At 40.9% G+C, this 72,089-nt stretch overlaps 1 protein-coding gene and 1 long non-coding RNA gene across 2 annotated transcripts; one reads left to right on the top strand and one right to left on the bottom strand.

Annotated features, from left to right (window-relative positions):
* Positions 1-13,786: 13,786 nt before the first annotated feature.
* LOC101162003 (serpin H1) lies at positions 13,787-60,948 on the top strand. Its single transcript, XM_078936299.1, is given in 5 exon segments — positions 13,787-20,298; positions 20,929-21,563; positions 38,632-38,724; positions 39,090-39,322; positions 60,067-60,948. Coding segments are annotated over 4 exon segments (1,257 nt in total). The 5' UTR covers positions 13,787-20,298; positions 20,929-20,935; the 3' UTR covers positions 60,370-60,948.
* LOC144987192 (uncharacterized) lies at positions 39,546-57,187 on the bottom strand. The gene is made up of 2 exons (XR_013651066.1): positions 43,141-57,187; positions 39,546-41,545 (listed from the first exon to the last, which is right to left on the bottom strand). It is a non-coding gene; the product is annotated as an uncharacterized LOC144987192 (long non-coding RNA).
* Positions 60,949-72,089: the final 11,141 nt, after the last annotated feature.

The following is a 72,089-nucleotide window of genomic DNA, read 5'->3' as shown; positions in this document are numbered from 1 at the left end:
CCTGCTGACCCCCCCCCCCCAAGTCCAAAGTTCAAAACTTTTTACAGATTTTGTGTCGTCCGCCTCCAAGTGGTAGGGCGTGTGGACTTCCAACAAGCTCACTCTTGACTGAACAGAGTGGTTGCCATGGAAACGTTGACTCAGACCAACTTACTGCTTACTGACGACGTCAAGCTCAAACATGGCGGCGTCTGTACCGCGAAACAACGGCGACAGAATTGACTCGATTTTGTTGGAGCCGGAGGGAAACCATTTTCTGCTGATGACGATACGCTCACTTGGTCCACTTCTCAGAGACGGTCAATGGGTGGAGCTGATGGGGGTTCCAAATTTAAGGCTTACCCAGCAATGTGCCCCTGGGTAAAACACCTAATTCCACGTGGCCCCACCTTTTAGGAACTGAAACATGTAATCTGTTTCTTGCGTCTGGAGTTGTCGGATGTTGACACGATGGTCATCTGTTGAGATTTTGATTGACAAGAATGAGTGGGACTATCTGACATGTGGAATGAAGAGAATAAACGACTGTTTGGTAGAGATGAAGGATTGCATTGAACCTTATCGTTCACATTGGACATGCATGTAGAAAAAAAAAAAACATCGGAAAGATGAGGGCAGTCTTCATCCTCCTCAAGAATATCTCCATTGCAAAGATTCACCAGTTCAACTCAATCATCAAGTCCGTCCTGGGACCAAAACCTAGAGAACAAGACACACCATCAAGAGATCACATATATTTATCGAGCATTGACGAACGTAAAGCAGTGGTTGAACCAGAGTTTTCTGCTGAGGGAATTGTTTTTGGTGAAGCCTACAGCTGACTCTACTGCTGTTAGAGTTATCTTTGACAGATGTTTCAAACAGATTGACGATGTTGTCAAGATGAGATTTTATCACTAAAGCTAAACCTTGATTACCTCTCGGATAGATTCTTGTAACTCTCTGTACTTCGGTGTCAGCCGGCGATCACTGAACCGTCTCCGGTTAGTCCAGAACGAAGCAGCACGACTGTTACCTGGAACATCCAGACGAGAACTCATCACTCCAGCACTCGGTTCACTTCACTGGCTCCATCTTCATTTTAGAATTCTGTGCAAACTTTTACTGTTTGTTTTTAAAGCTCGTGCACCATTTTACTTAACTGAGCTTTTAACTGTCTGCAGCCATTTTGAAGTGAAAGGTCTGGTAATCAATATTTGCTTCATGTGCCCAAGTCACCACAGAAACATTCAGGTGACCGTGCTTTTTCCATCGCCGGCTCACAGTTATGGAATAACATTCCTGCAGAACTCCGCGTGATAACTGACCTTAACAGCTTTAAACATCAATTAAAAATGGACCTTTTTAGAATGGCTTTTAATGCTCGGTAGTCAGTGGCATTTTCTTTTCTTGGTTTTTTATTGTATTCTTGTTTATTTTTATGTATTTATTTTTGACTCCTTTTTGTAATTATATGCCTTTTTAACCCTTGTGCTATCCTAGGCACTTTAACGTTGGGAGTGGGGTCATCTAGACCCACTAGACAGTGCTCTGAACCTTTTTTCTTCAATGATTTGTGATCTTCACTGGTGTCCATGGATTACATGAAATCTTTCCACCTTTATCCACCTTTGTCATGGTAGGGAGAACACGTCAATGTAAGGGTGGGGTCATCTAAGATAGCACAAGGGATAAATGTTATGCCTAATTAGCCTAATTTTAAACTTTCTTCCATCTTCCTTTAATCATGAAGCACCTTGGTACTTTAAAAGTTTTGTAAAGTGCTACATAAATAAGGCTTACTTACTGACTGACAGACCGACTGACTGACTGACTGACTGACTGACTGACTGACTGACTAACTGACTGAGAAGCAGACTTGCCAGAAACTATCAGCTACACAGAGCTTTGGCAAACAACAAACCCTGCTCCAGTGGAAAAGAGATCAGAAGGACAAGATGGGATTGAATCAGCCCCACCCTGAGGAAACGAACATTTAGCATCCCCTGTCAGACCCTTGACCTGGATTCCCTATGGGAAGAGAAAATGAAGAAGGCCAAGAAACACATGGAGGGAGCTAAAAAGGATCACCAAGGACAGAAGACGATAGTTGGAAGTTGTCTATGGCCTTTGCCCAACAAAAGACATACACGGTCTGACAAACTAACTCATACTTTACAATGTACTTTTCTAAAGCCATTGGACTTGGTTTCAGAGTCTGACAGTATTTGGTTCTTTATGCGTGTACACACCATCTATCCATCCATCCATCCATCCATCCATCCATCCATCCATCCATCCATCCATCCATCCATCCATCCATCCATCCATCCATCCATCCATCCATCCATCCATCCATCCATTCATCCATCCATCCATCCATCCATCCATCCATCCAGGACTAGGCTGCTGGGCAGCATTCAAAAGATGTCCAGACGTCCCTCTAGAACACCATCAATTCAGTGGCTAAGCACCTTTAAATCGCCTCATTTATTCATTGAAAATGGTTTGCGTTTCTCTGCAGGAGAATATTTGAGCAGATTTTCTTTTTCACCCTTCTGTTGGTGGGATTCCTCCTAAAAAACTGAACGCTCATTATGATTCCAACCATGCAAAGCATCATGGGGGCGTAACAGAGTGGGCCTCAGTTCCACCGTAAGTGACAACCTTTCAAAGTTTCCTTAATAAGTTCTATCAAAAAGAGCAGTTCTTTCAAATTATTTACACTGATTAAAATGGGTTTGCTCATCCATTTGTTCTTTGTGGAAATGTTCTTGAATGAAGGCTTTGAACTCTGTTTTTATTTTGTGGCATTGTGGCCACGACTGCTCTTTCTTTAGAGCTGCTAATGAAATGGAAAAGCTGAGGCTGTGATACGGGAGCCTGGATGAAGGACAGTGCAGGGACAGGCACTTGAGGCAAAACAGATTAATCAGACCTTATCAAATGGAAATCTGTTGTTACACCTGCCACAGCTTGGCCAAACAGCAGCCAAGTTACAAGCGCCCCCTTCTACATAGCTGCGCTTGTGCACACATCACAGAATGCCGCGTTTGAAAATCACTTATTATTATTTGGCCTTCATTGGGACAAATACTGAAATGTGCTGAGGTAAAAGCAGAACCGCGAGGACTGCACTCCACCTCATCTTGCTCATTTTAGCACACGTCCTATTCATCATGATTGCTGACACTATTCTACACAGGCGGGACATTATACATGTGTTTCCATTGACTAGAAAATTGCACAAATTGGATTTGTGATAATAAATTCACCGAATAGAAAAATAATTTTGAAAAACCTCTCATTCATAGAAAAAAAGTGTTTACACTTGGAGGGGGTGGTTTTTGAGGCGTATCGAAATTGACATATTTTGCAGAACTGCAATATAAAAAAAAAATTTTAAATGAAAAGAGTCACATGACCAACAAACAGACGACAGTTCGCTTCTTTAACCCTTGTGCTATCCTATGACCCCACCCTTACATTGACATGTTCTCCCTACCATGTCAAAGGTGGATAAAGGTGGAAAGATTTCATGTAATCCATGGACACCAGTGAAGATCACAAATCATTGAAGAAAAAAAGTTCAGCGCACTGTCTAGTGGGTCTAGATGACCCAACTCCCAATGGTAAAGTGCCTAGGACAGCACAAGGTTTACAGGAACTGGCTGCCTTGGTTGTTGCCCAGCGGGCGCCACAGCTGGTCCCACAGCTCATCAAAAGTTGAGCGTGTCATGTGGAATTGTTGGATCCAAATCACCAACCAGCATTTCCCAAAATGGCTTCACCCTAACCCTGAGTAAGACGCTGACGTCCCCTATGATAGATGATGAGCGCCAGTGCCTTGCCAGAAATCTGAATTATTGTTCACATCCGTGGCCATGTTTTTGAGTGACTTGTCGTGTGAGTTGGTTTGTGTTTATTCACATATTTCTCATTTAATTGAACCGTGTCATTGAGAAGTTGTGTTTTTGCATGTGTGTAATGTAAACCGCAACTACTGAGACCGAGATAGAAGAAGATTTGGTAGGAATTAGTGAAGGGACTAATCATGACATCAAGGTATCGAAGTATCAATTACCATACATCACCAATTTTGGTATAGAGTACTCTTTGATTAGTAATTAATAAACAAGAACATAAAAGTGCTTGCATCATTTCTAAGTATTTTTAGGTTAATAGGTGATTTACTCCAGTGTTTTGTATTGAATCTCCCCACTGCTCACTGCGTATTGAACTGTTCCAACAGTCATGTGACCAAAAGAGCCTTAAGTCGCACTTGTAACCCTATTCAGTTTCTTAGGGTGGCAGGAGTTTGACACTCGGGTTTTGGCTTGTCAGAGCAGTCGTACAGCAAACACAGATGCATGCATTAAAATGCGCAGATACCTGGAAGACAAAGTCCTCCCAAGGAATGAGGAACCTTTGCTTTGGTAGAAAAAAAAACAAACGAGTGGGTATTTTCACTATTTAGTGAAGTACATGTCAGAACTGTTGCTATATCCGTTCCAGCGGAGATCCTGTTTTCTTAGGCAGAAGAGATAGAAGAGAAAACTGTTATTATGTTGCTGTTTATAAATACCAGTAAGAAGCTATGAAGACAGTCTGCATTTTTTTGGTTTAAAAGTTATTAAGTTATTAAGTTAAAGTTCTGGCCAAATCTTTTTACGAAAAAATAAATCCCAAATAAAATGACCGGCAATCGGTATAGAATATTTTATGCAAAAATTATTCGGAATAGCATTGAATCTTAAAAGTGTGGAATTGATCATCACTAGGAGTAATAAGTTTGATTTTAGTTTTACCAAAGTAACAGTAACAGTTACTAAAACTTGTTTGTTTGGTTGATATTGAATTTTGTATTTTCTAATAATGGATTAGAATTCACTCCGATTATTTTACTGTAAAACAATTCTTAAACTTGTGTTTAAGAAAAACGTTTGTTTTTGAACCATGCAGTGGGGGATGTTATTAATAATTTACCTCAATATTTCTGCACATTGTTTGAAGACTTTTTAACCACAACATGTGGGAGGAGCTACCATCTAAAGTTTTTAGTCTCATCGCTACTGCATATACAATATAGACGATCTTATTTGTTGTTGTCTCATTTGGAAAAAGAAAAACACTACGAAGTTCAGGTCAACGATCAAATTCTTCTCCATGTTGGTTTTAGTTTTTCATGGATTTCCATCGTGTCATGTGCCAAAGATGATTCCTGATTGGTTGATGTCATTTTTCGTCCTTGCCAGAGTTCAGATATGTGAACGACTTCCACGCTGCTGCTAGACCGCCGCGCCGCGTCTGACTCTCAAATTGTTGCACAGGACCTCTGATCGCATCTGCACAGTGACTTAACATTGAATGCGCCAATTGCATTCGGTGTAACCGCAGCTTACGGCTGTACTGTAATTGTGCTGCCTGACTGAAGCGCCACCGGCAGGCGACTAATATTTGATAAATGACTGATGCGTCACTGTTTTTCACAAAATTGTTCTAAATCACGTACTTAAAAGCTTTGCAGCTCTGGAGGAACAGGGTTGAAGTCGTAACATCAGCCATCAGCTTTCTTGGAAATCGTCCAAAGGGTGTTTGAGTTTGAGGATTTTCTAAGAAATGAAAGAACAAAACCCCAAAAAAAGCCGCTGATCCAAAAAGGCATTTCTAGTTGATGTCATGTGAACCAGTGCAAGGTGGTCCGTCGGGCTGCTGTGTGACACGCTCACACACATACCCCGGCAGTTCTTTTTCAGGGGTATTAGAGGCCCTGTGACATGGTGGGCCATTAACAGCAGAATAATATCACAATTTGACCCCTTGACTTTTCCAGCAGCTTATATCTCCTTGCTGATAGATGGCGGCTCTGCATACGACACTCTGGGCTGGAAATGAACTGGCACTGTGGGAGAGGAAGGCAAAATCCCTCCATCTTAAGTCTCGTTGGAGCGAATAGTGGAGCAGCTTAGTGGAGTTGAGGGGGGGGGTACAAAGAGACACAGAAGCTTGGGATCACGGGATAATGAGAAAGGCAAGATTTTTTTCTTCCCTTTAACACGGATACTCCAGACCCGACTTCCTAAAGGGGTTGCAGTCGAGTGAAACCGATGGCACCTGTTGATTTTTATAGCCAAGCTGCAGAAAAAGGCTCGTCTTTTGTTCTTTCAGATGCCTTTTCTGCTTTTGACCTGGCTACTTTGCAGCAGGATTTACCTTCTTTACCAGTGTGGATCCTGGAGATTCCCCTGTGTCCAGTCCACCCTCATTCATACACCTAAGACCAGCAAAGGAGACATGAAATGCTGCTGCATCTCCAACTTTCGGAAATCCCCTCTTGTGCCACATATTTTTACCTTGCAAAGCCCATTATATCAAAGGACTGACAGAAAATTCACATTTCTTGGACTTCTCGTAGTTTCTGCGCGATCGGGTACACCAGATTTATAAGGAATGCTTTATTTTTGAAATGTATGCATTAGCTTATAAAAGGCGTACCGAACTATAAGGTGCATTAAGCCACACAAAAGAGTCAGTCAGACAGTCAGTCAGACTTCATTATCTGCGTTCACAGTTTCTAAAAGTTGTTTGTTACAAGCTACATGTTAGGCATGTTGGAAGCGTTAGCCACATTAGGATATTCACAATTCCTCTAACTCCCAATCTTGTTTGCAACACAAAAAAACAGACTAATACTGCTAAAACACACGTTACTGTGACTACGCTAACTCCTAACCTTGCTAGTAACACGTAAAAATAGAGTCTGATGTCGCTACATGTTGGCTAGGTTAGAAACATTGGCCATGTGAGCATAAACACATAAAAAAACAGACTGATACCACTAACACAAACGTTATTGTGACTACGCTAACTCCCAATCTTGTTTGCAACAAAAAAAAACAGACTAATACTGCTAAAACACACGTTACTGTGACTACGCTAACTCTTAACATTGCTAGTAACACGTAAAACTAAAGTCTGATGTCGCTACATGTTGGCTAGGTTAGAAACATTGGCCATGTGAGCATAAACACATAAAAAACAGACTGATACCGCTGACACAAACGTTATTGTGACTATGCTAACTCCCAATCTTGTTTCCAACACAAAAAAACAGACTAATACTGCTAAAACAAACGTTACTGTGACTACGCTAACTCCTAACTTTGCTAGTAACACGTAAAAATAAAGTCTGATGTCGCTACATGTTGGCTAGGTTAGAAACATTGGCCATGTGAGCATAAACACAAAAAAACAGACTGATACCACTAACACAAACGTTATTGTGACTATGCTAACTCCCAATCTTGTTTCCAACACATAAAAAAAAACAGACTGAAAGTGCTACAAGCTAGTCATGTTGCCAAGCAAATGTCACTGTGACAATGCACATTACACATTACACATTAAAAAACACATGTAAATGTTAACCATTTTAGGTTATTGCAACTAAACATTTTGACAAAGCGCCGTGAACTTCTCAAAATCGCTTCAATGCAAGTAAGTACAACCAAAATGAATGTGCATACATGGCCCTCCAGATTATAGGGTGCACTGTCATTTTTTTGAAAAAAATATTTTTTTACGGCTTTTAAGTGCATCAAATTGCGTAAAATATAGAGATTTTTTTTTAAAATGCTTAGTTGAAATTCTAATATTGTTTTTAAATGAGGCAGATAGTATCAATTGTGATACGTTGAGTGATTTTGTAAGTTTTTGCTTACAACAATAGTAGTTTATTATGCAAAACTGTTGACATGAGCATTCAGGAAAAAAAGCACCTTATTTACCCATTGACTCAAATTTGCTCCACGGATATTTCACATGGTGTAACTGTATTAAAAAGAAACAATATTAAAAAAATTATTTTTTTTAACAGCAAGTAGTTGCTTAATAACATGAATAATGTGTGATTATTTTCCTAATGTTTTAAGATTTCACGTAAGCAGCCATTTTGAAATAAGCAGGACAAGTTATTTTAGTGCTTTTAGAGGAATGATGGTGAACTACAAGGTAAAATATATGGACTTAGTTGTATGCACTGGGATTTTAAGAAAAGTTTTGATCATGCTAATGAGTTAGGAGGTTTCAAAAATGTGTATAAAACATAAAAGAATGGTTCTATGGGGTTAACCTTTCATCCCCCCATTCCACTTTTGGCCTTGTTTCCCCTTCCCTGCATTATTTCATCTTATTTTGGTCCCCTACCTCACATTTGATGCCCTTGAGCAACGATGAAAGCAGTTTCCCAAGAGGCTGAGTGGCAGCCTGATCGACAGTCTGCCTCCACCTGACTTTCCGTCCTCCATCCCCTCCCTTCATCTTGAAATTTTCCACCTATTTCTCCTCCCTTCTATCTACCTCCCAACGCCAGAGTGACTCAGTGCCAACCTGCCCCGCAGCTATCACCTATCAGTCAATCTCAATCACACGCACGCACAAAAGAAAATCTATGTGTGCTTCATGGGAGACACGTGTTCAGTAGCCAGTGTGAAGGACTAAAATGACAGCTTTCGCCTGTGGGGATTGGCTGAACTTCTCTGTGCAGGTTGGTGTATGGATGTGCACGCTCAAGGGTGACCATGCACATGTAAATGCAGTTATCTCTATAAATATGTATGGTAATGTGCGAAGGAGGCTGTGAATAAAACATGCAACAGGCGATGATACTCTGTATGGATGTTAATCTCTGAGGTCCCCTTTTCCAGACGGGGATTGGGAGCACTCAACAATCTCTCCTTCAAATGTCATCACTTTCTGTGGGTTATGCTAAAGCCAACATGTGTGACATGGCTTTTCTTTATGAAACAAATTACATTACAACAGCAGCTGCGTTTGAAGCATCCGCACTCTGCGTAGAGGGGATTGCAATGGCTTTGGTGATATAAATGACATAGAGGCCGTAAAAAGTTTGCTGTAAAATTTCATTATAATTAAATGGAAGCCATAAGTTCCCATAAATAGTGAAACTATACAACTTCAGGGACATTTATTTGAGGAAATAAGTGTTTGATTCTACGGACATCACTCAGTTTTAGAGACTTGTGAATTTCAAAACACAGCTTGTAATTCATTTTTTCAATAACTAATGGAAAACCCCCATTTACATCCATAATATATCCATACATTTGAGTTTTTAGGTTGGTGATGGTGTGTTTTTTCACAAAGGGTTTTTCCTTTAAGTCATTACTACAGTATATGACTGAAGTTTACATACTGTGGCCCAAACTTCACAGTCATAAACTCTTCGATTAGATTACAACATTCATAAACTTTGGTAGAAACGTCCCTTGAAAGAAAGTTTTTCCCTGGTCTTCTTTCTGCAACAAGTACTATTGAGAAATCTGTTGATCCATCCATCCATCCATCCATCCATCCATCCATCCATCCATCCATCCATCCATCCATCCATCCATCCATCCATCCATCCATCCATCCATCCATCCATCCATCCATCCATCCATCCATCCATCCATAACTTTGAAAGCACATTTATATAACTTATCAATATACATCCTTAACCCTTGTGCCATCCTAGGCACTTTAACATTGGGAGTTGGGTCATCTAGACCCACTAGACAGTGCGCTGAACCTTTTTTTCTTCAATGATTTGTGATCTTCACTGGTGTCCATGGATTACATGAAATCTTTCCACCTTTATCCACCTTTGTCATGGAAGGGAGAACACGTCAATGTAGGGGTGGGGTCATCTAGGATAGCACAAGGGTTAAACATAAAGATCGATGGTTTTAATGATTTGCACTAAAGAAAAAATATTGAAAAAAATATGAATTATCATGAACATGTTTAGAAAAGAAAAAAGGAAAAAAAATGTAGTAGAGCTAGACTAGTTATTCTGACAAATAGAATGAGTAATAGCTTTCATCTCTCTATGGAAGACTGTCGGATTTTAGCTTCTTGGAGTCAGCGGGTATGTCCTCTTTGGAACTTGAAAGGGGAGTAGGAGTCAGTCCAGTTCTTATATGCAGTCAGTAGTCAACACTGGAGCTAAAGGTGGAGTGTTAAAGGGTTAATGCATCCTATTTGCCTTATGGTCCAAAAAATACGGTAATCTGTAGTATTTAATTTGACCTGGAACTACACATCTGGTACTGATGATTCCTTACAGCCGGTCGCATAGTTTTGACAGAAGCCATTGCACATCTGATGAATTTTTGAGGTCACTAATTCAAACTTTGGTTTCCTTAAAGAGGAATACTTCTTAAAAGGGAAGAAAAAAAATGACATTGGGTTTCATATTCTGTAATTATGAGTAGACAACCAGATGTTTTTTCATCACCGTGTTCATGGAGTCCAAGAAACAAAATAGCCTCTACCGGGAAATATTTGAACGACTGTGACTTGTCTTATGACTCGATGTCGGCGTCGGCCAGAAAAAGTTTTTTCACTTCTGCCGTGGAGAGCATCAACAACGGGACGAGATGTGGTTTATTTGGTGCGGGGGTTTGTGTTTCTGCCAGTACGAAGCGATCTGTAACAATTCTGGCAATCTGCTGACAAACTTCACAATCTCCATCACGCGGCTTTTATGGCTAAATAAGAGCTAAACAAATCAAAGTCCCATCAGCTTGGGTTGCACTTTATTTTTCAGTCTGATTGGGAAATGTTGGCATGGTAGCGTTATGAGCTCACTTTAGCTTACAGTCGCAGCGCTCCTCGGGGCATCTCTCCCAACACAAGCCGCAGCTTGAAAAGCACATGTGCAAAGGAAGGTTGAAATCTTCAAAGCTTGATTGGATTTTCCCCATTATTTAGACACACAGGCTCTGCAAATGAGCTTGAGACACTTTCTTACTGCGTCTCAGGGACGATTTGCCTTAAATGGACACTGTGTTATATTAAGAAGTCTTTATCAGTCTCCATCTGTGACCATTTAAGCCCCAAAATCGAATTTTCACATCACTGAACGAGACTGGTCTGAGCAAAAAGTAAATGCAGATGTTAAAAAAAAAAAAAGTTTTATCCTGAGCTCCTTGTTTTTGAAAGCCATGAACTGTATCACACAAGTGATTTGTCTCGATCAAAAACAGTTTAATTAGATTTTCTCCTGTGGAGCCGCAAAGCTCTCCTTTATCGTCTGTTTTCGCTAAACCGGTTGGATGAAACCGGTCTTGAACCGGGGGCATCCCTGCACCTTTCGCCGCTTCCAGATAAACGGCCGTCATTTCAAATCAAGATTAGAAACGAAAAGCTGGAGAGTCGCAGACGGACCGAAAAAACCTTGTGCGGTTTTAGCAGATCTGAAAGCGGGATGGAGGATGCTCCCCGTAGAGCCAGAATGTGACAGTGTAATGAGTCGCCAGACTTTGATACACTTTTTCCCTAATCAGTACCACACGCATCCAGACAGACAGGGTCTTACGAAGGCATTCTGCCGCGCACATTTTCCCAGCTTGCATCCCTCCTTCCCTCTTTCCTCTCCCAGCCTCTCTGTCTCTGTTCCAGCCTATCAGACATGACAGTACCAGCTGGCTGCTGGCAAACTCACAGCCAGAGGATATAAGCTGTTGTGAGAGTATTTGTACAGACGATGGGGGGGGGGGGGGGGGGGGTATCTGTCTCAGGAAGGTACCCATATTCCTGTCTGTGTTTGCATGCGAGGAATCCCGGACGGAGGCCGGCACTGTGAGCGTTCTGACTCACAGGTGCGTGGTGCTCATTTGGGGCGGGGCCCAGAGCAATATTTAATTCCTATAAAGATAGCTGTCAACACTTGCTTGAAGCAGCTGTGTACTTTACTGGGGGCTTGGCATTTGCTCGTCTGCCTGCCTGACTCACAGGGAATCATTCGAAAAGTGGCTTATTTGTTCTCTCTGCTGCAAAGATGTGCGCCCTTTTGTACTTCCCAGCTTACCGCCAAAGTTTGGGAAATTTATAGAGGTGTCTAATGAAAGCAAAGGAGAAAAAAAAGGAGGGTGTAAGAGAGAGACACCACATATTTCTTAACAGGCATGTATAGAAAATCCAACCGCCTCCCCCACGGCCCCCTCGTCTCTTTTGGCAGAGCGGCCGCTCGCTCGCTCGCACAGCTTCAGAAAACATCTAACCCCGATTGGAAACAGTGGAGATGAACTGCAGATGTGTCTGTGTGATTTCAGCGCCGCTGAATAACATTCACCCTGACCCAAAAAAGCTGCTCCCCTTTTTGTACAAGTACGCCAACAAGCGTCTCTCCACCCTACTCAATCCACCGCAGTTGCAGTTTTTTTGTTTTTTTCCTGAATTCCAAAGGTGCTTTCAGACCAGGAAAGACCAGCACACTTGGAACAACCATTATTTTCACTTCTTCACTAGCTCTGCTTTGCTTTCACAGTGCACTTTTGAGATGGGGTTTGTAGTTTTTGTTCATCAGGTTTGTGTTTCTGGGGTTTTTGACGTACTGTTTAAAGAAGCGTAGAACTGCATTTCTGGAACAATTTTTTCACTTAAATTGTTGTAAATCAGGCGCACACAATAAAAATGCCATTTGAAAAAGATCGTATATGTGATGTTGAAAATATGCTTGGCGGGCCACAAGCTCCTTTATCGGCTCTTTTCCGATACATCCACTTGTAAAATAGATCCATGTACGTCATTGTTTTCCTCGTCTCGGCTCGGCAGGCATCTGGCTCAAAACTGTAAGGTCGGAAATTGCTTTCCATTCTTGATGTGCCAGTAAGGTTAGGTTGGAGTTGCGAGAGGCTGTAAGCTAGTGGGAGAGAGTATAAACAGAGAGCTGTCAGTTATGAGTGATGGGAAAGGGGAGCGGATTTTCTCATTGCCAATGATACTATCCACAACTCTGAGGTGAATAAACTCCCACCGCTCTGCAAAAAGTCTTTGCCTTTGGAAATGGTTTATTCCAAACAAAATACCGTATTTTCCGTACTATTAGTTGCTGCGGAGTATAAGTCGCACCAGCCCAAAAATACATTATATAGTAGAAAAAAACACAGATAAGTCGCACTGGACTATAAGTCGCATTTTGACGGGAAATTTATTTGACAAAATCTGTGACCAAGATATAATAAGTTCCACAACCTCATATGACACAATCATAGCAAACTCTTTATCTCATAATTTCACAGTAATTTATTCTCATGCATACTTATTTATTTATTCCTTTCATGAAGCATCATTGGCCAACTAATACTCTGTTTTCATCCTGTATTTGTAGAAACAGTTATTTTTATTGCATTTCTGAATCTATGAAATCATTGGAAAATAGAATATTATGTTTTTAGCCTTCAAGATCTTACTGTAAAAAGAGGTTTGCTGATTCTCTGAGTCACTTAACTTCTTAACACTTAACATACCTCATACATCAAATTGACCCAGGAACATCATCTCTGTTCCTCACAAATGAACATAACAGGAGGGTTAACAATGGATTTATTTCAATTTATTTCTAATATAAGTAGCTGCGGAGTATAAGTCGCTCCCCTTGCCAAACTATGAAAAAAAGGGCTACTTATAGTCCGGAAAATACGGTAAACTTAAACGGTAAGTGGCGTATACTTGAGTAGCGCTTTTCTACCTACATCAAAGGCCCAAGGTGCTTTGCAGTCACAGTCCCATTCACACACACATTCACGCACTAATGGCGGCTCCGCTGACAAACTCTGGCGCCAACCTGTAACCACCAGGGGCGATGTGGGGTTCAGTGTTTTACCCAAGGACACAATCGAACCTGCAATCTTCCGATCAGGCGTTGACCGCCCTGCCGCTGCACCCAGGCCACCTCACAAGAGGACAAACAGCATAAATGTACATCTACACAGGGGTATATCAAACTTGGGATAGTTAGTCATGATTTGATTGGAAAATGTATATACATACGCATGCATCCGCTTCCACATGTAAATAATTCAATTGTAATTACTCTTAATCATAAATAGACATAATAATTCTGATGCATACAGAAGATGACGCATCAAGACAATTGTAGATTAAGTTTGTCCAAGGAGTTTAATTAATTCCATGAAAGGGAGGCCAGGGGTATAGTCCCATCCCTGGCCTGTTTATGTTTTTGATCAGAGCCTTAAAAGGGAGTGGGATGTCCTAGAAGACGACATAGCTGCTTTTAACTTTGGCTAAAAACGGCATCATAATAATTAAAAGATCACTGGAAACAGTTTGGAAATAGATCAAAAGATGATCGAAGTGGGACTGTCACACCGGAGCTTTAGTTCTAGTGTTGACGTTACCATAATTCATCAGCCGTTTGCGTGATTAACGTAATTCCCATAAGAAAAACAGCTTTGCGTCGTTATGCTTTATAAAGTGTTGTACAGCGGCTTTGCAATATTTTGTTTGGACAAAAATGTTAAACACACTTTGTTATTTACGTCATTGTTCAGATAACACTTAACATAATCACCATGTAATACATACTGAAGGTTATATAGAAGCACATGAATAATCTACTCATTTCAATTGACTAAACTGATCAGGGAATTATCAGTTTTACTCGTCAAGTAAAAATAGATTTCTATAAAATCCTTTTGAACAGAAGTCATTGTTGAAGAAAGTCCAAAGGTCGAGGTTGCAGTGAACTCTCCACATTCCTGTATAGTGTTTATCTAATTAACGCTGAAGGTTTGGCTAAAAGTCGCGGCTGCAGCTTAACGGCTGAGCCAGACATTAAGTAAAGACCCTGAAGGACCACAGTGTAATTTGAAGGAAACCAACACACTCCCATTGGTCTGACCAGATGTTCAACCACCTCTGAAACAGCGAAGACCAGGAAGCAATGTCCAAAGCAACATGCCAAGAGGCCATATGCATTTGCATAGAGGGAAATGTTTACGTATACACATAATTTATATGGACATTTATTTAGCTTTACTGCTTCAGTATCATTGGTCAACATTCTAAAATACTGCTATTAAAATAATCATACTGTACAATACGGGGCTTTGTTTTATGGCACAGAGTAGCTTTGTCAACACTCACAATAAGGTCCATGGTATATACTTATATAATGCTTTTTTACCTTCCTCTGAGGCCCAAAGCGCTTTATAGTCACAGTCCCATTCACAAAACACGAAACACCGGCGCCACCTTCCACCAGAGGCAAGGTGGGGTTAATAACACAAAGGACACTTTGACATATGGGCAGGTAAGGCATGGGTGGGCAAGGGGATCGAACCAGCAATATTCCGATCAGAGGTTGACCGCCCTACCGCTGCACCACAGCCACCCCTGAATGTATTGTATCATTACTTATTCCCATTGATCGTGCTAACTGTTTTGGTAGAGTTACGGTACGTCAAAAGCGTGTGTTAAGTGTCACCGATGACAGCTCCGATGTTGTGCTATGTACACACCCGGTCTGCGTAGTGCGATGAAGACTGCGCTAAATGTGGGCTTTTGTACGCGGTTTTACCAAGTTGCTCCCCAATAGTAGCGCCTGTACTCATAGTTGGAAGAGGCTTAGTGTAAAATGTTGAAGTGGTGCAAATCTTACTCCAGGCTTTTTCTTTCACAGCACTATTCTGATACATGAAAGACTCTGTGTCATAATTCCAGCCAGGCACAAACTGCAATTATTATTTTCTCCTTTATGATTGATTTTCAACCGGATAGCACTTCTGTGTTTTTAAAAAGACAATGTTTTGATGAAACTACCAAAACAGAGTCCCTGATTGGTCAAAGTTAAACTAGTTTAACTTTCTAAACAGAAGCCCCAAACGCGCATATACGTGCGTCTTACATAGACTGATCACTGAAAGCAGTCGCTCAAATGTGCGATTCTGAGCCCAGCGTGAACGTAGCGTCACAAGGTTTAAACAGAAAGGTCCAGCTAGTCTTGTTTTTAAGTAAATCAGGGTTCAGTTCATTTTACACCTGCTTAAACAAGTGGACTATGGCAGGTAAAGTTATTTTACAGTGAAATGTAAAGCTAATTTAGTAGGAGGCAAAGTGTATCTCTCAAAACAGTGTTGGAAGAGTATAAAGGAAGTGACAGGATAAAAAACAGAACCGGCCAAGTGGACAGCACATTGCTTTTGGCCACTTGGCAGTAACCATCTCAGCTTTCATCGTGAGATGCTGATTGTGTTGTCGAGCCCTCAAGCCAGAGGCTTTTAACCCCGACAGCCAAGAACAGTGGCTAACAGCCGCATAAATTGATAACACGTGAGGTGAATGAGAATCTGTACTGGCTGAGTCAATGACATTTTGAGCTACAACCCTGAGCATGAGCACATGCCACTGAGTGTGGCAGATGAGCACAATGCGTAAAACCATGAACTCAAAGCGTGAAACTGGTAATTCACTCCTAAAATCTAAGCCTTGGCATTTGGATTTTTGGGAAGGTTTTGACAAAAGAAAAAACATATTGTCACCACATTTTCAGTTCTGATTTCTTTGGGATAAAAACTATGGGTAAAACCCTGGAAGGTTCAGCTAAATTCTTCTAACTGCAACAAGAGAGATGGAGAGATAGATAGTCCACTTGGAGAGGGACAAAAACTTCATGTAAAGACAAGTTAAATCTTTCCTTTAATTAGATACATACCAAAATAATCCAAATAAAACCTAAATAGAACACATTCTAGTAAACAAACAAAAAAAATCCTTTTGACTGATTTTGAATGTCATTCAATTAACTTAAAACGAAAAATAATTTATTTTAGCTTGTAAAGGTAAAAGTGTTTGTGTCTCAAGTAACTGCAAAACTAACCAAAAGCGCTAACACTACTACTGCTTCCAGCACAGGGGAAATTATCTTATTGCATTAGCATACTAACATTAATTAGCAGCAACATATACATTTTACTGCACAAAACTACTTCACCGGCTAAAAAGTCAGTAACTTTAGTTTTTACGCAAGCATGCAACTTAAGATTTGCATTAGCAAACAAATGTTACTTGATCTAACTACGTCACTGGCTAAAAAGACAAAGACAAGTTTTTATGCTAACATGCTAATTTTTTGTTTGCAATAGCATGCTAATGTTAATTAGAAGCAGTATGCAAATGTTACCTCAGCTAACTACGTTACAGACTAAAAAGACAAACATGCTTTTTAGGTTAGCATGCTAATTTTAGTTTGTATTGGCGTGCTGAATCACTTTGCTCACTAAAACAAAAAAGTGTTTTGAAAAATTATATTTGAGGAGCCCATAAAACCTAAAATGCATAAATAGAAATATAAAGGATAAAGTTAATTGATTTAATAAAATTTTGCTAAAACGAAAAGATTTTGCTAACTATAAAGCCTTTGACATGTGATTGATGTGTTGATCTATTGTTGGGTTAAAACAGCCTGTAACATCGGAATAAAAGAAAGAAAGACAACAGATCAAAGGTACCTTTTTATTAGGAGAACAGACAGAGATAATACCCAGCGACAATCTCTCTCTGCTCTGGTGCATATTCTGTCGCCTCCTCTTTATTGAGTTGGACACACACACTTCTGAGATAACTTATATACATTATTCCAACAGTTTTCTGAAATATAAAGTTTTTGAGTGTTAGTGAAATTTTAAACCTAAAAATCATGACAAAAAAAAACGCGTAAAGTCTGTGGGTTACGCTGTTACAATATTTTTTTATTTGAAGCAGAATATATTTGCCATCAAGAGCGGGTTAGGATTTTACTTTTTATTTTTTACTAAATATTTTTGGTTAAAAAAAGAAAAGAAAAAAAACCTGGGAAGTTAAGAATTTTGGACTGGGGGAACTGAGGGGGCCTGAACAGTGCATTGTGCCCTGGGCCAGACAAATATTTTAGAACACCCCTGCCTACCTATGCAAAAGAAGCTACAGCTAATTTTTAATTGAGAAAAAAAAACAGGGCAACTGTCTTTGAAAAATGTAGATGTTTTGTAACATAAAAGATTATTTTAAATGACTAAAATGTATTTTAGTGCAAAATACCATACTTTCAGAATTGACACAACAAAATGCCTAAAAAAGGAAAAAATAAATCAATTTAATTTTGGCCAGAGGGCTCCATTGAATGTTGATATGATGCAACAGTGGTATTTTTTCTGCTTTTTAAATGGACACACTGGATATAGAAAGGTGAGTTGAAACAGAGCAGGGAGCAGATGAGCCATTTGGAGTCAGGGCGAGAGGTTAGCTGCAGTAGAGGATTGTGGTGAAAGAGCAAGCCGATGATCCACAAACCGAGTAGCTTCTCTCGTTCCCCACCGACTCCCAGGAGGCTCGTTTAGCTGCAGCTCCCTATGAATCACCTGCACCGTAAATGCATGCCGTTGCTCATTACAGACGAGCCTCGCTCACAAGCAGTCGTGTGAGGTCTCGGGAGGGTAGTGGTGACTCCTCTGGCAGGGGTTGCAACCCTTGTGGTTGCACATATTGGCTCGTCACCACCAGCGTTGTGGAAGCCTCGATGGCAACAATGTGTGATGCAATTTCACGCCGCCGTAGAAGCGGTTTATCGGTGTTTTTCCAGCACAGATGCCTTTATAATTATGATTTGTGCGTCGTATCTGAGGAAATCTGATAAGTGACCGTGGACTGCACGTGCGTGTTTGCAAATAGAGCGAAAGTGGCGGTGAGCAAAGGGCCCGGCGTGCGCTCCTGCTTTCTGTTGTGAATGTGTTCAAGATAGTGCAGTTGATGGCTATCTGTCGGAGAGACTTCTATTGATTCTGCTGGGCTAAATAATTGGTTGGGTCTACAAGCTGTCATGTTCGGCCTGATTGCTGAGCATTGGTGGTGTCTAGCAGTTATCTTCCTCCACATCCTTCTCTGATCTATCTCCATCCTCCTTTCTCCGTATTGATCAGGACCCTGTGTGCCCCATCTTTAAATTTGGGTGATAATCCCTCCTCCAGAGAAGTTTTACAAGTTATCTTCTCCAGACAGACCAGCTGGAACGGTGTTGGATTATCTTACCTTGTTTTTCTTGACTGGATTATTGGTTTTTAGTTTACTGTTAGAAAATGTGATTATAACACCAGAATCTGAACACAATTAGCTTAAAACCAGACATGTGGAGCAAAAACATCCTCAGATGGGGCAAAGGGATCAGATTGTTGCCTCTGTCGTCAATATCCTGCCCGATGGGAGGGCTGGGTGTCAAGTTCGAGAGGCCTCTCCAACCCTTGCCTCTCTCAGGGTTACTGAGCCGAAGTAATGAGAAGGCCATTAGCGACCCCGCTTGAGTGGCTCTAAGAACTACAACCCCCACAGAGCCAACAAGCGGGGGTTTATTATCCCCGGCACACCCACAATGCTTGCTATTGAATCTATGGGGAGACGCCTCATTTACCACAACTGCTGGATTTCAGTTGGTTTTATAACCTGTGGTAATACTAACACTGCATCCACACATACAGAAACGATCCGCATTGAAAACCAACCCTTCTGAAAAATACTAAATACTAGTCAAAAGAATTTCGATACACTACCAGTCACAGAGCAATAGATGCAGTTTCAAGAACCAACTGCCTGTTTCTTGACCTTTACATCAAAATTACAATGTACATTTTTTGGACAAGCTCCAAATGTATGTTCTTTTACACATTTAGATGGTTTCTACTAACATTTATGTCCATGTTCTGTATGTTTAGCTGTTCTATGTGTTTAAAGCCGAAATGATCACAAAAATTAGCTTAAAGTTTGAGTTCCTAATATGACAAATAAAAAAATTAATTAGACAGCGCAAACTTGACTTTGAAAATCTCTCTAGCATTTTATGTACTTTTCTGAGTGTTCAGCTTGGAATAAATAAAAACACAGGTTTAGCAGTTTTATAAGTTATTTTTCCCCCTAAATTTTTGTTTAAATAAATGTTTTAGGCCCTGAAAATTTACGGAATTTAACAAGCGTTAGCTTACTATTATTTTAGCACCTAATGTCAACAACACGTACAGTTTGGCTAAAATTGTTTTTGAAAAGAAATTGTATTTAAAAAGTTATTTTTTATCAAATCTATCTATCTATCTATCTATCTATCTATCTATCTATCTATCTATCTATCTATCTATCTATCTATCTATCTATCTATCTATCTATCTATCTATCTATCTATCTATCTATCTATCTATCTATCTATCTATCTATCTATCTATCTAGTTAAATGTAGATAAATTAGAAAGTTTTGACGTTCTTTTAAAACGTTAATGTGTCATTTCTTTTTTTAAGTGAACTTCTGTTTTTTTTTCTCCATGTCCCGCGCGGAGCACGGAAGTTTCGGGAAGCGCTGCGATGGAGAGCCGGGGTGAGGTTGGAGGGGGAGACGGGCAGACTTCCTCTGCCACGTCGGAGCCGAGACCCAGACACTTCCGCTGGACGGACGGTGGCGGCCAGAGCCGGCAGAGCGGGCGCGTGAGCAAACTAACGGTGAGTTTTCTGCGGTGGGAGGAAAAAAATAAATAGCGCCATTTTACTCAGAAGTCTTGTTTGTGGCTCGAGACATTTACCGGAAACCGTTAACATTCGACGTAAAAACTTTTCGCGTCGCTTCATGAAGGGACTCGTTTCTCGTCCTTTTTTTCTTGGCCGTTTCAAGTTTTATTTCTTATTCAAAGTTGATTTTTTAAGGAGTTACACGTGGAAGAATTAAAGTAAAACACACATCAAAAACAAATTTTGACGCAAGTTTTACCCAAAGTTCTTAACTTAAAACTGTTAATTAATATTTAATATATTTTATACCTAACTAAATGTACTCATTTAGCTTTAAAAAACTAGTATAGCTTAAGAAATTAATACTTTTAATTTCTATAAGTCTATAAATGTATCTGTTTTCACATTTAAATAAATTAAAAATTAAAGGTTGTGGTTATATAAGCTAGCCAACTCAACATAGTAATACATTTTTTGTATTAGCTACAGCAAGTTAAACCTGTTCAGATACTTTTAGAAAGTCACTAGGAGTTCAGTGAAATTTCACACTTTAACCTACATTTGCAGCCTTCGTACTATTTATGTACCTATTTGAATGCAAACTCCCTTTTTTCTGTCTTCCAGGTCGACCATGCGGCCCACACTGCATTTATTTCTCCTCATCTCATTCCAATTTCTCAATGCGTGCAGAAGTAGCACTCCACCTAAGAGCCCCGCTGGCTCTGCACCACCTCCTCCTCCTCCACCTCCACCTCTTCTTCTGAGCGACCCGAGCTGGGCCCTGGGTCTGCGCCTGTACCGGGCCCTCCGCACCCCCTCCGGCTCCGTCAACACCCTGTTCTCCCCGCTCCTCCTGGCCTCCTCCCTGAAGGCTCTGAGTGAAGCCTCCTCGGGGAAGACGTCCACGCAAATCCAAGCCCTGCTCCGGCCCGAGACGCCTTCGGAGACGTCAGACGGAGTCCTGTCGGGGGCGCTGAAGAGGTTTACGGAGGCTGATGGGAGCAGCTTCCACCTGCGCTGGTCCTCGGCCGTGTTTACCAAGCAGGCCCCCGCGCTTAGACAGGCCTTTGTGAAGGAGAGCCAGAGCAAGTTCGGACTTCAGCATCAGACGCTGGGGAAAGGAGACCCCAGCGCCGACCTGAAACGGCTCGGCGACTGGGCAAAGGCTGGCACCGGCGGCCTGGAAGGAGCTCCTCTGGAAGGAGGAATCAAAGCTAAAGCTGGAGCTGTGATCCTGGCAAACGCTCTGCACTTTAAAGGTTTGTAGACAGAGCTGCTGCGGACAGCCGTGCCTCTGTCGGCGCCGGCTCCTTAATCTCCCAGTTTTAGATAATTATCACTGCGTTCGCTTCTGTTTTTGACAGTAAAACTGTCAAAGAAATCACTGCAAAGAGGATAAAACAGGCGGGGGGAAAAAAGCGTCCCTTTGAGGCGGTTTTCTCTGGCAGCATGAGCAGATCCAGGTCTGCTCCTTCATGTCCTCCATTAAGGAGATAAAGTCCAGATACGACTTTAAACTTCATAGTATAAAACAATGTTTGACAAATACACTGCATTCTTTAAACACTGTTACCCATCAGTCCTGAATCAAATCAAAACTCTGCATCGAATTCAATTACTACCTGAATAAAAATGTTTATTTTCCTTTCCTTTCCTCCCAAATCAGTCATGATATGCTACTAGTTTAAACTTTGGAAAAAAAGTTTGGAAATTTGTTAGTAAAAATAAGAGTTCCTACTAAACTAAATGCCTTTTTTTTATCTTAAAAAACAAATTGTCTTAAAGGAAACTGAATTGATAGATTTGATCAAAACTTAATATTCTTAGTAAAGATAAATTAATCAGTTTTATTTGATTTTAATTTTTTTTCGTGAGTTTAATTTGTTTGGAGCTAGTCCCACCGCTACAGGAGCTAATCCCGCTAACGTAAATGCTAGCATAGACACAACTTTAGGTCCTGAACAGGAATTTAACCCTTGTGCTATCTTAGATGACCCCACCCTTACATTGGCGTGTTCTCCCTACCGTGACAAAGGTGGATAAAGGTGGAAAGATTTCATGTAATCCATGGACACCAGTGAAGATCACAAATCATTGAAGAAAAAAGGTTCAGAGCACTGTCTAGTGGGTCTAGATGACCCAACTCCCAATGTTAAAGTGTCTAGGATAGCACAAGGGTTACCACAAAAGTTGTCAGTGTTCTTCATTACTGTAAGGAGTTGCTTATTGACGCTAGGCTGCTTTTCTCCGCTTTAGAATCTGCCGGAACTGCGTTGATTGTGAAAACGGTCAAAGAGTTGCGATAGTTCAACGCACGTCAACGCTGGTGTAAAAGGGTTAAACCAGTTTTCAGACACAAGACTTTTAAAAACGTTTATTTTGAAAAAGTGGATGTTGGTGTAATGAAGACATGACAAAGAAAAAGCATGTTAGGAGATGGAGTTGTTAACGCCAATAGTGCTTAGTTTGTTTGATAAAAATTAGTTAATTTACTGTTTATTTGTACGTCTGACAATTTATGTTTGAATCCTTTAAATAGCTGAGTTTAGCTCCAGTGTTTGCAATCTTGGACCACCGTAGTTTTTTTAATTACATAATTAACATCATTCCAGATGATTCTGCTGCAAAGAAAAGCTACTTTGCACCGAAATTGTGCCGATATTTACGAAATCTACAAACAATCTAAGGTATTTATGGTGGTAAAGGGTTGCAGTTCTATTCAAAGCTGCTTTTCTCATCTTTCAGAATCCGTTGGATTTATGTTAAATATTTTGGATTTAATTTTTGAATCTTTTCATATATTTACAATTTTTGTGAATAATACATTTTTCTTCCTGACTTAAAGAATTTTAACAAGAGCATCAAAGAATTGAAGTCATGTTGCTAGTAAAGGCAACTCTCTATAGGACCTCATGATCACATGACCGTTAGCTTTGAGTCTTAGTCTTTTTCCTATATGATGCGTTTGCCATGTTGTAGTGCTGTCTGAATCTACCATCTATTTAAATGTATTATTTAAAATAAAATATCAACGTATTTATCTTCAGAACACAATCATCACAAAACGCTCATATCAATTAGATTTTAACTTTGTCAAATCGATGATGTCATATCCGCCTTTTAAAGAAAAAGAAAAAATTGGGGGCATGGTGTCCGAAAAGCTTTTAAAATCCAGGGCACTACATCGTCCCGCACTTTATCGTTTTTTAGTAGTTAGGGGTTAGGGTGGGAATCGGACATAGCCTTAGGGAACAAGGTCATGTTGTGACCAACGGAAGCACGGATACTGTTCCAATACGGTGTTTGCAAATTATTCTGGGAATTTTTTGTTTTGTTTTATGCGAATTCATTTACAAAAGCTTTATATAATTAGGATTTATTAAACACCAAACAGTTTAAATATAAAAGTTTTTTGTAGAAGTTAACTATTTTGTTTAGCTCCTGTGTTGACGTTCTTTGAACCCCCATAACTCTTCAGCCGTTTACGCAATTAACGCATTTCCAACGTATCTGGACCCAGAGAAAAGCCGTTTATAGAATCTGTTGGCATTACAATAATTGCGTAAGTGGTTGAAGAGTTACGCTACACTCAAAAAAATAACTCATTGGATGAACTCAATTTAATTGTGGGCAGGATTTCCATCCAATAAATATGAGTAGCCCCACCTCAAAGAAAATTCTTCCATGTAATTAAATATAATTGAGTTAGTCAAACTCAATTTTATCAAGACAAAAAATGTCATCTGAGACGGGTCTGTAGCTGGTCTTGAACTTAGAACCTCTGCATGCCAATCCCGCTGACTGATCCACTGAGTGAACACTTTTGTGGCAATTTACTGCCGCCAGTATAAACAAATCGAATAATTATTTCTATAAATGAGGTTCGTCATATATCGTCTTATTGGAAGAAACCGAGTTGAAACGATTCCGAGCCACAGTACGTTTTTCACGTGGAAAAACACAAACGAAAGTTCTCTCTCTTCGAAAAGTCGAAGGATTTGAAGGACCAAAAGTCATAGCAGGCAATAGACGGAAGAGCTGAATATTTTAATAGTTGAATGGGTAAAATAGATGAAAAATTGTCGCTGAAAAACAGCAGAAGACACTTTAAAAAGAATAAATAAAGAGAAACAGGAAAACAGCATTCATCATGTGCACAGCACGCCCCTTACTTGAACTCATTTATTTTGGATAACTGGAGTTTATAGGTGAAACTATTAATACATTTTGTGTTAGGTCAATTAAATGTAGATTTATTATTTTAAAATAAATATATTTAAATAAAACAAACAGAATTTAATTGTGTTACATGAAAGAGGGGCTTCATTTTTTTGAGTGTAGTTGTAAGAGCGTGTATTACTTCCTGTCTGATGGCAACAGCCCTGGTGGTAGATAAAGATTCTGTTAAGTAAATTCAAAAGAAATAATCAACAGTGTAGTTTGATTTATTAATGAATTATTATCATATTTTTAAAGCTGTTAGTGCTTATTTTGAGTTTTTTATAGAAGTGGTTTCGTTTTATTTTTTTGGTGATGACTTAATAGGGATGTGATCTTCTGCTGCCTTTGCCAACATTCCTGTTCTCGACGAGTGAAATTCTCATTCCTGCCAACAATTTCCTGAAAGAATGATACTAAAGTCGTCCCTGACTTCCCTGTAGTTGTTCTTTTTTGGGTGTTTTCTTGTTTTTTGTCTTTAGTTTGTGGTAGTTTATCTGATCTTTTCATCTTCCTTGACGTCACTCGCAGGTAGTGCCGTAAAAAAACATTTTACTTCCTGATAGACGGCGCTTTGTCAAGCTTTCTAATTAATTTTCTTTGTTTGACATTCGGACTCTATTATGAAAGGAGTTTTTGTCTGATTCCACCGGCGTTGGGAGGAGACACACAAATGAGATAATTCCAGAGATGGCAGCGTAAATTAGATGAAAGGAAATTGGATTCATTTGGTTTTGATTCGCTCAGAAACTGTGGACGATTTCTCTCCTGGCCGTCATCAACGCTGGAGTTTTTGAGCTCGGGTTCGGGACACTTGGCACCAAGTGAACAACTTTACATTTTGGTCTGAATTCTCTTCTTAGCCTCACTTTAATTATTGAAAGCGAACCAAAAGAAGGGAGAAACCTCACTGACCCTTTGTTTTTGACCCTTTCACAGCATTCGCAGAAGGGAAGCTCACGGCCAATTAGTGGAGTGAGCTCAGGAACACGTTTAAAACCAAAACAAACTGGGTTCAGAAAAAGGGAGCAAATTATGAATGGGAAAAGGAAAGAGACAGAGCGCGTCCTGCTGAGAAACCAAAAGACACTGACTGTTGTGGCGAGGCGGGAGGATGTAAAAGTCTGCAGAGCGAGCTCCAGTTCACACCGCCCTGTGCATTCAGGCTGTGTTTTGTCCCAAACCACAGCGTTTGAAAGGAAATATTGTAAAGGAAGCAGACGAGGCAGTGCAACAAGTCCAGAGCTAACCACTATTTGAGTGGTTGGATCATTATTTTTTGATTAGTAGCAATTATCTTGGCTGTTTCCGCCTTAGTGTTTAATAAAATAAGTGCTTCCGTGTTTTGATCTTTAGGCTCTTTGACAAAGAGATCTGTTCTGTAAGAATACTTGATACCGAATCGGCAGATGTTGAGGGGTTGAAATGGCTTTTGTCTTGTAAATCCACCTACTGTATATGAGCCTTTTTATGCGTTAGAAAATTATAAATGATGTGTGTTAATGAACTCTTTCTACAATTCTTTCATACCAATCTAAAAACATTTATTTTAACTTCATTATATCTCTTGGTACAAAGACGTTTGCTGTCAACACTCTGCATTAAACCATTTGGCTGTGGGCTACTGATACATGGAAATAAATTGGCTAATTAGTTTCTTGTCAACAGTTTTGAATAGAAAATTAAAACGCAGCAAAAGCAAACATGTTTGTGTTACAAAAGAAAAACAAACAGCCATCCATTTTCATCCGCTCAACCGGGGCTGGGTCTTGGGGGCTGCTGTCTACCACCGATTGATATGTATCAGATTGTTGTTAAAGATTTCGTTACATCCATAATATAATATTATCTTCAATTGATTAGTCTAGGGCTGCATGGTTGTGCAGTGGTTAGCCCTCTTGCCTCACAGCAAGAAGGCCCCCTCCAGTTCCGACTGGGGGACCTGAAACAGAACCCCAATAGGGGACCTTTCTGTGTGGAGTTTGAATGTTCTCCCCGTGCATGGGTGGGTTTTCTGCGGGGACTCCTCCCACCGTCCAAAAAGATGCTTCATAGGTTGATTGGTTACTCAAAATTGTCCCTAGGTTTGTGATTCATGACCCTGCGACAGACTGGCGACCCGTCCAGGATGTCCCCTGCCTTCGCCCACGAGGCGAGCCCCATGAACCCGAAAGAGACAAAACACATTTAGACGATGAATGAATGAATGATTAGTCTACAGTTTTTATTTGTCTAAAATAATTAAATTCCGTGTTGCCATGCCTTCAGTTGACGACCAGATGTCCTCAATCTTTGTTGCTTATCGTCAAATGAAACACTCCTATACTATTTGTCCTAAAATAAAAACTTGATAGTCTGGTTCATAAACTCTGTCTGCCTGTTTCTTGTCTTGTTTTTCGTAAGAAGAAACCGTCATGGTTCTGTCAGCGGCTAGCATCAGCTTAGCTAAAAGAGCACAATCCTAAAACATTGTAAGACTTTTAACGGTTTGTATTTTTTACTGTTTCCTGTGACTTTTAAGGTCAGGATAGTACTTCAAGCTTCATTCAATAGTTTCTAAGTGGTAGACAGAATTGTTTTGTGTTCCTGATTGAAGCTCTCAATCCATCATCACTCCGTCTTTTCCAAACCTTTGATGGTGGCGTTTTTTTCTCCTCCCCATGAGATCTAGTGATTAGCGAGAATGGAAGACGAGGCTGAACACTTTTCAGCTGAAGCATTTAATGAGTCTTCAAACTTTTATCAAAGTAATTGAGTCATTTTCTTTTCTCTATTTGGGTTTGGCCTCTTTGTGTGGGGGTATTAAGTGTTGAGTACCATCATTTTCCTTTTTTCTTTTTCCTTAACCATTAGTCGGTAATAGAAGTCGTCATTAGTTACAGAAAGAGCCAGCCTCAAGCGTCGCTCACAGAGAGCAAAATGTGACATCTGGACCTCCATTCTCCCGTGTCTTTCACAATATCCAACAAGTAGAGGCTTTGAGAATGAGGTTATTACGGCAGTCACCGCACTGCCCCAAGCCCCTCGAAAACTGACAGCTGTCAGGGGTTAGCGGATCCAATTGGGACTTGTTGAACGGTGAATGGTACGAGTGGCTTTCAGCACCTCACAAGTACCTCGCTGAGGCCACAGCGCACAGGGAGGGCCGGCCACTGTTCCAACGAACGGGACTTGAGCTCTGAGTCGGGCAGTGTGTCCAATAAATCCTGATCGCCATCCTCAGAAATCATCCTACCATCGAGGATTCTAGAAATGTAATATAGAAAGAGTAAAAAGGAAAAAAAACTTGTGTATTATGACAAACTTTAAAGAGGTAGAGTTATTTTACCCAACTTTTTGGAGGCTGCTGGGAGAACCTTTTACTCCAATGAGGCTCACCTGTCCTGCATTTAACCTGGTGACATGAAACAACTGTAACTTTTTGACCGTCTACTCAATTATTCTAATTCCAATGGATTCTAAATTCCAATAACAAAGTCTTGCATATGGACCGAACCGCCTTTTCTAAGCACCAGAATCAGCTGGTTTAGGCTGTCTGCGTAAACCATTTAATGACGTAAGCTTTTCTCCACATCAGAATCGGTTGGTCTATCGATTCATGGACACCTTAGCACGGCTAGGTAGCTCGGTTGGTAAGGTGGGAAGCTACCATGCAGGAAACCAGGGTTCGATTCCCGGAGGGGAAAGAGCAATGGTACTGGGGGCAATTACCATATCAATGGCGAGCAGTTAACATCACCCAGTGAGGGTCCTTACGCAAGACCCTTAACGCTACTGCCTCCCGAGCGCGGTTTCGGCTGCAGCTCACCGCTCCCCAAGGGGATGGGTCAAATGCGGAGAAAGAATTTCCCTTCGTGGGATAAAATACAGTGTATATAAAAAAAAAAAAAAAAAATTAGCCTTTGTTTTTTTATTGCATCAAACACTTTACAGCTCAGCTCTTCTCTGCATCAAAATCCACTTGTTTGTGTAATGAGGTAAACACTTTACTACCTGCATATCAGCACAAAGCTGCTTTTCTCCGCGTCAAAATGAGCTGGCCTATGTCATTTGTCACAATTGTTGTCATATGCAACACTTTCACTGTCGTAAAGTGTTTCAATGCGGTAAAGGCGCCTTTGCCGCATTTGAATCAGTCGTTTTGACATTAATTGCGTGAACAATATACTACCCTTAAAGAGTTGCGATAGTTCAACGCACGTCAACGCTGGTGTAAAAGGGTTAAACCAGTTTTCAGACACAAGACTTTTAAAAACGTTTATTTTGAAAAAGTGGATGTTGGTGTAATGAAGACATGACAAAGAAAAAGCATGTTAGGAGATGGAGTTGTTAACGCCAATAGTGCTTAGTTTGTTTGATAAAAATTAGTTAATTTACTGTTTATTTGTACGTCTGACAATTTATGTTTGAATCCTTTAAATAGCTGAGTTTAGCTCCAGTGTTTGCAATCTTGGACCACCGTAGTTTTTTTAATTACATAATTAACATCATTCCAGATGATTCTGCTGCAAAGAAAAGCTACTTTGCACCGAAATTGTGCCGATATTTACGAAATCTACAAACAATCTAAGGTATTTATGGTGGTAAAGGGTTGCAGTTCTATTCAAAGCTGCTTTTCTCATCTTTCAGAATCCGTTGGATTTATGTTAAATATTTTGGATTTAATTTTTGAATCTTTTCATATATTTACAATTTTTGTGAATAATACATTTTTCTTCCTGACTTAAAGAATTTTAACAAGAGCATCAAAGAATTGAAGTCATGTTGCTAGTAAAGGCAACTCTCTATAGGACCTCATGATCACATGACCGTTAGCTTTGAGTCTTAGTCTTTTTCCTATATGATGCGTTTGCCATGTTGTAGTGCTGTCTGAATCTACCATCTATTTAAATGTATTATTTAAAATAAAATATCAACGTATTTATCTTCAGAACACAATCATCACAAAACGCTCATATCAATTAGATTTTAACTTTGTCAAATCGATGATGTCATATCCGCCTTTTAAAGAAAAAGAAAAAATTGGGGGCATGGTGTCCGAAAAGCTTTTAAAATCCAGGGCACTACATCGTCCCGCACTTTATCGTTTTTTAGTAGTTAGGGGTTAGGGTGGGAATCGGACATAGCCTTAGGGAACAAGGTCATGTTGTGACCAACGGAAGCACGGATACTGTTCCAATACGGTGTTTGCAAATTATTCTGGGAATTTTTTGTTTTGTTTTATGCGAATTCATTTACAAAAGCTTTATATAATTAGGATTTATTAAACACCAAACAGTTTAAATATAAAAGTTTTTTGTAGAAGTTAACTATTTTGTTTAGCTCCTGTGTTGACGTTCTTTGAACCCCCATAACTCTTCAGCCGTTTACGCAATTAACGCATTTCCAACGTATCTGGACCCAGAGAAAAGCCGTTTATAGAATCTGTTGGCATTACAATAATTGCGTAAGTGGTTGAAGAGTTACGCTACACTCAAAAAAATAACTCATTGGATGAACTCAATTTAATTGTGGGCAGGATTTCCATCCAATAAATATGAGTAGCCCCACCTCAAAGAAAATTCTTCCATGTAATTAAATATAATTGAGTTAGTCAAACTCAATTTTATCAAGACAAAAAATGTCATCTGAGACGGGTCTGTAGCTGGTCTTGAACTTAGAACCTCTGCATGCCAATCCCGCTGACTGATCCACTGAGTGAACACTTTTGTGGCAATTTACTGCCGCCAGTATAAACAAATCGAATAATTATTTCTATAAATGAGGTTCGTCATATATCGTCTTATTGGAAGAAACCGAGTTGAAACGATTCCGAGCCACAGTACGTTTTTCACGTGGAAAAACACAAACGAAAGTTCTCTCTCTTCGAAAAGTCGAAGGATTTGAAGGACCAAAAGTCATAGCAGGCAATAGACGGAAGAGCTGAATATTTTAATAGTTGAATGGGTAAAATAGATGAAAAATTGTCGCTGAAAAACAGCAGAAGACACTTTAAAAAGAATAAATAAAGAGAAACAGGAAAACAGCATTCATCATGTGCACAGCACGCCCCTTACTTGAACTCATTTATTTTGGATAACTGGAGTTTATAGGTGAAACTATTAATACATTTTGTGTTAGGTCAATTAAATGTAGATTTATTATTTTAAAATAAATATATTTAAATAAAACAAACAGAATTTAATTGTGTTACATGAAAGAGGGGCTTCATTTTTTTGAGTGTAGTTGTAAGAGCGTGTATTACTTCCTGTCTGATGGCAACAGCCCTGGTGGTAGATAAAGATTCTGTTAAGTAAATTCAAAAGAAATAATCAACAGTGTAGTTTGATTTATTAATGAATTATTATCATATTTTTAAAGCTGTTAGTGCTTATTTTGAGTTTTTTATAGAAGTGGTTTCGTTTTATTTTTTTGGTGATGACTTAATAGGGATGTGATCTTCTGCTGCCTTTGCCAACATTCCTGTTCTCGACGAGTGAAATTCTCATTCCTGCCAACAATTTCCTGAAAGAATGATACTAAAGTCGTCCCTGACTTCCCTGTAGTTGTTCTTTTTTGGGTGTTTTCTTGTTTTTTGTCTTTAGTTTGTGGTAGTTTATCTGATCTTTTCATCTTCCTTGACGTCACTCGCAGGTAGTGCCGTAAAAAAACATTTTACTTCCTGATAGACGGCGCTTTGTCAAGCTTTCTAATTAATTTTCTTTGTTTGACATTCGGACTCTATTATGAAAGGAGTTTTTGTCTGATTCCACCGGCGTTGGGAGGAGACACACAAATGAGATAATTCCAGAGATGGCAGCGTAAATTAGATGAAAGGAAATTGGATTCATTTGGTTTTGATTCGCTCAGAAACTGTGGACGATTTCTCTCCTGGCCGTCATCAACGCTGGAGTTTTTGAGCTCGGGTTCGGGACACTTGGCACCAAGTGAACAACTTTACATTTTGGTCTGAATTCTCTTCTTAGCCTCACTTTAATTATTGAAAGCGAACCAAAAGAAGGGAGAAACCTCACTGACCCTTTGTTTTTGACCCTTTCACAGCATTCGCAGAAGGGAAGCTCACGGCCAATTAGTGGAGTGAGCTCAGGAACACGTTTAAAACCAAAACAAACTGGGTTCAGAAAAAGGGAGCAAATTATGAATGGGAAAAGGAAAGAGACAGAGCGCGTCCTGCTGAGAAACCAAAAGACACTGACTGTTGTGGCGAGGCGGGAGGATGTAAAAGTCTGCAGAGCGAGCTCCAGTTCACACCGCCCTGTGCATTCAGGCTGTGTTTTGTCCCAAACCACAGCGTTTGAAAGGAAATATTGTAAAGGAAGCAGACGAGGCAGTGCAACAAGTCCAGAGCTAACCACTATTTGAGTGGTTGGATCATTATTTTTTGATTAGTAGCAATTATCTTGGCTGTTTCCGCCTTAGTGTTTAATAAAATAAGTGCTTCCGTGTTTTGATCTTTAGGCTCTTTGACAAAGAGATCTGTTCTGTAAGAATACTTGATACCGAATCGGCAGATGTTGAGGGGTTGAAATGGCTTTTGTCTTGTAAATCCACCTACTGTATATGAGCCTTTTTATGCGTTAGAAAATTATAAATGATGTGTGTTAATGAACTCTTTCTACAATTCTTTCATACCAATCTAAAAACATTTATTTTAACTTCATTATATCTCTTGGTACAAAGACGTTTGCTGTCAACACTCTGCATTAAACCATTTGGCTGTGGGCTACTGATACATGGAAATAAATTGGCTAATTAGTTTCTTGTCAACAGTTTTGAATAGAAAATTAAAACGCAGCAAAAGCAAACATGTTTGTGTTACAAAAGAAAAACAAACAGCCATCCATTTTCATCCGCTCAACCGGGGCTGGGTCTTGGGGGCTGCTGTCTACCACCGATTGATATGTATCAGATTGTTGTTAAAGATTTCGTTACATCCATAATATAATATTATCTTCAATTGATTAGTCTAGGGCTGCATGGTTGTGCAGTGGTTAGCCCTCTTGCCTCACAGCAAGAAGGCCCCCTCCAGTTCCGACTGGGGGACCTGAAACAGAACCCCAATAGGGGACCTTTCTGTGTGGAGTTTGAATGTTCTCCCCGTGCATGGGTGGGTTTTCTGCGGGGACTCCTCCCACCGTCCAAAAAGATGCTTCATAGGTTGATTGGTTACTCAAAATTGTCCCTAGGTTTGTGATTCATGACCCTGCGACAGACTGGCGACCCGTCCAGGATGTCCCCTGCCTTCGCCCACGAGGCGAGCCCCATGAACCCGAAAGAGACAAAACACATTTAGACGATGAATGAATGAATGATTAGTCTACAGTTTTTATTTGTCTAAAATAATTAAATTCCGTGTTGCCATGCCTTCAGTTGACGACCAGATGTCCTCAATCTTTGTTGCTTATCGTCAAATGAAACACTCCTATACTATTTGTCCTAAAATAAAAACTTGATAGTCTGGTTCATAAACTCTGTCTGCCTGTTTCTTGTCTTGTTTTTCGTAAGAAGAAACCGTCATGGTTCTGTCAGCGGCTAGCATCAGCTTAGCTAAAAGAGCACAATCCTAAAACATTGTAAGACTTTTAACGGTTTGTATTTTTTACTGTTTCCTGTGACTTTTAAGGTCAGGATAGTACTTCAAGCTTCATTCAATAGTTTCTAAGTGGTAGACAGAATTGTTTTGTGTTCCTGATTGAAGCTCTCAATCCATCATCACTCCGTCTTTTCCAAACCTTTGATGGTGGCGTTTTTTTCTCCTCCCCATGAGATCTAGTGATTAGCGAGAATGGAAGACGAGGCTGAACACTTTTCAGCTGAAGCATTTAATGAGTCTTCAAACTTTTATCAAAGTAATTGAGTCATTTTCTTTTCTCTATTTGGGTTTGGCCTCTTTGTGTGGGGGTATTAAGTGTTGAGTACCATCATTTTCCTTTTTTCTTTTTCCTTAACCATTAGTCGGTAATAGAAGTCGTCATTAGTTACAGAAAGAGCCAGCCTCAAGCGTCGCTCACAGAGAGCAAAATGTGACATCTGGACCTCCATTCTCCCGTGTCTTTCACAATATCCAACAAGTAGAGGCTTTGAGAATGAGGTTATTACGGCAGTCACCGCACTGCCCCAAGCCCCTCGAAAACTGACAGCTGTCAGGGGTTAGCGGATCCAATTGGGACTTGTTGAACGGTGAATGGTACGAGTGGCTTTCAGCACCTCACAAGTACCTCGCTGAGGCCACAGCGCACAGGGAGGGCCGGCCACTGTTCCAACGAACGGGACTTGAGCTCTGAGTCGGGCAGTGTGTCCAATAAATCCTGATCGCCATCCTCAGAAATCATCCTACCATCGAGGATTCTAGAAATGTAATATAGAAAGAGTAAAAAGGAAAAAAAACTTGTGTATTATGACAAACTTTAAAGAGGTAGAGTTATTTTACCCAACTTTTTGGAGGCTGCTGGGAGAACCTTTTACTCCAATGAGGCTCACCTGTCCTGCATTTAACCTGGTGACATGAAACAACTGTAACTTTTTGACCGTCTACTCAATTATTCTAATTCCAATGGATTCTAAATTCCAATAACAAAGTCTTGCATATGGACCGAACCGCCTTTTCTAAGCACCAGAATCAGCTGGTTTAGGCTGTCTGCGTAAACCATTTAATGACGTAAGCTTTTCTCCACATCAGAATCGGTTGGTCTATCGATTCATGGACACCTTAGCACGGCTAGGTAGCTCGGTTGGTAAGGTGGGAAGCTACCATGCAGGAAACCAGGGTTCGATTCCCGGAGGGGAAAGAGCAATGGTACTGGGGGCAATTACCATATCAATGGCGAGCAGTTAACATCACCCAGTGAGGGTCCTTACGCAAGACCCTTAACGCTACTGCCTCCCGAGCGCGGTTTCGGCTGCAGCTCACCGCTCCCCAAGGGGATGGGTCAAATGCGGAGAAAGAATTTCCCTTCGTGGGATAAAATACAGTGTATATAAAAAAAAAAAAAAAAAATTAGCCTTTGTTTTTTTATTGCATCAAACACTTTACAGCTCAGCTCTTCTCTGCATCAAAATCCACTTGTTTGTGTAATGAGGTAAACACTTTACTACCTGCATATCAGCACAAAGCTGCTTTTCTCCGCGTCAAAATGAGCTGGCCTATGTCATTTGTCACAATTGTTGTCATATGCAACACTTTCACTGTCGTAAAGTGTTTCAATGCGGTAAAGGCGCCTTTGCCGCATTTGAATCAGTCGTTTTGACATTAATTGCGTGAACAATATACTACCCTTAAATGTTGCATATCTGTGTAAAGCTGATGGGTTACACCATCGATCTGCAACCTTTAACGCTAAAAGAGCCATTTAGGTCCGTTTCTTATGGACCAGAACCCAGCTAGAGCCACAAACTCCCACGTTATTGTCTTTGAAAAATATGCTCAAATAAGATCCTCCTGCTGCAGCAGATTTACCTGAATTAAGAATGCAGGAAAGTCAAAGATCGTGTTTTCTACCATTATAACTTTGGTTCACCTTCATCCTTATTCTCCCTTTACTATGAAATATAAGAATGAAAACATTAAGTCAAACTTCCAATTTTAGAAAGAAAATCTAAATAAAGATAAATGCAATTCTAGACTTGAAGTGCTTTGCCTCTGGACAGCAACTCTACTTTTGTGGTGCAGAAAACCTGATAAACTCAACAGAAAAATTATTTAAGTAACATTTGCCTTCAGTGTACCTCGTCTCTGACTTGCCTCTGCTACTGTTCCTACACCTGGCTGTGGATCCTGCCTCCGACTCGTCTCCCGCCCCCAACCGTCCCCCAACTTCATCTAGATGAAGATCATTTGCTGGACTTTAAATATGTAGTTGTAGAGTTAGATAAGTTAATTCTTTTCTATGAGTTCTGGTAAATCGCCTGTCCGTCCTGGGGGAGGATCCCTCCTTCATGTGGACACCCCTGAGGTTTCTTCATTTTTTCCGGATTTTAGGAGTTTTTCCTTACCTCAAAGGGGGGGTCTAAGGGCAGGGAGTCTGTTTAGTTAAAGTTCTAGTATTATCCTAATGAATTCTATGCATTTATGATCCTTTTTGATTGTATGTTAACCTTACAATTACTGGTATGAAGCCCACTGAGACGGCCGTTGTTGTCAATTTGGGCTATACATATACAATTGAATAAACTTGAATTGAATTGAATTCAAATCCAAAGATCCACAGTGGAGGCATGTGGGTTGCATATGGAGAGAAATTAGACTCAGTCGGATTTGTGCGTGCGTAATTCTTGATTTGTGCTTAAATTAGGATTTGTGTATGCATATTCTTGCTTTGCGCGTGCGTAAATTAGGATTTGTGCATAAATTTGGATTTGTGCGTGATTTGTTACTCACATAATACGTTTTGTGTATAAGTTAAAAAAATGTAAAATGAAAAAAATACAAAATGCAATTTACGTATGCACAAATTAAGATTACAACACCTTGAAACTACTTACACACACACATCTTTAAAAAACACGCACAAATCCGTTGTTACCCACACACGAAGCCAAAGTTACGCACGGATCTACCGTGAGACTGTTTTGACGTCTCACAAATTCGTCCGTAAGTGCTGCGTTTAAATACCAGTGGAATGCTCGGTCATTAGAATTTTCCTATCAGCCTTCCCTTCTTACGGAGCCCGTGTCCTGACATTAAGATATAAAAATATATCTTGTTCTCACAGATTAATATCTTGTTCCCACAGGTTATTATGTCGTTCCCACAAGATACTATTCCGTTCCCACAAGATACTATTGCATTCCCTCGAAATACTATTCTGTTCCCTCGAAATGATTAACTCGTGCGAACGCAATAATTATGTCGTTCGAACGCAATAATTAATCCTTTCGAACGCAATAATTATTCACGTCATAAGTCATTCACGCGGATATGCTCTCTGTACGCCGGCAAAAGCCGCTTTCAGCGGTAACTTCCGTGTCTCTGTGACCCATATTCGTTCAAAAAAGGAACATGAAAAACAAAAATGATCACTTTATTACTGTCTCAATGAATATAAGAAAAATATCAAAAGATTTATGATAACTAGGCTGCTTTGTCATACGCTAGCTCCTGCTAGGCTACTACTAGCGCCGCCGCAGAGCTCTTTGATGTATGCCGGCATTTGGGCAACTGGCTGGTAATATTGCGTTCGCACAAGTTAATCATTTCGAGGGAACGGAATAGTATTTTGAGGGAACGCAATAGTATCTTGTGGGAACGGAATAGTATCTTGTGGGAACGGAATAGTATCTTGTGGGAACGGAATAGTATTTCGTGCGAACGACATAATAACCTGTGGGAACAAGATATTAATCTGTGGGAACAAGATATATTTTTATATCTTAATGTCAGGACACGGGCTCAGTACCTTCTAAACATATCCAGACAATGACTCAATCAATACATGAAGACAGTAGATGTTAGTGTTGAACATAGAGGCTACTTACTTCGGGGCGCTGACCACCGAGATGGGCCGCCATTCTTCCCGTGACTCTCTCAGTCTGACTGCCTTTGATTTTTCCGGAAGAAAAAAAACAGTGCCCCCTACTGGTCGTTCCTGTTACGCATTTTGTATCAATTCGGAGTCTCGGAGAATAATACACTTTTAATATATATATTAGCCTTTAAAAGTGAACGTCATATTCTCAGATAATAATTTTTATTTTCCTTTAAAGTTTTTTTAAGCCCTGTTACACCCACTGAAGGAAATACGTAGAAGGGAAGGCTGATAGGAAAATTCTAATGACCGAGCATTCCACTGGTATTTAAACGCAGCACTTACGGACGAATTTGTGAGACGTCAAAACAGTCTCACGGTAGATCCGTGCGTAACTCTGGCTTCGTGTGTGCGTAACAAGGGATTCGTGCGTGTTTTTTAAAGATGTGTGTGTGTAAGTAGTTTCAAGCTGTTGTAATCTTAATTTGTGCACACGTAAATTGCATTTTGTATTTTTTTCATTTTACATTTTTTTAACTTATACACAAAACGTATTATGTGAGTAACAAATCACGCACAAATCCAAATTTATGCACAAATCCTAATTTACGCACGCACAAAGCAAGAATATGCATACACAAATCCTAACTTACGCACAACTCAAGAATTACGCACGCACAAATCCGACTGAGTCTAATTTCTCTCCATAGTTGCAGACCCTCAGGTTACAATAATTGTGTAAAAACTTTACTGCTATAAAGTGTTGCATATCGGTGCAAAGCACATTTCCTCACCTCAGAATGCATTCCAATGACGTTAATTGCGTCATAGTTGAAGAGTGACAGTGATTCGGGGAACACTGGAGCTACAGTTTTGGTGTCTGAGGTCTAAAGATCTGATATGAGGCTGTCCACGATGGACGCCAGCCTTGCCAGGATCCTTGGCTTGGATTCAAGAAGCAGCTCAGGACAGGACCTGTTCAGCCTCCTTTTGTTTTTGTTCTACCTTCAACCAGTCAAGCACCAGCGGCGAGATCGCTGAAACACTCGAAGCTGCATGGCCGTCATTCTCCGCATGTTGTAGTCACGACGTTTTGGTTCCCCTCTCTTCCTGGAAGTTGGTTTTTAATGAAAATGAAAGACGGAGTCCTCCTTTTAAAGAACTGCGACACTGACAGCTGCTAAATTCTCCTCTTAGATTATTGGAGGATGTCTGTCGGCTTCTTTCATGTTGGCGGGGTAAAATTTGTGCTCTTAAAGGGGGGCCCATTCTCCCCTGATGAATAATTCATCAAGTGCATTTAGTTAAAAGCATCTCGCAGCTCCTTACCCTCTTAATTTCTATTAAAAGCGTCTTTGGTTTGGCTTTTAATGTGACGAGGCATTGTACCATGTTTTTCTGTTCATTTGAGCTTCTTAATTTTAGAACCTGGTAATGAGGATGCTTCCTCCTGAATGTGCTTTCCATAAAAGCTCCGATTAGGAAGCAAGGCAGGGTTACGTCTAATGCTCACGATGTTCTCGCCTTTGTGAACGCCTTTTGTGGCGCTTTCAGCCTCCGATTCTTCTCCTAAAGCCCATCCGTTCCAGTTTGTGATGTGTTTTTGTGTGTGTGTGATTGTGTGTGTGTGTGTGTGTGTGTTCAGGGTTGTGGGAGCGGGAGTTCAGCGAAGGCAATAAGGATCTACGCACCTTCCTGGGATGGAAGTACACCCAAGTGGTGATGATGCACAGAGCAGGTATGAGAAAGCCCCATCGGTGGCGGTCAAACTCCCACCAGCTAATGAATGCTACAAAAAAAAGGCGGTAAAGAAAATCTGTGAGGTCCAATAGTGCTTCCTGCTGCTCCCCTCATGGTTTATTTAGCAGCCCTTTTTCATGTTTTATGGATTGTCTTCAAACAACAGGGCAGAGTGAAGTTCTGGATGAAAGTAGCAGAAGATTTTCATTTTAATGCTGTTCGTGCCGCTGTCAGTTTAGCAAGGTTGCTTTGTCACAGGTTCCTGAGTGCCGCTTCTTGTTCTGCTCCTCTGGATGGTCAGGACTTTGCTGTGACACGAGAAATGTCTGCCGCAGGGAAAGTCTCTGTTCTCTCCCCTCACAGGTTTGTTCCGTTTCCACGAAGACATGGAGAACATGGTTCAAGTGCTGGAGGTCCCTCTGTGGGGGGGTCAGGCCAGCGCGGTGTTCCTGATGCCCTTCCACGTGGAAAATCTGGCCCGGTTGGACAAGCTGCTGAGCCTGGACCTGCTGTCCTAGTGGCTGGAGAGGACCAGCGTCACCAGCGTGGCCATCTCCATGCCCAAGGCCAACATCACCAGCACCCTCAGTCTGCAGGTGGGTTCTCCAGATGGGGGTTCCTCACACGGCAGGTTCCCTTCCTTTTCTAAATGTTCATTAGAACCAGGGATTCTCCATCCACCTTAATATTACAGTGGAAGTCACCACTTGCAAGTGAACCTTGGTGTGATTTACTACAGTGGGAATTAAAGAAGCAGGAAGTAAACCAAAGAGATAAAAACAGCCTATGGTGCAAATTTAAAGAAACAAAAAGACAAAAAAAAAGTTTGAAAATATTTTATTGGTTAATGTGGTCATGAAGATTATTATCTAAAAGCTGCACTAGTTTTTGTTCTCTGTATTTCATATTTTAGGTGTGTTTTTTGTGGTTTAGCAACACATTAAAAGTGTATTTTAAACCATTTTACATAATTTAAGCAGAACTTTTTATTATTAAAATCTCAATGGGCTGTAAATATTTGAATATTTCAGAGGAATCTGAGATGGTGTAACCTCCTTCAAACATGCAGAGTGGTCCTCCAGGCTGTCGGTGTTTATTCCTGGTCACTGACAGCTCCTGCCTTAGTTCTCAGTTCACCCACTGTGGTTGACCACCTTCACACAAAAAAACACTTTAACCACTTCACCTTTAACACAATGAACGCTCTTTCCCGGAGAAATGAAAAGAGCATTTTCAGAAAATACTGAAGTCTCAGAAAGTGACAGCTGTGCTGAAATGTATTTCAAAGTCATATTACTTCCCCAAATATTGAACACAACCCCCATACACCTTTAAAAAACCAAAAATGAATCCACCTGTTTTACAACATCCCCATAGAAATGGGAAGTAATCAACATCGAAAGGCAAATTAGCATAAATCACTACAGCCACTCTATATTAGAAGGAAATCGTTACTAGAATGAGTAACTATTACATTACTGTTAACACAATGTTGCTTTGTGTTAAAGTTTTTATTATTTCTAATCAGATTTTGTCAAGTCAATTGAAAAAAGTAAAACAAACAGGTACTTTGTATTTTTGTGTATTTTATACACAACAAAAGTAAACAAATAAGTTGGATAAATCAAACTTCCAATCTCAGAAACTGTCCTGATAAACATCTGGATTTATTTTCTGGATGTTGACAGAATCTTCTCTCCTAGACGTATTTTTCTCATTCTTGTCTTTGACCTCAACACATTTGAAGTAGTTCTTAATTCTCCACTTAGACGATGCAAACTTTCCATCGTTCCACCGCGGACTCTCAGTTTCTACAGCTTCCTCCACCTGTTTGGTGTAAGTGTATGTAGACGTATGTGGGTTTGTGTGTAAAATAATTCAGCTCTGATTGGCCACCATGACACTACCTGTAAATGCCAATTTATGAATGATATGAATCTTTGTTTTGGAAAAACACTGAATGTTGCTGTTCGGATCAAAACCTAATACTTTGTATGAACACTAGAGGGCGCAAAGCCTTTTTTCCATGCAAATGTCATTCATAGAAGGCGTTTTGTTGTTTTCTGACTGTGGTCAATAAAGTTGGACCACCAGTTGGACCACCAGCGTTCGACATAAGCGGTTATCCTGTTGTCCGAGACAACCAGATTTCATGGAAGACAACCAAAATGAACCGGGTAGTTGTACGTGTGACAACCTGGTCTTTTATTCAACATTTTGGTATTTTTTGACTATTTTTCAAGCTTCAATGGTTAGTTTTTGGCAACCTCTGAATTCAGACATATGCAGCAAATTCTTTCCACTGACAAACGAAGTGCGTGCATGCTAGCATATCCTTTCTATTTGTAAATGTGCACTTTTCAATAAAGATTACCGGTATTTAAATACGTGTTGAACAACACTACCTGGTGTGACCACTAGAGGTCTCCAAAAACACGCAAAAAGGTTTCGTTTCAAGTTTTTGGTAATACTTTGTGTAACCAGATCCTTCGATATTTAGTAAAATGTTTGTTATCAATATTTAAAGAGTTTTTTAAATGTCCATCAGAAGAGGCAGTTGAGATTACATGTATAGAAGAAATAAAGATGTAAGTACTGACATCTGAGTAGGTTTCGGTACTGTTGAATATTGGTATCGAAGGACAACCAAAAATTGGGGAGGACAACCAAGTTTACTTGCCAGGTTGTCCAGAGAACAACCATTTTTTTCCCCTTATTTCTAACGCTGAGCACGGTTATTTTATCGTGTTCGGCAACTTCGATAGTTGTCCATATGCGTCAAAATTCGTGTTGCCAATACTTTATGAAGAGGTTGAAACCTGAAGGAGCAATTTACTTGCATATTAGACACTCTGATTCATCTAGGGCCTTGTGGAGAGGGTCTGGTGGAGGGGGGCACGGTGAAACATCCGTGCTCACCTTTCGCTGGCCCCCCCACAATTTTAACTTCCTCTGTAGACACACACACTGCATGCTAGCAGCACACACACAGCAAATACACACCACTCACAGAGGGACTCCGGAGTGGGGGGCTTTGCGGCTTGGCAGCGGTGGATCCCCCCACACTGGTGACCTCCTATTTTACCTGCAGCACACACACAGCACTCCCACACCTCCATACATGGGTGGGGTCGGGGGGGGGCGGCCGGTCTTCACCCGCCTGGTCCTCTCGGGGCGGCCGGGCTTATGGGTGTCCTGTCGGCTGCGGGAGGGGTCGGGCATGCGGCGCTGGGGGTCGGCCGGCTGGGGGGGGGGTTGCTGCTTGGCGGCGGGGGTAGGGAGGGTAACCAGATGATTGTGAGTATGTGTGTGTGAGTGCATGGGTAGGACCGACCTGGGGGCTGGCTCGCTGGGACCCTCTGGGGCTTTCCCTCCCCATCACAGAGAGGGGAGGGCACTGAGAGGGTTGGGGAGGGGGGGTCAGATATTATGGCGGGGGGGGTGGTAGTGCGTAGGGTTTTAGGGGGGTGGCTGTGGCTGTGGGTGCGTGGCGATCCCTGGGTTGCTAAGGTCGCGGGCCTGGGCTGGCTTGCGGGGACGGGGCGCCGGTCGGGTGGTGGCCGGCTCTTGGGTTCCGGGGGCCCTGGCTTCGTCCCTGGCCTTTGTCTCGGTGTCCGGCGCCCGGTGGCCCCCATGGCTGCCGCCTGGTACGGCTAAGCGCTCCTGTCTTGTGGCCTGGGGGCCGGACACTGGGTTCGCTTGTGCCTCTGGGCATTGGGGGGGCCCCTGTAGGGGGGCCCTCTCTGTGCCTGGCTGGTGGGGTGGGCGGTCCCCTCCTCCTCCCCTCCCGGGCTGCCTGGGTCCGGATGCTGGGGGGGCTTCTGGCCTGGGGGGCTCTCCTCCCCTCTCCTGGTCTGGCTGGTCTGGCTGGGTAGGATCTGGCTCCCTTTACGAACACACGGTTCACGTCGGCAGCATGCATGTATCTCCACCCCCACGTGCACGTGCACACTGCCACACTGCTCCCTGTCTGCTTCATCCCTCCTCCTTACCTACAGTGTATTGATGGACAGTTTTTTTTTCTCGCTCATCTTAGTGTCAGATTTTCACCTTTGATGTAACATTCGTCTTTCCAGCAGATCTGGTATAATTGTTACAGCTTAAATTAATAACTTAGTCAAATCAGTGCTTGTATCCCCCACCTTTTCACCTTTCTTCCTTTTACTCTCTTCCACCCTCCCCTCACATTCTTCCCCTCTCCCTCCCCACACACACTAAATGTAACAAATAAATAAAAAATAATACGACAAAAAGGGGTTTATACAAATCTACACTCTAGTTTCTTGAAGCTATATAACCTCTTTTTGTGATAGTAAAACCTGTCCAACATAAAAAAGCCTTCAGCTCTAATCTGTTTGCTCAGCTGTTGGACAGAACAAGTTAAAAAAAGAGAGAAAAAAAAAAAAAAAGAAACCTGAAGGAGCAAGAAGGAAGAGGAAGAACTAAGATGCAGATGAGAAGGACCAAAGCTTAACCTCTACACTACCCTTAGCCAATCAGAATGACTTATCCTGGTTTTAGCCCGCTCAGTTTCCCCTTCTGACTCAAAGACACTTTATGGAACATCAGCAGCCTCTGGAACGAATAACATACAAGTGTTACTTAAAACAATTGATTTAAATGGTGACATTAGAAACACTGTTAATGGGACACTATTGTGAGGCAACACTGCAAAGATGGAGGTCTTAGCGAAGTCTTTAAAAACATCATCAAATAAACACCAAACCACTTAGCGTGAAAGCCTAAACTCAAACAGCTGACAAATAGAGCTGTCACAGTACCGAACGTTGGTTGCTAAGGAAAGATGAGAAATTTACTTTGAGATACACTCATAAGAATTGTTACACATATTAACCAGGCCAAGACATTCAATAAGTTCTATGGTTGCCATGGTGAAAACCATTGATAGAGGCCAATTTTTTGGACTACAACCCCTAATCCCCACTGTTTTGTGGAATGTAAACATCTCTACTGTGAGACTTGTATGGAGCGACCAGGAGTGGTGTTGCGTCTTATTCTGGTTTTGTGTGTCATCTCCTGAAATGTGTATTTTCAGGGCTTGGTTCCTGCAGAAAGAAATCCTTTACGATATAATGCCTAAACTCTCTTTAAAAGTGAGATTAGTTTCCCCCTAAGCCTCTGCTTTAAAGTTTATCTGCTTTTGTGTGGCCTGAATGTGCAGAAGAGGGACGGCGCTCTGATTTTTAATATTGTGCTGGCATTTGACAAAGTAGATGGTGTCGAGCTTCAGTTGTGTTTTGTTTTCTCATTAATTCCCCGCGCTCTGCGCTCGCCTCAAAACAACTCCTACTGCCGTGTAGCTCCGTTGTAAATCTATATCTTCTCTGCTTCATCCTACTGTGTGGTTTTTTTTCTTCCTTCTCGTCTTTTTCCTCACGAGGACTTTAACAGTATTTATTTCTCATCTTCTCCCCTGTTGGAGTTCATGATTTGCTGCTTTGGCCTCATACCCATTCGTAGCTATTTATTCGTCTTTGCCGCCCCCGCCCCCCCATAACATCTTCACCTGCTGTGACCTCTGTTCTTATCTTGTTTCCTGTTTCCTTCACCGCATCTCGCCCGTTTCAGGAGCTCCGGCTGCAACACTGCATGGATGCTGGACACACTGTGACCGGCTGTAGCTTCATTCCTCCAGATGCAAATGTTAGGAAAAAAAGGAAAAAAGAGACTTCTCAGAGCTGAGATCTGAGATAAAAGCGGCAGAAGTTCACCTGTCGGTTTGACCTGCAGGGTGACACACCAGAAGTGACGTTTCCCACTCCAGCAGACTGATCGTCGTCCTCTCATCCGCCGGTGTTGGCCGTTTTCCGCATCCCAGTTGGTGGAGAGGAAGGGCTGACACCCCGAAGTTTGTGTCTTCGGGTCCGGGTCCAAAATGCGTCCGCGCGTCCGACCCCGCCGACCTTTGTCACATCTCAGCAAGCGTGTTAACAAACACACAAGCTGTGCTACACACCATCGATCCAATGTAAATGACTCCAAGATGAAAACATTTTCCCACAATTATGGTTCTTCTTCACAAATATTCAAAACCTTCAGGACTGGTGCCGCTAATGAAAGCCAGGCTGAATAAACTGCCAGAGACGGAATGAAACCGCTGACAAGTGGGAGGCAAACAATAAGGCGGCGTTGACAAAAGAGCGCGCTTTGCTGGGGATGATTAACAATGAGGCACAGGTGTGGATTTGAACCGAAACCAGATGAACTCGGACAAAAAAAAAACAGACCGCACGAAGAATGCAACCTAAATCCTAAAATCTGACGAAACCCCAAACGTACCTTATTTGACTGTCAGGTTTGATACACGTTTTTTTCATCTTTTTATTTTTTTTTTTCATTTAGAGGAGCTTTGTGCTGGTGAGCATTTTGGTGCAAAGCTGGTTCTCTCCATAGAAATTACGGTAATTGTGTAAATGGTGGAAGAGTCGCGATAGTTCAAAGAGTGTGTTAATGTGTTGTCACTGGCAACGGGTTAAAGTGTTAAAAAGAGAAGGCGCACGAATAGAAGGACTAACAAAAACCATTTTAGGACTTTTTGTTTTTGTCTATTGAAACATTTTGCTGAGGCGATGCCATGACTGAACTTCTAGACATCATCACTTGGATGAATTAGTATCTTCATCGACAATAAGGCTATAGGTAGCAATGCACAACAGGAAGTGTGTTATCAGAACTATTTATGAGATGAAATGTTTACATTTCAGGTATTTTTGGTAGATCAAAGCTTATATGACTTCAGTTTAATGAAGAACAGCAAGATGAAAGAGGGAATCTGCTGCAAGGTTATAATAGTTTCGGATTTTTTATTAGTTTTAGTTTTTATTTCGTTTTGAATTTTTGTTTTTAAATTTATTTAGTTTTAATTAGTTTTTAGAGGCAGCTTTACTAGTTTTTATTAGTTTTTATTTTTTGAAATTGCTTCATTTTAGTTTAGTTTTTATTAGTTTTAGTGTTAGTTTTAGTTTTTTCATTTTTTTTTGTAAATTAGGATATTTGTCAGGTGCTTGATTCAAAATCACCAGAATAAGTATTGTATGATAAAAAACTCAATCAAAGATACATTTTGAAACACTTATTATTCAGAGGACACAAGGACAACCATCCTTAAATTAAAATACAACAGCCGATAACAGCATTACGTTCCCTGCTCTCGCTTCTTTTTCGGGGGAGGGCGGGCGAGAGGCTAGCTTGTAGGTAGTGTTGATTTGCGTTTTTGTGTGCGCTTTTTAAATGTACTTTTCGTAGGGTTTTTTCCCTTTGAGGAGCGTTCCACAAATTTTGTCTCCTGCTTCGACTACAAGGCACTTACTTTTGTTTTCGATGCTGTTATATTCAAAAAGTCCCAAATAGGACTCTCCCGCTTTCTCCCAACTTTTAATGCAGCCATCACGCTCATGTAAATGTCTATAAACACGCTAGCCGGCAGTGTCTGACAGACATCATGTGACGTCACAGACAACGTGATGCCGTAGGGGTCAGATACACAGTAAAACTAGCAGCGTGAAGTAAATAGATTTTATTTCAACCCAAAAGACTTATGTATTAACAAAGACGAAAACGAAGGATTTTTTGGGGTTAATATTATTTAGTTTCAGTTCGTTTTATACACACAACAAACAGTTTTAGTTAGTTTTCGTTTTTGTAAAACTCTCGTTTTTATTTTTATTTCAGTTAACGAAAATGTTTTTTCAGTTCTAGTTTTAGTTTTTTTGTTCGTTTTCGTTAACTATAATAACCTTGATCTGCTGGCCAACTGAAGTCATGGCAACCCCTCAAGAGTGTGACAGAAGCACTGGCCATGTTTACAGAAATGCCCATACAAGACAATGTCTAGATCAGATCTATTTGGGATTACACATGTGATAATCACAACATTCCAGCGTGTTAAACACCTCTTTGGCAGTAACAAGTGTTAGAAGGCATTGGCAGCACTAAGCTGACTTTATGAAAAGATGATGAACATACCTCAAGATAATATTATAATATTAATGAGGTGCAAGGAACGAAGAATGACGAGTTTCTTTTCATACAGGAGGTACACTGGATTCACTGGAATGAAAAATCATCAGTCACATTATGTAAGACTACTCAGAATGTATTGAGGAGGTGATGGGTCAGAGTAGTTAATGGGAAGTTTTTCTAGTCGAAGTTGAGTTTCTTATGTCTTATTTTTAATAATTAGTCTTTTCAGAGAGCAACACAACTAATAAGTCAAACTTTGATCACGATAATACTTTTTCAGAACACCTAAAATACGAACCAAAACTCACTTTTTCAAGTACAGCACGTATCACGCAGTACCCATAATGCTCCAACAATCCATCAAGCGGTGCAGTTTTAAAAACTTTTTGACAGATTATTGTGTGCCCTGTATAACAGGAAATCTGCCCCAGAATTCACACATAAGCTGCATCCCAATACACGGTGGACTGGTCATCTTTGAGGACTTTAGAGTTCTTAGTAGGTGGAAAAAAAAAGAAGAATCCATGTATTGACTTCTATTCCTAGAGTCGAATCAGATAGATCTGTCTGAGGCAATATCGAATCAAATCAACCAATAGCATCAAAGAATCGTTTCAAAATTAGACAATTCGATAATCAAATGGAAATAGGAAAATTCCATTTCGATTGAGACATGGTGGGTTTATTGTACTGTAACAGAAAAATGACCCAAGTGCATCCCAGCGGACAAACACACACGTGATGCCAGCAAAACACAATCGAGTCATCATTCCAGTCCAATGTGTGGAAACACTTTGAATTTCCCAAAGACATGTGACCATACTGTGTGGTAGAATGTTCTACTAATGTTCCATTTGGATTATTTGGATGTGAAAAAACAAAAGTGAAAAAAGGACAATGGATTTGACAATAATTCTTGTTTATTTGTTTGTTTGTACTCATATTTAATTTACACTTGATAATCTTACAATAAATACAAAGAGTCTGGAAAACTTCACCTGCACGGGTCAGGACCAGGTACTTCTCTCTGAGTCACACCAGTGTGGAAGTTTTGGCTAAAGATTTCCTGATCCATCTTAGGCCAGAGAATCTGATCGGATCGTTTAAAATGAACCAATATTTAATCCGAGTCGAATCGGCAATAACAAATATTGAATCGAATTGTTAAAAAAATGAATCATTACACCCTAGTGCTGAGACCTGTCTATATTTGACCGATGGCCGTTACCTCTCCCCTGATCTGATCATACAGTTTTCTCTCTTCTTTAGTAATTCTGAGTACCGTCAACTTTACCTAAACCCCCTTTAAGTAATCTAGACGTAAAAAGCAAGCCAATAATCTCTGTGGCTCCTTTAGTACAAAGACTAAAACGATTAAAGAGTTTTTTTTAATCATGACAAAAATGACGCATCATTGTCTGCTGAATGTGTTTTATTTAAGACATTCTTAGAAACACATTAAAGTGAATATTCTTATCAAGAATTGGCTTTTTTATTTTTAATAGTATGAATGTTAACTGTTATTATGTTGTTGTTACAATCTCCATTTTCACCAATCAATGCTTTATATTGATAAAAAATGTTCAAGCTTGGCGTAAAAAAAAGGTAAAAACTATATAAATGAAGACAAAGCCACTCTTTAAATACTTGTCTAATGCGTAATACTGTGATTTGGAATAATTATAATTGTCTATTAATGAAAAATCTCTATTAAAAAGCTTTATGCAAAACAAAAATGTAGTTTCCTCTGCCTAGAAAGTGGTTTTGTTTGGGCGAACAGTGAAAAACTTTCTTTAAAAATGAAAATAAGTTGAAAAAAAATACAGATTACCAAAATAATAGTGACATATTAAAAAATAATGGATACTGCAGTAAACAGCCAGAATAATCGTTAGGCTGCTGGAACACAGCCTTCCAAAAATCCAGTTGTCCGTGTTCTTCATGAAAGCTCTGAACAAACCCTCAGAGTGCTCCAACCCCCATGTCATCGCTGACTATCATTTTTCCAATTGGGTCAGGCAAATAATTGCTCATCATGGCGCATTAATACTGTTTACCTCTCAGCCTGTCAGTGCCGGGGATGGCCATGGACTCCGAAGATTAGAGGGCAGCATCTGGACAAACAGATGATCGCGGCATATGTGTGTCCACGAAAAACAAACCCAAACGCGCTCCAAACCCGTCCCTCACCCCTGTCCTTTGTGTCCCATCAGCCCCTGCCATCTAAATCGTTTTTTTTTTAGCTCTCACATGCGCCGCTAATGCGCTTCCTACCTCGCCTCTGCTGACCTAAATAAAAGTGGCGCTCAGCAGCCAGGAGAACCAGGGAGGTGACGGAGGACGAGGCGGGTCAAGGATCGCTCAGGGACGAGGTGGAAATCACAGCTAAAGGCTAAAAATAGACGCAGAATCTGGCCTTTTTTTTTGCCCATCTCGTTTTTCACTGAAGGACAAAAAACGTTTGGTTTGTGATGGAGACAAAGAGAGCTTCTTAACAAGCCCAGCCCAGAAGTCATGGAAAATCCACCTCCGTCCCTGAACCCGGCTGACCGGACCACACAGTCACCCCCCCCCACACACACACACACTCACTCCCAAATCTGGCCGTCTCTCAAAGCGATGACTAAGACCGATGAGCCTGCACCAGAAGGCTCACTCAATCATGACTAATGAGGTCAAAAGGTCATCAAATATTTACAAGAGAGCGCTCTGGAGGTGTACAGTGTTGGGTGGGGGTGGGGGGGGGTTGCTTCAGCACAGCCTTGGTATGAATAAATCAAAGCTGTTTGTTGAACTTCTCGCTAAAAGCTTCTTTTTCCCTGAAGAAACTGGTAACGAGTCCAGAGTTTAAGGCGGTCGCCAGATTCGATCCAGAAGAGAAGCGTTGACGGTCCCACCGTGTGCTTGGACCCACCCACTCAGGACACCACAGGCTGTGTTTGCTTTCTGTTCAGCAGCTTAGAAGGATCATTTTCAGAGTGTTTTTGATAAACTGGAGGAGGAGGGAGATGGAGGAGTGGAGATGAAGCCATTTTCACCCCCGTTTGTTATGATGGTCGGGCTGATTCTAATCTGGATGATCGATTGGACCTCATTTGTTCCAGTCTGGGTCAGTAGGTGTTCCTGATGTGGAGCTCCATGCAATATTTAAACTTCAGGGCTGTGTGAAGTTTTTAGGAATTCGAGTCATTTATCTTTGGAGGTATTTGATACGAATGTCCTCCAGATTCTCTTCTTTTGTGCAGTACGGTCATTTTTAAAACAGGTGCTGGGGAAGAAAATCTAAGAAAAGAAAGTGTGAGTCTCACAAACGGAGGTTAGCTACACAACTTTTCAGCATTGGAGAGAAAAAAAATGAGATGAAACTTCAAAAGTGTATAAGCTTCTGCCCAAACAACAGAATTACTGCATATTGGCCTTGTTTGAATTGTTACTATGGCTAAGATTTATTCATTATCCTGGAGATTTACATACATTAATTTTGTTGAGATGGCAACCCTCTCAAACTTCCGTTAAATACCTAACAAGTACCCGAGTACAAAGTACAGAAGTACCAAAAGTACCCTTTCAGTGCCTGAAAATTTATTAGAGGTTTTCTGCTTTATTTCCTAATAATTTCAATCTCAGGGTGTTCTTTTAGGCCGTTAACACCAAATCTTTTGGCTCCAGTGTTTACATTACTTCGACTACCGTAACTCTTTAACTGTTGATTCCAGTGGATTCTGTGGTTTGGAAAAGCAGCCTTTCACAGTAGGGAAGTGCTTACACAATGAGCGTAAACAGAGAAAAGATGCCTTGCGCTTAATGCAACACATAACGTCAGTATTGTGTTGAGGATTTATGGTTTGGCAAAGATGTGTGTTATTTAGGCGAGAGGACCTGGCTGTAGACATCAACGTCCGGAACCGAAGTGCTTGACTGGAACTGCTTGTCCCCCCACATCGTTCAAAAAACCTGAACCAACCGTGGACTGGGTGAGCGGCTGTCTGGAGCGTAGGGCGGGACTCCCTTGGGGGGCCCTGGCCTGTGCCCGGGGTCGAGGGGATGCCCAGAACTCCTGGATGGTGGTGGATTGCTTGTCGGGGGCAGGGGGGCTGCTCTCCTTGTTGGGCCAGGGCTTGCGCTCTCTGTCCCCCGGTGCCTCCCTGCTCTCGGGCTTTGCTCTCGCCCCTGTGGCGGTCCTGGTGGCCCTGGCCTGGGTGGCAGATGTGATTGTTCTCTATCTGCTGCCGTGCGGGTGTTTAGCTGCAGCTACTGCTGCGGCGGGGGTCCTGGTGTGGGGATGGCTTGGTACTCTCCCTCCTTCTTTTTGCATCCCATCATCCACTTTAGAGGAACATGGGGATCCACTCGAGCGCAGGTGTTATCTCACCTTTGCACATGTGGTTTGAGTGATTGAATGGAATGTTTCACGTGTTGGTCCGAATGCATAAGCATGCGTGTGTGAACATCAATTGTGTTGTGTAAATGTTGACATGTTTTCTTTTTTTTTTTTTCTTTTTTTTTTTTTCTTTTTTTAACATGACATGTTTTCTATGTGGGCATTTTTGGAGCCCACAGGTGTGTTTGTGGCATTTGGGTGTGTGTGTGAACAGGCCCCGCCCCTTTTGGATTTACATTCCTTATAAACCTGACTGTAACGATTGTAAACATCCAGCAACTTGTTACCTTATGCTGCTTCACGGTTCTCCCCCCCCCTCCTCTTTTATCACCCTCCTACACCCCCCACCCCCTCTGGCATCCCTTTCTCTTCTTCCCTTCTTTTCTTTTCTGTCTGGTCCAACAAAAGACTGTTACAGAAATGACTAAGGTGAATAAAGTTTAGCCTTTACAAAAGGGGTTTATTTAAATATACACCTAGTGTGTCAAATGTTTCATAACCCCTTTTGTAACGGTAAAATATTTTCAACACAAGAGACTTACAGCTCTCATCTGTCTGCTCAGCTGTTAGACAGGACAAGTTAAAAGAAAAAAGTAAGTTCAAATGGCATAAAAAAAGGCAGTAGTGATGTAGAAAATAAGCTGGGAGGGCCCTGCTCCCCTCCGCAACATTGAGAGAAAGGGGGGCAGGGCACCACAACAATAAGCTTTTTTTTTTTTTTTTTTTTTAATTGGCCTTTCATATTTTGTAAAGATTGCGAAAACGATATTTTGAGTTGCAGTGCAGTCAGAACGTTTTTCAGTGGATTTATTCAGCTGGATTTTTTCCCAATGTATGTGTTTCATTTTTGTGTCACGCTCTATGAATGCTTCATTGTTGTGTCCCATCAGTCTTTCATCGACGTTTATTTCAAACTAAACAATGTGTTGGAAAAACAAAACCATACAAAAGTAGCAGCTGCTTCCACCCCAAACATGCTTTGTACACTTGTATGAAAAGTGAAACGACATGAAGTTTCACATCATTTGACTCCCATCACAATCTGCACCTCCTGATGGAGCGCTCACTTAAATCGACAAATGCAACAGTCTTCCTGTGATTGTCGCACGTTTGAATGAAACCGCGAGGATCCTTAACTGTAAAACATCACTGATGAAGCCATTAACGTCATGTGTCTGTTATACTAAAGCGATTATCATCACAATATCTGAACAAATCCATTTTAAATGCGTCTTAATGGTTTGCCAACACGATTGGTTTGCTTTGGACTATTTGTTAACCTGATGTTTGTTCAGCATTGTTTATCCACTGAGCTCCAATTTGAAACTTCTTTCTCTGATTTTTGTGTGCCGGATGTTCCCCCAAAAACATCCATCCTCTGTATCTCAGTTACTCCATCCTGTGCAAATTCTAGGAACAGATAGACATCAGGGCTTGTTTGAGAAGGACATCTGTAAAAGTTCGTCGAGGTGCGTCATGATCTCTAGCAAAGTTTCTTTTACTGTAATGAGATCATTTCTGTTTGAAGATTCTTCGTCCTGAGAACATGGATGTTTTACGGCAGGTTTAGTTTGCTTCTCTTGCATTGTGTGCTTTTTTTTAGCAGCTGTGGAATGTCATCTAAATGCTGGTATAGTCCAAACTTTGGTGTGAGTTAGGTTCCGAATTGACAAGAAGCTTGGAAAATGTTTTACCAGAAGGCTCACATTGAGGACATTTGATTTGCACTATTTCTCTGCTACATATTCAGTTTTATTTCATGGCAGGTGACCAACACATAGTTTGTCTGAAAACAGGTTCTAAATAAAAGAAATAATCAGTTCCCATGACCTTTTAGTCATCTCAAGCTGCATTTCCTCATTTCTATTTTATGTAAGCTATTCATTAATTGAATGTACAAGTACAATTGCCATATCTTCGTGTATATTGTTATTGGGATATGGAATTTAGGGTCATATCATCCAGACCTTTGTTCAAGCAGAAATCTGGGACTTAAATTAGCATTTCTATTGCTAACAGCGATCAAAAGTGTCCTGCCGTGCGCTCCGGCAGTGGGAAAGTAAGGGCAGGGATTCTTCCTCTGGCTAAAATGCAGGAGCTTTATCTGCCATGACATTGCTGCTGTGTAAGCACCTAGAAACGTTTGTTTTTCCGCACACGCTCGACACCAAAGTCAGGAAGGTCAAGAGAGAGTGTGAAGGAGGCTGACAGTCCTAGGAGGACATTCACGGCACAAAGCACGACAAAAAACTAGAAAGAGATGGGTCAAAGGGCCGCTTGTACAAGAGACAAAAAGCCAAAGAAACAGAAACATGAATCACTGGGATGTTTGTTTAGTCTGCCTTCCAACAAGCCCCTGCAAATTAAGCTTAATAATTAAATAATGGCAGCTTTCCTTGACAATGTTTACAACAGAAGTTTAAGTGACTTTGATCCCATAGAATTAATAAAAAAAACAAAAACTTTCATGGACCGAAAAAAGAATGAAATTAGGACTTTTAAGTAACAAATAGTTTTAATTAGTTTTGGGCAAATGCCACCTCATTACAGCCTCCTTGCTTCTCTTTTTTTTTTCTTGGGTTTTAGTTTTGTTACTAAAGCAACAAGCTAACACTATGACAACCTGTGAAGAAAGGTTTTTCTTATTTTGGTGCATTCCAGCTTTTCACGCCGTCATGATTTTGGGTGAAGGATTGCAAAAGCAGGTGTTCAGGTGAAGTAAGACATTTCATTTTCCAAAATAACTGAAGGCAGGAATGGAAATGCAGCTGAATGTCACAGATAAACAAGCGACAGTAAAATAAATCCAAATACAAAAGAAACTATAAATCAGATAAATATAAAGTATAAATCAGACAACCTTCAGATCAAGGACATCAAACTAGAATAAGTAAAAGGCCCAACAAAAAAAATTAATTACAACACCAGACAATCTATAAACGTAGGCAGACCAAAACAAGTTTCTGCTAACTTCGAGATTGCACTTTTTTGATTCAATATGTACCACATTGACGCCTTTGCCTCGTACTTTTACTAACCTTAGCGTTGACTTTAGTAGTTTTTTAATATACTGTAGGGAGGGGTAGAGTCACCAGCTCCAGTTTTTCAGATTATTGGAATGGAGAAAAATAATTCACTGTTCACATCAAAATAATAAACATTCTCCAAGCACTTTCCCTGGCCACTTTTGTAAAGTTGCTAGATGTTTCTAAAAGTTTGATAATGTAGCGACAAAACTGATTGAATATAAAAATAGACACATAGACAACTGGATAGAAAGTGCCAATAAGCAGGGTGGGGGTTGGTAATGTTAATAAAGCTTTTACTGTTTTTACTTTTTTTACTAACCCATACCTGGAACTATGCAATATGAACACGTACTGTAACTCTGTGTTTCTCCATTAGATATAATGTAATTGCAATCAAGAAATATACACAATCTATAAAGAAACTACATAGATTGTCCAATTCACATAGAAAATATGTCAACATGGTTTTTTGTAATAAACTTCCAGTGACATTAGTGGAAACAAGGATATCAGAGTTCACAGTTGGCTGCTAGCAAAAACAGAATCATGTCGTTTCACTTAGAAAGGTAAAATTGCTACAAATCTCAGTCTGTCGGTAACTCCGACTTTGTAGCAGTTATGCTTTTGAAATAAAATGCGACATTTGTACAGTTTCATTGCTTAGCGGTTATTTTTCAATAGACCAATATTGGCATGTGTTATGTGTTGAATCACTTTATAAAAAGAGAACAATGTAAACAATGTGTCAATAAAGTCTCTATTGCATCCATGTGACTTATTGTTTAAACGTCTTTAAACTTGTTAATATTGCTAATATTTGAACTGAACCTCTACACAACTGGTCACAGGGCCCCAGTTAAGCAGAATTACTGCTGTGGTAATAAAAGCCTAAATGAGATGTCCGTGCATGTGGACGCCAGGTCTTCAGAAGTTAAGAGACAATAAAGGTACCATGACTCAATTTTAAAACAACGACTTAGCGTTTTTGACATTTGCATTGATGGATAAAGTTTAACTATTAGAAAAATGTCTGTTGGACTGCTAATTTCAGAAGAAAAGGGTATACTGACTGGTCATAAAAAGAACTTGTCTATTCAAGATTTCATTATCTTTCTTCTAGGGCTGTTGTCTTTTCCTCTCACATGATTCAAATCGCATCTCAATTCAGCGAATACAGGTCTGTGAATCAGTACATAATAGATTCAACTAACTTTGTGGCGATACGATACAGTCCAATTCTTTAATCTAAATAGATGCAATCTAAGGCTTTACTACTCATTTGGCGTTTAAAGCTACCAATGAATAACATAACACGTATCCTTCACTGTGGTTCACCAGCAGCCATTGTGATTAAACCAACTTGGTAGAAGCAGCTTATGATTTGCTTACATTGAATGTACATTAAAAGGCAAACACAATAGAGAACACAACAGGAAGACAAACTGACAACTGGTTCAATGGAAACCAATCATTCCCTTCCCTTTTACCAATGTAATCTTGTTTGTATCTTGTTTTGAACCGATAGGAAATGTTTCTCTCATCCTTTACATCCCTGCTTTTTTGGGCCCAGTTTTTAGGCGTTTGTTCTCATTGGTTGCGTGTTTGCCGTCTTCTCCACGCCTGGAGCTTTTGTCCCTGTTGTTTGTCCTTTCTCCATTAATTGTGGGCAGAATTAGCAGGGGAATCTGCTTTTTTTTGATGGATATCAATTTCTAATTTGTGGAAAGACTGGAGAGTTTGAGTTCTTGCAGGATTAACACGGAAACTAAAATATTTAATTGTACCCTGGGGAAATTTACGCTGCCGTTTCCAAAAACAATGACTGCAATATGCAGTTTGTAGATAGAAAGGCTTCACAGGACACAGTAAAAAAATGATCAGAAAATGTTACTGCTCTTAAAATAACAGAGTACCTGAACAATTTAATTTGCCTGTTGGGGAACTGGTCATTATCTGTATTTGTTTGTAGATCTTGATATATAGGAGAATGTTTTCCTCTCATTTATTTTCCTTTTTTTATCTACAATGAGTGCTTAGAGATGGAGCTCCGTCGCGTCTCTGATGCTCTAACCTGTGGCTTCACAGTCTTCCTTACAGGTATATGCAAAAAAAAAAAAAAAATTTAAGTTGCTAAGCCATCAAAGGAAAATAATGCGATTCTGCACGCCTGCGGGTGGATGCCATGCTTCTTCAGGCCCGGTTAGCCTCTCTCTGCTGTAGGCCAAGTGAGCCTTACAAACAGACAAAAAAGAAGAAAGCAGCAGCTCACAATGCCTGTGGCTTCTCTTCCTCACTGACAAATAGCTGGTGAATACCTTGTGCAGGGCATCAGCAGTCTTCCCAGCGGTGTTACATCTAAGATTCATGTGGAGCGGCGCAGAGAAAGGGCAGCCAAAGAGCACCTCCCAGAGGTTCGTCTCCCCGTATAATTCTGTGCAACACCTCTGCGGGGCTCCTCTTACATCCTTTGTCTGTTCCAGTCATGCTGTCTCTCTTAAGTTGTACAGTTACAGAAACAATTAACCGCGTTTGTTGCCTTGAGGTGCAGCAAACTGAAGCGGGAAAGCGTCACTGTGCAACATTGTTTTGCTCTGGAAAACCAGAGGGCACCCTGTTTCACTTCAGTTTATTTAATATTTGCAAAAAAATCAAAAAAATAGAACAACAACCAGAACTTAAGGTTTGTTTTTGAAAAAAATCTAATCACCTCTTTTGTGGGGGTGGGGGGTGGTGAGGGAGGGGTCCCATCTTTGTGTGATTGTCCTGTGTTTTCTGTTTTCACTCATTTTAATTTTTTATGACTTTTTATCTGCTTTTATGTTAAGGGCTTTGTGTTTTTAACTGAAATGAAAGGCACTATACAAATAGATAAAGTTTGAGTTAGAGTTTGATAGACTAAGTAAATGACTCTTCATGTCATTTTATTTGCAATACCAAATCTTGTAGTTCCTTAACAAGACCACAAGGGTCTGGTTTAACAAGAAGCCATTTTCATCTGACTTCCAAAAGATTTGGTTTTGACCATAAAATGTATTTTTCTTTTTGCTTCACAAAACTAAAACATGAGATTTATTTTTGAAAAATTGAATCACCCTTTAAGCTTTTTAAACCTTTTTCTAAACTTTTCGTGACAAAAAAATTAAGCACAACTGAATGCATCTTTTTAATTCATTTCACTTACAAACACCCACACCCCTGCTCCGGTTTTAAAATGTCAAAAAAACAAATGTTGCAGTTCCTCAAAAGACCACTAGAGGCTGGTTTAAGAAGGAAGTAATTAACTTTAAAAAGATAAAACTTAGTGGATTTAGTTTTGACTTGGCTTTTTTCATGTTGACAAACAACAAATTTAGATTTATTTTATGAAATCAAAATTAGATGCATTTTTGCAATATAATCTAATATTTGTAGAGTTTTTGTCCTCTGACTAAAAACATACTATTGCTCCTTTCAGCTGTCCTGTCATGGCATTGTTTTTGTTTTGTTGTCGTTGTACATTTTATCGGGTTACTCAAAGCAACAAACTATTCAGACCTCGGGGTGATAATTCTTGACTCTGGAACACTTGCTAATATGGATTTTGATCGCAGAGTGACTGATTCGTTTAGATACGACCCCACGACTAACCTCCGCCCACCCTTGTTCTCCAGACGGACTTAAAGAAGATCAGTTCATCAAACACTAGGAGGAAAACGGTCACCAATGACCTCACGTTCCGCTCTTATTGCCACTGGTAGCTGAGGTCGTTTTCTTATCAGGAAAGGATCAGAAATCAAGGCTGAAAAGTTGAGGAATGTTTTTAGACTGGGTAGTCTGCTGAAGAAAGAATAAGAAGTAATGGAATGAAGCAGAGAAACGTGAAGCAGGTGAGGAATGGGGATGCCAGACGTGTGGCAGAGCAGCAGAGGAAGACAGTGATGAAGAGGCTGAAAAGGAAGAGGAGCTGTGGAGGAATAATGGATGAAGACAATAGAAGTGCATTAAATCAGGTGCTGGCATGTGTTTCTTTATAAAAGAAGGCCTTTGTGTGTTGTTACCCACTTCCATGCATCCCTCCACTCTTATGCTGACCATGCTTTTTTTTTTGTCTGTTTCCTTTTATATTAATTTTTTCAAATCAAAGCCTTGAAAGAACAAAGATGTTGCAACCATGTGATTGCTTTCATGTCTGAGGTTGAGCGATATGTTTAGCGATTAGCTCCATTTTTACGTTTTTGTTAGCAACAGATGCTAGCACTTTCCCCATCTACAGCCAAAACTTACCGTTATGAAATGACATGGGTGTGTTAGGCTTGGGACATGCTTTATCTGGTTTGTATTGGTCCAACGAAGTATGTGCTAGCAATAGGAGTGCTTTTCCAACCTCGGGAGCGCCATCGTTCAGAACGCAGCTTTTAATCCAGGACTCCACTTAATCTAGCATCACCTTGAACTGAAAACACACACTGAAGAATATTATTTTGTGTTTTTGGAAATAAATTCAGGCATCAGGGGTTAAGAAAATGACTCAAGTTTCTCCATTAAAGTCTCTTCTTGTCACACTATCAATTCAACCAGTCAGGACTCTAAAGGTGCATAAATGAGGTGTATCATTTTTCTCTGTAATGTCACTCTTTGACTGAAGGTGGCGCTCCCTGTGTAAGCAGGAAAGTGTTTCTATGTAGGGAATTTCATTCAGGACTTTTCGTTACACACCTACTTTAAATATGGTGATACTATTCACTGAAATGGGCCGTTCTCATGGCAACAGAAAGCAAAAGGTGGAGTCTTCGACTTGATTTAGAACAAACAGAAATGTTGAGCTTTTGTAAGTGATTGAGTTGAAAATTATTGATAGTTTGTGAGCATTTTTTTTATTTTTTAACATTAGAGAAGTCAGGGCGACACCTAAATAACGCGCTTTTTGACGTACGGTAAATCTTCGACTGTTCATTCGATCCACATGGATCAGCTGATTTTGAGGCGGAGAAAAGTAGCCTCACATTTTGGCCAAACACTGATAGATTAGTAAAGTGTTGCACTGCAGCGAAAAGCCGTTTTTTCAGCGATTGCTTAAACACTTCACTGCTGAATGACCCAGTGTTGCCTATCAGCACAAAACTGCTTTTCTCCGATTCAGAATCCGCTGGGATGTCGTCAACTGTGTAAACGGTAGCAGAGTCACGGGAGTTGAAAGCTCTAAAGCTGTGATGTCAAAGGCTCAACATCCAAACAGAATTCAAAAAGAGATCCACAAAAAAAAAAAAAAGAAACATTTTCCTTGACAATAAAAGCATAAATGTCTTTATTTCCGGACGTTTATTCAGCGGAAGTTCAAAAGAGTCCCCCAAAAATGATTTTTGTCAGCGACTCGTCTCCCCTGCAGCTGGCATGGCTGGCCTCCCCGCACACCCACACAGCGGTGCACACACTCATCCCCACACATGCTCTCATGTGGCCCCCAGAGAAGCCTGTCACTTTGAGTGGCCCTCTGCCACGGGGAGGATAAACTACCTGTCATGACGACGGCTTTCTCTGGAATTCATATCAGAGGCAAAACAAAGAAGGTGCGGAGGTCACGGGGCATCACTCTTAAATTATTCATCCTCTTGCCTCCTCCTCCCGTCTCCTCTTTGCCTGTCGCCCACTTTGTTCTGCCAGCTCACAACAAGGGCAACTGTCAGCCTCCTTCCCCAACTCAGATTTTTGGGGAAGCAGATAGATGATAGTGGGGGGAAAAAAGGCTCTTGAAGTGACTTGTTCGCTGGTTAATCATGTGGCAAAGTTCAGCAGAGGCCATCACATGTCTCCACTTCCGAATGTCAAAGCATCATGAAAATTTTAAACTCTTCTCTGCCTCCCCCTCGGCTCTCCTTGTGTGCATAATTTATCGGCGTCCTGGCAGCTTCTTGTTTGCATACACTTGCGGGATCCATTAACTCCGTCACTCTTTGTTTTCCGATTCCAGAAAGCGCTGTCTGGTCTGGGACTGATGGATGCCTGGGACCAGAAGGTGGCCGACTTTTCCGGCGTGTCGGACAAAAGTAAAGGGAAGCTCCACCTGGGCGCCGTCCTCCACTGGGCCTCAATGGAGCTGGCTCCCCAGGCTGGGGAGGGCGAGGTAGACGTGGAGGAGAACGTAGGGCGGCCCAAGCTGTTTTACGCAGATCATCCCTTCCTCGTTTTGGTTAGAGACAACGCGACGGGCGCCCTGCTGCTCATGGGGGCTCTGGACCATGCAGAGGGGGAGCTCCTACATGACGAACTGTAGCTTCACCTGCTGGTGAAGATATTCTGTGTGTTTTTCTGCCAGTGCAGAGTTCCCCCTCCTGCATGTATAAATAAAAGCACTCCACTGGTCCTGTCAGGAGAACACGGAGGTGACCGGGGATCTTCGGCAGGTTCCCCCGGGTCGCCTCCGAGCAAGACTGATGGATCGGCCAAGTGCTTATTGATGAGCCAGCTTAATGCTAATGGCCGCAATGCGTTATGGCGCTTGTCAGCGGTACAGGGAAGACGGGAAACCTTTTAATCTCCTAATGCCATCGTTGATCAATGGCAACACGGTGCAGCTGGAAACAAGCAAGACTGACACGGCCGGAATGACTAGAAAAACCCACAAGAATGCGGGATTGAGGCATCGTCTCGGGTTTATGCCACATCGATGTCCCCACCTGCTCCTCAACAGAAAACAATCGATCTTTTCTACTCAATAGAACAGCTTGAACTCACAACGTCAAACTGACATTGCTGAATTCTTACAAGGATCCACAGGCGAAAACACTTCAGCCACTTAGTCTTATGAATAATGGAGAAATAAACCGTGAGAGACGGAAAAACTCCCATCCAACCTTTTCTCTCGTTTTTAGTGTGTTTCTATTCAAAGAACGACTTCCAAACCTTTGCAGTTTAAGACGGTTTTGTTCCAAGTCTCCTAAAAGCACAGAAGATTTAAACGTGCATTTTATCGCTTCTCCATGTCGCTGTATTTAGTAACTGCGACTAGACTGAAGTCGACTGTGGGATTCCAGGAACTCCGGTGTTCTTTCAGGTCTGCTCTGCAGCGGTGCGGGTTGATGCATTAGCCTCTGTGTTTTCCTGTGCTGCACAGAGGAGTGCATTACCCTCCACAACGAAGAAGCCCGAATGCTCCGTGATGGATCTGAGACTGACAGCCCGCAGCAAATCAATCCCGCTTATTCGAACACCAGCTCCCAGCTGGCTCGCCATCACATTCTATTCAGGTCAGAACTCTGACAAACACTCACCAGCCTGGATCCGTTCGCAGGTACCCAGACATAATCTGAGTTACCAGGAAAAGGTGAGAAAAATCAATTCTCAATGCTGTGTGGAGGCCGTACAATATATCTAGGTTATGTGAGGGTTTGTGTAATTAATGCTTTTAGAAGGGCAACAAGATAAATTGCCTAATAAGTATTTGTTTTCTTTGACTCTTAATTTAAAATCATCAATCATGTCCTGTTTTTCAAAAGAAATTTCTTTCTGATATACACAAAATAATTGGATTGTGGTTACTTTTACGTATCTTCCTGAGGTGGTGCAGAATTCTTACAGTGATGCTACGTTCACACCCGGCATGTGTGGTGCATTCAATACCGAATGTGGGTTTTCGAATGGTTTTCACAGGGGTCTGTCGCTACCGGATACTAGTGCAGGTACTCATCGTTGGAAGAGGCTTGGTGCGAAATGTTGAAGTGGTACAAATCTCGCAAATCTTCTCCTCCACGATCAATTTTCCAACGGTTGGTGCCTTCGTGTTTTGAGAAGGACGCTACCCATGTGTCACTACAAAAGCTGAGTCCCTGATTGGGACTTAAGTTCAACCGGTTCAGAATCAGAAGTACTTTATTGATCCCACACGTGGGAAATTTGTGCAAAATTTGTTCTACGGACTTATACATTTGCGAGTTTTGAATGCTGAAGCCCAAAACACGAATGTGCGTGCATTTACATTGACTTCTCATTGAAAGCAGTCGCTTCAACGCACATTTCCGAGCCCGGTGTGAATGTAGTGTCAGACATCTACAGGGTTGGACACGCACCAAAACATTAACACACTATATTTACCATTGAAATCAGTTGCCCTGATCGTTACATGACATTCTATCCCTCTCTCTCCGTCTTGACCCTTTTCCATCCAGCATTTAATTTGAACATTCTAGCGTTTGTATACACGTCCTCAGTCCATCCATGCGTCCCTCTAACCATTTATCTGTACATGTTCTGGATTCCTGGAGCCTATCCACACTCCAGTGGGGCACGTCCCGGAGATTTTCCCAGTCCATCACTAGCAAAGAACCACACACACTCGCATTCGCACCTAAGAGACAACTTCTAGTCACCAAGCATGTTTTTAAACTGTAGGAGGAAGCCAGAGTACCCGGAGAAAACTCATGCATGAACAATTAGAACATCCAAAGTCCACGCAGGAGGAACCTATGCGGGATTCAAACTATCGCCCTGTGAGACGAGAATGCTAATACCACAGTGCACCCTAGGTCTTCTGTCCATGTAAGTACAAATATATTAAAGTGATATTTAGCTAGCTTTCAGGCTCAATACCTAAGTAGCTAGAAATACAACAAAACAGGAAGTTATTGGAGAAACGCGGAGACAACGATAAAATGTGCGGTTTTAAGTTTTCTCAACAGTCTGTTGATGCCGGCGACAACAGAACAACACCGTGACCTTCAGTGAACTACCTTCATTATTTACTGATATGCATTTAAAGCAATTCCGACAGATTCTGATGCGTAAAACATCAACTATGCAGCACTATTCAACACTTTCTTTACGTTAATGGATATCGGCAAAGTTTTTTAATAATCAGCTGGTGTACGGTAATCGTGTAAATGCTTCCTTCTCTGCGTTAAAGTTTGGCACATCGGCGCATTGCTGCTTTTCTCTCTTTCAAATGCTAAATGGTTGGAGAGTTACTGTAATTAAAAGAACATCAACGTTAAAGGATTAAACTGGTTGTAGTTCTGAGCACTTGGACTGGTACCTTCATTTTGAACCAAAAGCGATGAAGTCAACAAAGTCATCATTTTTACATATTTGTGTCTAAAGACAAATTTCAAATGTTGCTTCATTCTACATATTGAAAAAATACATTTTTTAAAAGTCATAGTAGCAAGAATGTTATAATTCGGTCTAATTATGTCCATATTGGGTTCTAGCTATCCATCCATCCACCACTATAATCAGCCTTCTGCTGAGGGTCTATTCATTTATAATAGTGCAAGCCCTTAAAGTAATGGAAAAATCCATACTGTAATAGTTCTGATTATTGTTAGTTCTAATTTATCCTCAAAGGATCTCACAATTGAACTCTTGTATGTTTACAAAAATGTCTTCAATTAGAAGAAACTACAAAACAAAATCAATAATCCTGCCTGTTACCATGGCGTCTTTTCAAAATTCCTACCGCATTATAACCTTTCAATGACCCAGCCATTATTTCCCGATGTAAATTTTCATGAGGTGAGAGGAGATGTTCATCACTATAAGACATAAATTAGCCATTCATCATTTCAGGTTTAAAAATGGATTTTCATACAGTATTTGTTGCTTGTGTGCATCTTTGCAGCACACTGCCTCCACTCACCGATAACAGAGGTGAGGTGCATTATGGGTGTTGGGTGACGACTTGACGCTGTCGCACACGGCTGAGCTGCTGTTTAGCCTTTCACATAAAAACGTGTTTTAAGGCAGTTTAATGTTTAATTCTCTGCTCCTGAATTAAACATGATGTCAAAGTGGGACCGTGAACTTCCTGTCTTCTTTGCAGCCTTGTGTGATGGGTTCACCTCTTGGTCATGCCATGTGGTGGAAAAGAGAGTGAGACAGCAAAGAAGCACTCAGAGCAAAGTCATCCCAATTACAGTGAAGTACTTGCCCTTTAGAGGAATCCCAAGCAGTGAAACAACCAGTCAACTTGCCGATAGAGATGGCTTTGGAGCTCTTCTGTTTTGGTCTTTTTGCCGTTAAAAGCTTGAGATCGGTCACAACAAAGAGTCAGGCCTGAAGAGAGATGTTTTTAGTGTTCAGATGTAGACTAACTTTGAAAAGTTACACTGATAACTACTTATACTTGGGATGGGTTTTGGGTCCAAGTGCATTTAGATTTTAATGCCGTCTGTTCTATTTGAAAAGGGAACCCTGTAATCTAAGTGTAAAGGGCTCTACTGGGAAAAGCAGCTAACTACAGTTCAGTTTATTTGCCAGTTACAGCATAAAAACTGCATTAGAAAACAGTGGCAAACAGCTTAAGTGCACTGTTAACATTTGAACAGACCAAACATACAAAAACACAAGCACAGAGGCACACTATGGACACGCCCTTTGAACAAACCCTAAGATACAACAAAAACTCTGTCATTAAAAAATCAGAAAAAGAGAAAACTGAATTAATAAGATGCATCCAATAAATGTAATCACTTTCAGGCTCACAAGGTTGCTGGAGCCTATCCCTGCTACTGTTTGGCTAAGGTGAGGTCAACCCTGGACCCGATGCTAGTCTGTCACTGGGAAAAACAACCACAGCCACTCCCATTCACACCTACGGACAATTTGGAATAGTCAATAAACCTATGAAGCCTCTCTCTGTACTGTTTGGAAGAGCACCTGGAAAAGATCCATGCATGTACAAGGAGAACATGCAAACTCCACACAACAGGCACCCAGCCGGGATTTGAACCAGCGGCTTCTTGCTGTGGGGTGAGAGTGCTTACCACTATACCTCCATTCAGCCCCAATGAGATGCATGCATGAGCCATTTCAAAGTAAAATACTCATATTTGAAAAAACTTCTAGGATGGTGAGTTGTAGTGCGTTTAATAGCTGGGCATGGTTTCCTTAAAGGGCAGGAGGTCAAGCGTCTCTGCACCCGAGCAGCCAGAAGGATCACCAATGATCTGGAAAGCTCAAGTTTAGAATTTCTTACTTTCTTACTATTGTTATTGTTGTCCAGTTAACATGCTTGCAGTTTAAAATTCTGCCATAAATAATGTATTTTTTGGTATTTTTACTAAACACAGGCATTCACAAATCAGCCACATGTAAAGTTTCAGCTTCCAACCAGTTAGTTCTTCAAGAAAATATTCAAACTCAAAATATAAAAATTGTTTATATATGATTTGTTTGACAATTACTTGGATGAAACAAATTGTTCTTGTTTTAAAACTATAAGTGACTGTTGTTTTCGGAAAAATTTCCAATTGTGTAGATACGAAAGCCCATAACTCTTTAGTGATTTGCTGTTGCCTGGAAAGGCCCATTGCAGGGTAGAACAATAGTTTGACCCTTTTGAAGCTGTTAAATCAAACTTTACTATGCTTCAATAGACGTTTAGGGGCAGATTGTTAAAGTAACTGATTTTGGAAGTCACTAACGTGGTTCTAAAAGTACCGGAACCCTCTTTGATTTAAGGCAACAGCTGTTCTCTTTTTATTAGAGCTTTCAAGATTTGGAAAATATACATTTTGGGAACTTTTCTAAATGACACAACATGTTAAGCATGGGGTCCAGTTATCTGCCAAAGTTTGGTACAAAAAAAAAAGCGTAAAAAAACTAATGTTTATGACCGTTTCCAACTTTTACATTGAAAAGTTCTTTTGTTTTCCCCCTCCAGTGAGTCTTTTCTGTCCAGCTAAATGTCTTGTTTATTGCACATAGTCCTTAGAAAGTGACATACGGGAAAACCAAATCAGAGTTTCAATAAAGCCTGGACTGCTGCGGGCTTTGACACGCACGCTGGATGGAGTGCAGCTCTACAGAGGGAGGCTGAAGGAGGACATATCAGTTCCAAGGAGATAAATAGTTCATGAAGCTGTTGACTCCACCATTTTATTACTTTTGTCTAAAAAATTTTCCGCCTGCCTGCAGCTTTTTTCTGTCCACAAATTATTCATTGTGCTCCCCTGCCGGCCCGGGCTGTCAATCCCAGGATTGAGCGTTTTGTGAGAAAGATGGAAGTTTTCGGTTTGTCAGGAGCACTGCTGGATTCTTTATGAAGGTTTGAGAGCTTTCATAAGGGCGCGCTGTTATTGCAGCTGCATCTAGAGAAAGATAAGGCTGTGAAGACTGAAGTCATACCTGGAGATGTTGGATATTTAGTACGAAGAGGAGGTAGTTATGAGAAAAAAACATTTATTTATTTATTTATTTAAGCGTTGTCTAGACAGTAGTGTTGTTGGTTGATCGTTAGTCGCTGCTTCTTGGATTTTTTGTATGTTTGTATTCTCCTTCTAACAACAGTGTCACCACAAAGTAACTTTCAAAGAGATGACAAACAAGAAAGGAGAGAATAACAGAAGACAGGATGGATCATTTTGACAGCTAGGAACATCTGTTGTTATGAGAACGGGTGTCCTTCAACAGATTTCAAAACATCTGTTAAAGTGTGTTTGTGTCTTTTGTGTTACTGCGCACGAGCTGAATGCAAGAGTGCCGGCAGAATCATCAGTCTGGAAATGGAGATCTCATCAACCGTGAATATGAAGGTCCAAGTCCTGTCCATGAAAACTTTTCATGTTGGAACAACGTGATCCAGACCGCAGAAGAACACGCCTCACTTCAGGAGCGCATTCACTGTGTTCGCTATCCTGGGACTTGGGACTCCAAGTGTCCCTCAAGTTCATCAGTTCTGGGTTGAACCAACAGAGTTTGTTGAACCAATATTTAAGTCAGAACATACAACACCTTCAAACAAGATCCATTGGAATGTAGTTTGCTGGGTAATTCTTGGCAGTGTTAGTTGGCCAGAGGGTGAGATCAAGAACTCCCAAATGGACAACAAAAGTGCTCAAGTGACTTTTTACAAGTCAAATATCATGAACTGTCATTAAAACTCGTCTCATCTCTCTTTATTCCACTAAAAAGGGAAAGAATAAAAACAATTGTCGGGCTGTAGTAGTTAATGGATTAATCACAGTAGAAAATAACTGACTTACGCCAGATTTGCACTGGTCCGTCTGCAGTGCGTCTCTTACTTGCGTCTATTGGTTAAGTAACGTTGTCTCCCTTGCGTCTCCGGTCCGTCCTCCTCCCCCTGGCTCCCGGAGGAGCAGTTTGTCCTAATCTACTAAACTGGGCATCCCTGCCCTTAGACCATCCTTCTCTGTAAGATGAGAAGGAAAAAAAAGAAGAAACCTCAGGGATGTCCACATGAAGAAGGGATCCTCTCCCAGGACGGACAGGCGATGTACCAGGACTGTTAGAGAAGTATCATCTTATCTAACTCTACAACTACATGTTTAAATAGTCCAGATGATGGGCTTCATCCAGATGGAACCAAGGGACGGCTGGGGGCCTCTCATATTGGAGGGCAATTCCTCGAGATGTCGCCATGTGACAATAAAGTAACACGCACTTGGAACTACCGTAACTCTGACATATTTATGCAGTTACAATTAGCTTCAGAATCCACTGAAACTATATTAAATGCGTTAACGGTTAAAGAGGTAATTCAACACAAAAGCTGGCAGCACATAAGCTCTGGTGTTAAAGGGTTAACCATTTAGTCACCATGACAACACAATTTAAGGGGAAGAGTCATATGTATTTCTGATACGTTAGTATAAACCTTGTGTTTACCCGTAGTGAAAAGCTATCAAGCATTTAACCAATTGTTTCTGTTTCTTTATCATAGTATCTTCCACCGTTTTCTTCTTTTAAAAAATTTTCCCTATTTTAACCATTCAACTATTAAAATATTCAGCTTTTTCCAGCCTTGACCTTTGGTCCTTAAAATCCTTAACTTTTCAAGACTTTCCAGGATTATTGCCTCCATTGAAATACATTGGGAATCCATGGTGCAGAAGCTCGCCGGTTCGATACCCGGGGCTGGCATTTTGTGCTGCTTTTACTTAATTTATGGTCAACTTTGATCATTTCTTCATTTATTTATCTATATATATAATTTTTTTTTGCCAATTATTACCCCTTAAATTTCATTGTCGTTCAGCAATATAGCATTTAACCCTGAATTTGCTTCTGGAAATGCAGTTCCTTCTAGTTTATCTTTAGCTGAATACAGTTGAATAATACAGTGGAATAAGAAAAAAATATAATAAAAATTTGTGAGAATTTTTCATTTTCCGGTCTTCCTGAAGTTTCAGGCTGGAATGTAGGGACCATGTTGAAATCAGCGGCACACGCTCAGTGAACCTGCAAAGCCTCTGTGCTCTCATCAACTGAACTGATGGAATTAATTACTGCCAGCGAGCGCAGTGCTGGCATTTCCATGTGGTGACCCATAACTCCTTCTCTGCTCTGCTGTGTGTGTGTGTGTATGTGTGTGTGTGTGCACAGACGGTCCTCACCCTTGGAAAGAACAGCTGCTCAGCATGGACAGTGATCAGCCACACACCTAGAATCACACACTGGCAAATGCAGGTATCGCTGTACCTGCCTGCTGGTGTTATTATATGAGCCAGCTCCCTTCATAATCTCCGCCGTGATGTCGTTTGGATCATATTAGAGGAAGCTTACGTGCCACCTGCTTCAGTGTTTGAGTTGCTGCTCAGGAGCGGGGGCCAGATGGGCCCGGGGTTTGTCGGGTTGCGTGAAGTGAGACCAAAGCCTCCTGCAATTATGAAATACACTGCTATAATTGGGGAATACATATAATTGGGTGTAATTGAAGAAACCTTTCCGGCTGTGATTGAATAACTTCTATAATAATGCCCTCAATGTGAGTCACCTCCATCTCCTCGGTCACTGAAACTAATAAGCCGGTAATAGCCCAGTGGATCGATCTTTGGGTAAACACGGATGCATCAGGGTAAAAGGCTGAATCATGGAGAACCATTACAGCTGAAAGAGCGTCATGCCCTCACAGGTAAGGTCCAGAGGAGACTTGGACCGATTAAACTCCAGACGTTATCTGGATTCCCTAATGAAAGCGTTGTGCCCCATTGAGCTCAATATAGTCTGTTCAGACTGAAAAAATCCCAGGAGGGCGAGCTGGATTCCTGTGTGCGGGTCTTAGCAGTTCATATACTCGGTATAGGTTCTTGGAGTAAAGGGCTGCAGAGAAATATCTACCTTGCCTGAGAACAACCTCACTTTCTCCCCCAAACTAATGGAAATGTCAGAACCGCTGCAGAAACGCTGGACCGCTCATTTTCCCTCTCATGCCAAAAAAGATGTGAAACCCAGATTGTAGCCCAGCTCCGTGGAAACACGCTACAAAACACGGGCGGCGCCGTTCGAGTGTTAGAACTGATAAGAGCTTTTGTAGGGTTTGGTTAATGATGTCCCTGTATAAGAGAAGCCGCATCTAAAAGAGACGCACAGGAAATGATAAAAAAAAAAGTCTAGCATTTCATCAGTGAGGCGCTTCTGAAGGAGAATGACTGAAAGCTGCGGTGTGATTATCTTTTCCTGGATGCCTCAGCATGCAGCCCGACTTTTGAAAGCCTTGCGTCTCTCCCTTTGCGTGGCTGTGTTTAGTGTGATTCATTTGTCCTCCGCTTCAGGTCTTTGCACTCGCAGGTGGCGGAGCAGCTGGTCTCCTAAGTCCATATGACACCGAGTAGATGTTTGATGCCATCGCGGTGGTCCTGCTCTGGGCTGAGCAGGAGTTCGCATGTCCTTTCCGTCGGCCTCATCACCTGCAGATGCTACGCTTCCAATTTGAGCGTACGCCTCACATACTACCGAGGTAAAAAAAAATGCTAACCAACACAACAGCCACACGATGATAGCTTTGAGGCAAAAAAAGGTAGGAAAACAGCTAGCATTTAGTTTAAAGAAGAAAACTTCTCAACCTTTAACTAGTTGATCTAATAACTTGGTTTGTTTTGTGCACTAAAAGAGATCAACTTTTCAAACCCAAAGGCTACAGCTGCTTTCCGATCATAATCAATTTGCAGTTTACATGAATCTCTTAGGCTAGTTTCTTACCAGGCTGACAAAATACGATTAGAACAGAAATGTGAAATTGTTGGAAACGCTATACAGAACCAGCTGATTTCCATGGATTGTGTAAACACTTCTCTACTGTCAAGTATGGAAGTAATCAGTGCAAAATGTTTTTCCAACTAGCAGTCCTGCGCCGTGTTACTCAATGTGACAAAGAAATGCTCGTTGTCTGCAGCACTGAAACAGTAAAAGCCAAAGAACAAAATGACACACAGGTTCAAGCGTGTGGTGTGATGGTTCCATTCTCCTACAAATGATTTTCAATCAGTGTAAAAAATGCCACCTCTCAGATTAGCCTGTGCACAGAGATTGCATACCTACAACACAATTACCACCTCCACTGCTTTACACAGACTCATATTTCCTGGATAATCAGACAAAGATTGGATAATCCTGGCAGAAATCCTCTCCATTCCCTCAGTCCTGTGCAAACTCGGAGTCCCTGTTATCATTTTTCAGTCAATACACCAACAATCACAACCCTCTTGGAGACCTAACAGATTAATTCTGTCAAATCAGGCCTGTGGAATAAAAGATCGCTCCTTTTACATGTTTTTTCTAAACTTTCCTGTTCCTTTATTTATTTTTTTACAATGAAGTCACAGTGATCTGCCCCGTATGACTGCAGATGGGAAGGTTGCGGCATAAATATGTATGTAAATGGAGAACACGTGTTATATTGTAGCTCCTGGCTAAACACATTTCTCTCCCGTGTCAGACTGAGTGTTTGCAATCATGCAAAACATTTTTTCTTCTTGCTTGGAGCAGAGCTGCACCTCAATCACTCCGTCTTCATCTTTACACTTCAACTTCTCCAAAGGTCATCTGACCAGCAGAAGCGTGCACGCTCACGCTGTCGTGATGAAATATGTTCGTGTAAAAACACAAGCAGGTGTGAGAGGACAACATCACTTTGCTAGTTGGCGGAAAAACAAAAGTCTCCTCACGGATTTTGTTGTGTTCACGTCAACAGGTTAAATTCTGGCTCATGAATCTGACGTTTTCTATTGTTTCTGGGTTATGATTGATTGATTGATTGATTGATTGATTTTATTTAAGTTTCATGTGTGCCCAGCCCACATGGGCTTATATGACACTGAAAGACAAAAACAGAAAACGTATAAAAACATGTCCATTACAAAAATACAATAAACCCCCTAGTCAGAGTCTAACAGAATACAAAGTGTCCATTCTTTTTGTCCATGCCTTTGACACAAAAATGACTTCTTCATCTGTTACATTTGAAGGCAAATGGAGGGCTTCGTTGATTATCAATGTGTGCATGATCTTTATAAATGGTCGCTACTTTAGCTGCTGTGAATCAGTTTATTCTAAAGAGGTCTGTAATACCCTTCATGTTCATCCCCCACCCAACTTGTAAAACATGTGTTTTAGCTTTCCTCTACCAGATCCATTCAAATTTGTATCTTACCATGCTGAAATAAGCATATTTTAGCAAGTTATGCCAGGATTTAAATCAGCTGAACACCTCAGGTCACAGAATTAGGATCCAAGTTTACAACCAACGTTGTTGTTGTTGTTCCGCTTTCGGCTTATCCCCGTCAGGGGTCGCCTCAGCGAATCAGCTTCCAGAGTTTCACACATGTGGTTTGGCAGTGATTGTTTTACGCTGAATGCCCTTGCTGACACATCTCTGTATTTTATCTGGGCTGGGGACAAGCACAGGGAGACCCAGACCCAGGCTTTCTTGTGGCTACATAGATAAGAAGTAGTGTGCCTAAGGTAACACCCAATGTCACCAACAACAAATGATTTTTTTCATATCTTTGTTTTTAACTTTGTTTGTCATAGTCAAAGTCCCATGAAACTACGTAACCCTTTAACACTGGAGCTGTCCCCGGTGACAGGAAATAACACACAACTTTTAAACTATCACAACACTTTGACCATATGAACATCATTTCAACAGATTCTGAAGCAGTGGTAAAGTATTGCACATCAGCGCAAAGCATGCATTTCTCAGCTTCAGATTCAATTGGAATTCCATTGATTACTTAAACAGTTGAAGAGTTTTTCCAAAGA

Source organism: Oryzias latipes, chromosome 18 (assembly GCF_053564925.1).
Source record: "Oryzias latipes strain Hd-rR chromosome 18, Olatipes_Hd-rR_3.1".
Lineage (NCBI taxonomy): Eukaryota > Metazoa > Chordata > Actinopteri > Beloniformes > Adrianichthyidae > Oryzias > Oryzias latipes.
The sequence above is the reverse complement of the archived record's forward strand: the minus strand, read 5'-3'. Positions and strand labels throughout refer to the sequence as shown.